Raw genomic sequence first — 58,477 nt, 5'->3', positions numbered from 1 at the left:
TTCTTAAAAATTGTGAAATGGATACAAAGCCTCTCAAGCTTCTGTCACCTGAAGGTTGCAGAGACACTGACTCCTAACAAAGCTCTGGAGTACTCATCTCTTTCTGGAATTCAAATCCCAAATACAGAAAAGGCAATCGTGCACTGCCTTGCAAAAGATTCTCTAAAATGATCGTACTTCAGTTCCTGATAAAGTTTAAGAGACTGACAGCTATGGAAAAGAACCAACCTGTAGACAAGCATTTCCATGCTCACTGTGAGAGCCACGCTGAGTCCTGCTGGCTGCAGGTGGGTTTTCTACAGCAAGAACAGGACAATTTCACTTGTCACCATGCAATAGGTCAGCCTGACCAGCAGGCAAAAGTCCAAAGAAGTTCATAGGCTACTGCAGCACAGTGATGATGGATCACTCCGTGGATTCCCTGTAAAGGGACAATTCTTTCCTAGCAAGGGTTGTAACCATTTCCTGTCATCCCAGCACAGATCTCCCATTGTGGCACATCTTCCCAGCTTCTAAAAGCTGAGCAGATCTGTATCAGTGTTTGCTATTTATCCCATATGGAGCCTGGAACAAACATATCACATAGTACTTCCCCAGCATGTGGACAAGAGGAAGCTGTTTGCCTCTACGTGACTTTTCAGCTAACCAATGACCCAAATGCAGTTTGCCGTGCTTAGGAACCTCATGTGGATTTGTGACCCTCTTGAGGGAGCTTTGGGACTGTAAAGACAGTAAACACAGAGTACCTGCAGTTTTACTATTTGTGAGCACTGAAATTTTTGCTTGCAAGCTAATCTACATTGTGTGCAGGGGTCAGAAAAAGGTACACATAAAAAATTGTACCAGTTTTTGTTTGTCTTGTAATGCTCCAAGCATACAATGACACAGAAACAGAGAAATGACCTACATAAAAGCCTGGCAAGTTTTCCAGCCTTCTACTGAAGACAGCACAGTAATGCTATTACTCTTATGACAGCATGTCTCACCATAATGCTGTGCCTCAGGCAACTGCTCATCTCCTGGTGAAAACATGAAAGTTGCAGCAGGTTAACCTAGCACACAGGTTACTCAGTCTTTGACCTTGCTGGGACATGTTGCTACAAGTGAATCAAGAGCATGTTTCAGTTCTTCAGGATACCTGTCCCTAACATTTTTATTTTAGGTAACAGTGTTATGTAGCTGCTGGGCTGGACCATGTCTATGCACGGAGTAAACAAAAACCATCTGAACACCTTCAAAATGTGAAATCCTACAGAGACAAAAGCAGGTGAGATTGATGTTGGCTCAAAGAGACATCCAGGACACAGTTCTTGCACTTCAAACTTTGTTTCTATATGCACAAGCGACCCCATTACATATACTTGGGCATTTTTCCATCCAGAACCTCATCGTTGGACATAAAAACATTAACAGAAATTTTGTTTCTAGAACATTCAGTCAAGCTAAGGGGGAAAAGAGAACAGAATCGATTGCTTGTCTGGCAAAGCAATCTCTGCATGAGTTAATTGAGGTATGAAACACAAATACCTTCTGGAGCATCCTGCAGAGGGGTAATTGACCTTCCCGCATTACAGTATACTGCAAACCTTAACAGGGAAAAAGCGAGCACCTCTTTCCCACTGTTTAATTACGTTTCTACTCTCCCTCTTCCCTGCTGGCTGCCATCAAGGCCATCGGAGTCAGGTAGGGAACACAAAGCGTGTTGAGAAGGCTGTGGCCCAGGGCAGCCCCGGGAGCAGGGCCGAGAGGAGCGGGGGCTGTGCCGAGGGCCGGGCAGCGCGGGGCGGCACGGAAAGCAGAGCTGCCCCTGCGCTGAGGGCACGGCCGAGGGCCCGGCGGGGCTTTGGGCGGGATGTGTCCTCGGCAGAGCCACCCAAGTCACACTTCAGCCCTTGGCACTTAGGGACCCGAACCCATCTCGCTGTAAGGGGGCTCTCTGTAACTCTGACCGCTGTGAATCCCCACTGGGCACCGAGCACAGAAGGGCGGGCGCCATCACCGGCACCCCGCGCCGCCTGGGAAGGACCGTCCTGCGGGGAGAGCGGCCGTGCCAAGGGGCACAGCCCCGGGAGGCGGGGGCACCCACCCGGCCCGGCCCGGCCGCGCTCTGAGGGGCCGGGGCATGTGCGGCGGCGCGGGCGGCGGGGGAGCGGCGCCCCAGAGCCGCGCCGCGCCGCTTCCTGCCGCTATAAATAGCGCCCGGCCCAACATGTCCCGGCCGCCGCAGCGGCTGCAGCGCCGGCGGGACCCGCCGTGCCCTCCCGCCGCCTCGCCCGCACGGAGCGCGGTAAGGGGGCTGCGGGAGCCGCGCGGGGCTCCCGGCGGGACGGGGCGGGGGTCTCGGGGCGGGCAGGGCTCCGGCGGCCGCTGGGGCGGCTCGGCACCCCCGGCCCCGCGGGACGAGCGCCCTGCGGGTCCAAGGGTCGAGCTTCGTGCCCGTCTGCTCTTTCTCTCTTTTCTTCCAGACTGCTCTGTCTTGGGCTGGACGCGTTCCTCCTGCCTCCCGAAGCCGTGCTGGCAGGCTGGCATCCCTCCCCGCTTCCCCTCGCATTCCCGCTTCCCCCGGGGTTGGGCGCCTGCCCGCGGTGGCGGCTGGCGCTGGGCGCAGCCCCCGGCCCCCCCTGGCAGCTCGGACCGCCGGGGAGGTGCCTGGTGCCATCCTTGTCCGTCTCTGCTGCTGTCCAGCCAGGGCTGTGAGGTCCTGCCTGGCATCTCAGGGTGGGGAGAGCCACGCCGGGGCCGCGGCACACACCGCTGCCTGCACGGGTGGCACCCGCGGAGGGCATCGTAATGTTGGTCACACCCGCAGGTGTTCGTGTTGCTGCCTCCCTCAAATGCTTTCATCTGCAGCGAATGTTGAGGTGGGCTGTGTAGTTAGGCTTTATGGTGGAGTCAACAAAGTAGGTCTCTGCCCTCTGAGCTGGCTCTTGGGGGCTTTTTGGAAGGAATCAACTTACGGAACCACAAGTAACCAGTCTTCAGGTTTTAGCTTGTCTTGCACTTGTTTGCCTCTGCTGCTCTAATGGCCTTGTTTGATCTTCTGACGAACACCTTCTGGAGTGCGGGGCTATGTGCCTTCTCAGAGAGTAGGTGTTCCTCAGCTACCACGTAGCTTGTTTGTGTGGCCTCTCTGAAACAAACCTGATAACAGCACTTGTCTCTGGCACCACGGTGGGCATGTTCAGGAGCCCACTATGAGGAACTTCTAAATTACTCCTTTTCTCCCGAAGTGTATTCTCAAAGACAGGGCTGTGATAAGCAACTGCTCTCAGTTTTGACCTCCTGAGGATGGGCAGTGTGTTTTGCTTCTCATTCACACCCTTTTTAACTCTGTCAACCTTCCCCTATGTTTCTTCTGTCCACTAGCTCTTCCAAGCCAAATTGGGGACGATGGTGCAGAGACCCAGGAGGCCATGTAAAAAAGAGAAGGTGCTCTCAGAGCCTCGTCTTGGGAGCCTTGCCTTCAGTGCAGGTGGGAGGGATGGCAGAGCTGCTCTGGCAGTGCTCTTTTTCGAGTGCCATGAACCACGAGGCAAGCTGAGCTGGCATGTACTTTCCCCTCTGCTGTGAGGGGAAGGAGCAGATGAGGAGGAAATGCAGCTGTTCCAAAGCACTTCTGCCCTCTGTCCAAAGAGAGCACGTGAGGGGGGAGGACAGACACAGAAAGGGAGATTCAGGAAGAGAGTATGGGGGGTTGGGGAGGGACAAGAGGAAAGCTACAAATGGAGAGGAAAAGCTCTTTATGTATGCACAAATATTATTTAAATATTTGTTTAGCTAGAGTGAGAGCAAATAGCCTAAAATTACGAGATTGTATCTCTTGAATCCCTGTTATTGTTCCTCCAAAAAGTGCTGCTTTTCGTTCTTCAATTATTATGTGTGTCTTTCTGCCTCACTCTTCTAGGCTCTTCAGTATTCTCTGACCTCAAGCTGAGCAGGACGCTGCCCTTGGCATCTGTTTGTCAAATGTGTATTCTCCGTGTTGTACATGAAATGATTATTTCCATAGTTGGTTAAGGCAAGTTTCCGAGGAATGTGAAGCAAGAGGCACGCCAGTTCCTGTGGCTGGCCTGGACTGGAGTGCAGGCATTTTGGGACAGGGGCTGCGCCTGGAGACTGTAGTTTCTCTGTGTGTTATCCTTGGCAGCTTAGAGATTCCTGCCTCTGCTCCTGTCCCTCCCACCCTTCTCTTAGGTCTTATTGCTGCTCACCTGTTCCTCTGCCTGTACTGCAGCTGCTTTGGCCTCTCACAGTTACCTGTGGGGCTGTGCTGAAAAGCTCTGAAGTCTGAGTAAGGAGAAAAAGAGAGCGCAGCTACTCCCTTGTCTGTAGAGAAGTCCCCTCTCAGCCCTGTGCTGACTCTCCCCTGCAACCTGCTTTGAGATCCCTCACCCCAACAACTGGCAGTTAAAGCAGTCAAAGCTCTCTAGTCCTATTTACTGCTCCTGCCTTGCTGTTTCTTCTGAAATTACACTTTTAACTTTCTCCAGGATTAGTTTACTCTCTGAATGGCATCAGGTAGTAAGGTACTGTCTTTGGGGACTGCATGGCTACAAGACTACTAAACCTTTTTTTTTTTTTTTTTAATGGAAAAGCCAGTTACCTACCCCAGCAGGGTTCCATTGCTTTTACCTTTGTAGTACAGTCAGAAATGGAAGTGTGCACCTAAGAAAAGGTATTGGCTATGGAAGGAGCAATTTCCCACCTGTGATAACAGCCATGGTCTTTACACCTGATGATCTCCAGGCCCCGAAAAAACTGCTGAGAAGCACGAGCAATGCTAATCCCTTTGAGAAGGGAGCATGCTGCTGTATTTCTCCCCATTACCTACACTGCATAAAGTTCTAACAGCTATTTAATGTTCTACCCTGCTTGTATAAACCCATCCGCTTTGTGTGGAGAAAAGAGTGTATGTTGGTGTTGTCTGACATTTGTGACATGATAGGAAGGCGTAGGGTTCCTTTGGAGCACATGTATTGTTGATGGTGTACATGTACAATTTAGTAAAATGTCTTTATGCAGCAGCTTTGAGAAATGTTCTGTGCTTTTAACTACCTTGAATCTTCATCTGGTTAATGGACTCGTGTATAGAAACCATATAAAATATTGATGCAGCAGAAGGGCGTGTTTCTTTAAAGCTTATGCTTTTGCCAAGGTAAACATATCTTAATTACAGCTTTGTCACAATAATGAAGTGTTATCAAAATTTAAATCTAATTAAATACTTTTGTGTTCTTTCTACTGATTTCTCTTATTCTTGACTCCAACACCTTCTCATTTCCTTCGTATGGTGCACTCTAACATTTGGTCTGTGGGATCTGTTATAAAAAGGGCCTGTTTACTATCTCGGTTCAAAATCCATGGTGCTAACTGTGTTTGAGTAGGGGTGTGGAGACCCAGTATATGGGGAGATAATTAAATTCTGGGATGGTAGAACAGATTTTGGTAGTACTGAAGAAGTTCGTAGTGTAAGTAGCCACAGATCTTCAAGGCAGCTGTCTGTCCTGTGTGCAGTTAACACCTACTTGTTTAGCTCCTTACTTCAAAGAGGTACTCGAAAACCTGTTATTGAATAATAACTGCTGAACTGTTAGTTGGCAGATAGCCCAGAAAAGGCATTATTAAAAAGTAAACTTAATAAAGATGTCAATAATCATGCCTTAGTGGCTTGGTTTAAAGTAATTTGTGTTCTTCTAGTGACCAGTATGATAGCGAAGTGCTCTCATGAAGCACCAGGTACATGCATGAACATGTCTGGGTATCTGACAGAGGTATATGAGAGGAGGAAGGAGAATAACAAACTGTTTACTGTGTTAGTACTCTGTTGTGATCCTCTGTTAGGACTGTGTTGCTGCTGCTGAGCCGAGAGTGAAATCTGAATAGTAAAAAGGTTATCTTTATCAGTGGTAATAATCCTGAACATCAAGGCCCTGCAAGGTACTGGAGTTGGTCTTCATCCTTGCAGGCACACAAGTCTGCAAGTGCAGCTGTCCTTGGGCCTCATCCAACACAGTTCACAAAGATTAGTCAGGTGTCTCTAAGGCTGGAGACACAAGTGGTGGGGGAGCAGTTTCGTCTAAATTGGAGAGATCAAAGGAGTTCAGAATATAAAGCTTTTCCTAATTCCTGGAAGGAGATAAATGGGAAGCACAAGGGGTAGTTTGAGAGTCTGTTTTGTAACACTTAACTCTGCCACAACTTCATTAGTGCTCTTCATTTTACAATTACAATTGTAAAAAAATCCAATTACACATAAGTACGCTTTGAAGTTAAAATGTATAGCTTTGTAATTCCTTAAACTACTAATGTCGTAGAAGCAGAAGTTTCTAAGTTTTAATGTGCTCATGTGGCACCCCTCATCTTTAATCTCCTCAGTGTGTCTATGTCTGTAGCTCCCACCATTTCCTTCTTGGGATAAAGCCCATGAGAAGGGCCGTCCTGTCTGCCCATGCATGCTTTTCATGAGAGCCCTCTTTCTGTTTGTGCTAAGGTTGAGCACATAACTCCTGTTGAAGAAACTACAGGATATTCTTTAACGGGAAGTAGTACAGATGTTAAAATAAATGCTCTTAGCAGCTTCAGTGAGCCTGAAATAGCTTCTGCATGTTTCTCTTATGATAAGTTCAGGAAATGGGGTGATTCCCTCTTCCTCCCTCATCGTAATATTTTGAAAGCTGAAATCCTCTTGCCATGAAGAGCAGGCAGTGTGGAGCAGGCTTCTCTGTATTTTTCTGGGCCCTGACTTAATGAGGCCAGAAGCAAGCCCTAAACAGAAGTCACATTCCTTGGCACAGTGTCCTGCTTCGTACAAAAATTTCCAGTAAGGTCCTTGGTGGTGAGTGGGGGCTAACCACTGAAACTGACTGTCCAGAGGGATTGTGGAGTCTGTTGTTGGAGATGGTCTAAAAACTGGATAAGGCCTGAGCAATCTGCTTGAAGCCAGGTTAGCTCTGCACTGAACTAGATGAGATCCAGCAGTTCCTTCCAGCTGGCTGTATGCCATATTTTTGCATTACAGGGGAAGCATGGCTGCCTTTGTCTGTCCCCAAAACCAGTGGGAATAAAGGTAGTCTTAAAATACCTGAAAATAGCCTTGAGAATTCTGAATAAAGACTTAAAAAATGTAGAAGTATGTAGAGAAGCATAGCATAAGGAGGTAATTTTGCCCAAAGTCTCATAGCAGCAGGTCAGTAATAGTGCTGGGAGAGGATCATAAATCTCTTGGCCATCAGACTAGTGCCTTGGTTGCTAAAAGATTTTGTCTTCACACATAAAACTTTTTCCCTACCTGACTATTTTCAGATCACTTGGCAACAGACGCCTGCTGAGAGATACCATATTCCTTTTTTATTATTATTTTTTGCCTTACCTGTCATGTTCACAGGGAGTTTTAGTACTAAAGAAAAATGTAGTGCATTGACTTTTTCAGAAACCTAGAAAATTTGATCTGGAAAATAATTTGGTGAAATAAAGACAAGAGCTGCAAAGGAAATTTTTAGAAAGTGATGTTATTCCCAGTTAGTTGCACAACAATTAATCTCATATTTTTAAAGAGCAGAAAATAGCAGACAAAGCTGTACACTGAATTGAAGTTTGAATCTCTCTTTGTTTAAAAAAGAAAAATCACTCAAACTCTTAAAAATCTGGAAGCTTAGAAGAACAGAGATCAGCATTTCAGAGAGTATCATGGAAGGAGTTAAGCTGTGAGTTAACTGCATCTGTGTTTCAAATCCAAATGCTACGAACAAGGCACCATTCAGATCTTCAGTTATAAGTTATGCTGCATTTGTTATGCTGCATTTTTTTATATTCTGTTCAGAGGAGAAAAAGAAAGCCATGTCAGATGAAAAAAAAATCATTACTCTTGTTTTGGTAGCTTGTTTTTTAAGTGATGAAGGAATCTCTTCTTATTTTATTATTTTTTTATTTTTTTTTTTGTCTAGCACTTACGCAGGTCATCTGCTAAGTATTAGCAGCTGTGGAACTGTGGGGTTGCATAAGCATAACTAAAAGTCAGTGGAGCCTTGCGTCATTCTGCAGATCTATCCATTGCTTATTCTCCACAACAACAGATCAGTTTTGTAGCTCAGTTGACACAAATCCCTAAATGTTAAGAGGGCATCAGCAAGCATGGCAAGTTGGGGAAATCCTATAAGTCATAGAAATCAGATAGGATAATGCATTATTTTGTTGTTGCCACAACCTGCTGTCCAGTTAGACATGTGCCTTGGTGTTCTGTGAAGAGAGCTTTGTCAGAGTAATGCCCTGGAACAGCTGAGCATATCAGCTACATAAACCTGATTTGTCTGGGCAGCTGTGCTTGGAAGATGGGTATGGGTGCTATGCCTGGCTGCTGTGGAAGCAAGACAAGTGTGAGTGCTCACAAATGTATCCCAGATTAGCTGTGCTTGGGGATATGGCTGAATACAACAGTGTCTTTTAAGCCTTAGAAAAGGCATCTTTACGTGTATAGAGCTGAAAGCCTGGAATGTCTTGGCAAGGGAGATACCTGCAGTGCACATGGGTGTGTTAGCAGCATCAGCCTGAGGCTCGCAGATCCAGCATCTGCCCCCAGTTTCATGATTCCGGCTCAGCACATTGCAGGATTTGGTTAGCAGGGTGCGCTTCTCCTCACTGAACCTGAGGTTACAAGAACTTAATCTCCTGTGGTTCTGACTTTTAAGTCGTAGAATATGTAATGAATTTTCTGATCCAGACTCTGGCTTTGTTTTCAGGGGGTTGTTTTTTTATCATCTTTTCTTTTCCTGGTTTAAAGATCTCCCCAGGCGAGAAAGACTCTGAAGGGGTGAGTACGGTGACATCAGTCATTGCTCTCCTTGTATCCTGATTACCCAGCACTGACCAGGTAATATATGTAGAATATATACTACCATGTGTAGTATATGGTAGAATATGTAGGACTTTGCCTAACATATTCCCCAAACTATTTTTTCTGGCATAGAAATGCAAAATAGAGAATTTTCACTCTTACTTTCACATCTGAAGTTACTGAAGACAGTTTTCAAAGGAAGTGTTAAATGTGACCCATAAAGGCTGCTGTGTTGTGTATGTTGTAAGTAAAGAAGCCACTTGCTCACTATAAGTGAGCTTGCATGACTTAATGTAGTGGTCTCTTTACATGGATGTCTGTTTGGTCAGATGTTGCTTTGTGTATTTCATATGGCCATATGCCTTGTGTTTGATTTTAAGACCCCTGAGACAGGGAATGCATTTGAGTAGTGCCCTATAGAGTATATTTTCTATTCCAACGGGATGAAATGAAAAATCAAATTATAGCAATGTGATGGTATCCATGTGTGATTATTTCAGTTTTAAAGAGAATGTCATTCAACTGAGGCACACAGGCAACACCTACCAGTTTATCATTGTTTATATCTCTAGGTTACATTTTAAACCATTCTAGACCATTACTACTTTGAAACAGAAAAAAATATTCCTTAAAAATACAGCTTTTCCAGTCATTAATCCTGATGGCATCTTGGAATCTGAAACTCTCAAATGGCAGCAGGCAGCCCCAAACCTTTGTTTTAATACTAGGCAGAAACAATCCACTAATAATTATCACTTGGAACTTCCTACTGTATTTTCAAATAAAAAAATCCTCATTTGATCTTAATAAGTGAGGGAGGGACAAAGTAATTGCTTCATGGACCCAATTTGCTTGAAATAGATAATACTTAATTGAATTGACCAGTGTCCCTTGGGTATGAATGAACAACTCATGTTCTTATCTTATTTGAAATTAGAACTAAACCAGGTAATGATTTTCAAAGTGAAACATCTTACTCAGAGGAGTTGCTGCATACTCACATACTTACTCACGTACTTACTTGTACCCTTAGGTGGAACTAGAGCAATACTTATTTTCTCATTTAGTGGTTATCCTTTTCCAAGCAGCTCTCTGCAGGATCAGTGTCTCCAATTTTTATTACAGCTTTTCCTTTTTTTTTTTTTAAATTTGTGTGTCCTTAAAAAAGTGTGCATGCTGACTGTTGTCAAGAGGAAGACAAATTAACTTGAGCTGCTATAGGGAACTAGAAAATGAAGTGTTCCATAACTGACAAACAGCTTGAGATGACTGGACAAGTTCCCTCTTTATTCATCTAAAATGTGCCAGTGGTTTAGCAGAACATCCCTGATAATGCAAGTGAATTGCAGGGTAAAACCCAGTTGGATGTCATCATGTGCAGTACTTAAATGAGAACACTGAGGGATTTTGTGTTTCTAAGGGAAAGAATTGTCATTGTCTTCTGTTTTGTGTTACTTGAAGTTCCCCAAGAAAGTTTCCTCTTAGGAGGAATAATGGAGTTTATAGTGAGAATGGTTTATGACTGCTCTTTTTTTATTTGAAAGCTTTTGTACTTCTCAAAAAATGTTTGTTCACCATCCACTCACTAATTGCCCAGACTGAGGAGGCACTAAAGAAGCCATGGTAATTATACCACACGATATCTAATACCACAGCATTTACAGCTTCCAAGGCCTTTGCTCCAGGACATCCACTGTGAAATGTGGACAGAAGCAAATGAGAATATAATGGAAAAACTTGCAAAAAGGGAAAGCAAAAAAACCAAAAACAACCCAAAACTGTATTTTCACTTTTTTCCCCTTTAGACAGAAATAAAGAAACATCCCACTGCAATTTCTTAATGAGGCAAGCAAGGCTTTATGCCCTAGGAAGTGAGAAAAAAGACAAAACAAATCACTCTGAACTAGCAGAAGGGTTGATAGGTGTAACCTGGGCCCAGTCCCACTCTTGATGTGGGTTGCTACGGAAGATCAGTGCTGAGGTGACACCAGTGGAGCAGGATTGCTCCAGACAAGGTCAGGACTTTCCTCCAAGCTGTTTTCCTTAGATCTTCTGGAGTTGCTCCCTCTCTTGTCTGGTAGACACTGCTGGTTATTTTTGGAAATCACCATTCTGAAGGTAGGATGACTCTTCTGCTCTAAAGCCCCAGTGCCCTTGGCATCTTTGCTTTAAAGTTTTGCAGGGTCACTGTTACATGATTGTGCTGGGGAGGAAAAACCCAGATTATCTGCAGGCTTGTTTGGTGCATAAACCTGAGTTCTACTGAGTGACATTGACAAAAATTTACAGCTTAAGTTTCTGTATTAAGTCTGGCATGTGCAGGTTCTGGTTTCTTCATTTCTCAATGGAGCATGTGACCCCTGGTATCATTGTCATTTCCTCTAACATGCATTGGATCAGGATTTCAGGCCCTGCCACTAGGGAATAATGTCTGGTATAGGGCAAGTGTAAAAGAACTTTTAAATAGTTCTTAAGGGTTTAATTATGGAAGTAGCCTTTGGGACAGCCAAGGGTGTTCAGAATCCAAATTTCCCAAAGCGGGGCAAAGTGCTGGCTTTGGCATTTGAGGTTGAGAGAATAGTCTTTGTCCCATTTACCAGCAAAGAGGCTGAAGTTAAATATGTCACAAAGTTCACTTAAATCCAAACTAGTAACATTGTGAAACATCAAGTAGATGTATATAGCCTGTGTCACAGCTGGTACAGTTGAGCCCCTGCTGGCAGCATGTAGTGACAGGGAACAGGTGAAAAAACACCTTTAGACTCCCACAGAGCACAGGGATGCTTTGAGGCATTGCTGAGAGAGAGACAGAAATATCAGCTTGCAATTCATCCTCCATAAGGAGCTGTGCTGGGGCTGCTGGGACTTGGCCCCCAGACCAACTGGAACCATTGGGCTCTACCAAAATGTCCATGACTAATCTTTGCTACCCAAAGGGACCCAGGCTCTAGTGTCCCACTTACTCTGGGCAGCTCTAAGTTTTCAGGCCAAGCAGGAGGGGTTTTAGGAGGTTTTTGCTGCTTTTCTCTGTGTTGTTCTAAGTCACTGCTGTGGTACAGCCTCTCAGGAAAGTCAGCCAGCTTTGCTGAATAGTCTAGAAATTGGACTGTAAGGCATTTCTGCTCTTTTAGCAGCACTCTTTCAGACAGCCATGCTTCAAACTGCACAGTTTGGGGTTTCTGTTGAGCATGGGTAATGCCCTTGGAGCCATAAGCCATAAACTTAATTGTAAACTTATTTTTTCAGTTTTCTACTGTTTACTTGGTCTTTTGCTAGTGGAAGAGGAAAGAAGAAACAAAACACATGTTGAGGGGGATGCAGACAGATGATTGCATGTTCAGTTATGGTTGTGTGTTGAACTTCTGCTGATGAGGGAGATCAGGTGCCAAGCTGTTTTGAGCCAGAATATCATACTGCTGCCTCTGCTTTCAAGCTCAGCCTTCACATTTGGGCTGCCTGACTGTCAGTTCCCAAGCGTGTTACAGGAATTTGCGTCATAAGTCCAGCTCCTTTTATTTGTCTGGCTGTGGGAACAGTAAGATATTCACAAATGCTTTTGAGGCAGAGGTGCTGGTTTGTCTCCTGAGTGCAGTCTCCTAATAACTGACTCAGTTTCAGCAGTTGATGAAACCAGGTTTTGGTGAATGGCAGTATAGGGTGTTTCATTTCTAAATCAGCAGCTTACTCTCTAAGCCAGGTGAGCTGTGACTAAACATTGCTTTCTGTCAGATGAAGTGTAGTCTACGTACAATGTGTTGGTAACCCCAGGTCTGTAAGATAGAAGCTTCCGCTCAAAATGTCATTGCATGACTTCCATGCTGAAAGCCATCATGAAGTAGTCAGGTTGTCACCAAGGACTGAGGCTGTTCCCTGATGGCTAATGAGTGATCCTTTCAGACCAGGGCCAGCAGTGGGCATAGTGGTGTGAGCAGTCTTGGTTGACTGTGTCCCATGTGGCTGCCCCTCACATGTGGGTGAGACGTAGGATTTCACAACAGGACTGAGTTTTTTTCAGTGTCTAAGGAAACAGAGAATGTTGGTCTCCAGGGCTGTTATCTGGATGCTGTTCATGGCCTCTGCAATTCTCTGTCACTTTTTAAACTACTGCTCTCCAACATCACAGTGGCAAACTCTACTAATCCATAGTAACTGCACAAATAATTAAATTATAATGCGATATGCAGTGTATATTTGTATTCATATACTGAGCCTCCCTTTCTCGTATTGTTTTGTTTTGGGCTTTTTTGTTTGTTTGATTTTTTTGGGGGGGTGGGGAGAATATAGTTGTCAATAAATGTCAGTAAAACACAAAGATGTGGTCTGATCTTGTGCATGACCTGATCTTGCTCACCTTACTTGGATATAGTTCAAATCAATATGGGACTGCTGGCACTTGTAGCTAAACAAAAGATAAAATCTCATCTGTAACACAGCAGAGAAGCTGATTCTGTTTTATAATTACCCAGCAACTATGCATAGACTCCCATCTGTGCTATATTTGGCATCTAGTTATTCCTGATGTGGAATATGTGCCAATGGGAAGAATGCAAGAAATGGACTGAAGTTCCCAAAGACTGGGACTTGCTTTCCCTTTAAAAAAAATTAAGAGGATGTGAGCTTTGGCTACGAGATTCAGTATGTAAAGAGGAAATAAACATCGATAACAGCTTGAAATTGTATGACCTGTGTCAGATGAAAAATTGCTGTTATCAATGAATATTATTTGTGTGGCTTTAAAATGTGTGGTGTTCTGATAGATCATGATTTCTAAGGTGTAGATTTGTCTAGCTTTATTTGCATGTACTTGTATGTATCTATGTACATATATGTACACAGATGTTGATGGGAAGTTTGAACATAAAATATTACTCAGATTCAAGTATGATCCTCTAAAACCAGTTGATGTTTTCTACTGAAATAACCAAGTATATAAAAATTTGTCATCAAATATTCAGGTGAATACTTTGAAAACTTTCTGATTAGTGAATAGTTGAAGACAAGTTGCTCAATAATAAATGTATTTTAACTTTGCCATCGTAGCAATGCTTATGTATTGAGAAAAAGTTCTTTAAGCCTAGGCATGCCATTGGAAAAGTATAGCAAATACTACTCTAGAAAAACAGCTCAACAGATTTTACTGGATACAGTGTTGAAAATACCCTATGGAAAGATAGCATGGATTGTTTCTCTCTTGGTTGACCTGCTGAGTAAGTCCATATTCTTTGGTAGGGTCAGAGCTTGTGGATAAAAAAGCTTTTTCATTGTATAAAAAAGCTACAAACTAAGAAATCAGATCTTATGTGATTGGAAGCCACAATCAGCACTCCTATTAAAACTTCCTTTTTGGTTCCTGAGAACATATTAAGGCTATTAGAAATACCTACAATGATATATGAAGGGACTTCCACACAAATATAGTTCTCATTTTAGAAATATACCTAATTACATATATATGTATAAATAATACATATGCACTGCAGAACTCTTCTTCAGGAGTCTCTTAATGTCTGTGTTAAAGGAGCAGGGAGGACAAGTAACTCTGAGAGCAAGGTTTGTCTGTTCAGCAGTTTTTACTCATGAAATACATAGGCATTTCTAGGCAAAAGTACATTTTTTTAGGAATGGATTTTATTTATGTGGCCCTCCTCTGAAAGAATAGCCTGTGACTAAACCCAGGGGTGACAGCTGAAAATGTAATCTCATGTGCACATAGCTGTGTAAAGGGCTTTGGCCCAGAATTTGTTGTGTTTGGGAGAGGGGGGGTTCATTTTTTTCAGACAGGACTGGATCAGTGTAAAAACTCTCCATTTTCCACATAGACATGACTAGAGAGTGTCAATCTGCCAGAACATTTGTGATGACCAGATTTTGTTCACATCATGGATGAGGGACAAAACAGATTCCCTGTTTTATCTGGTATGATTCTCCCCACCCCCAAGGAATGTGTTAATATTTCATCATTTTGAAGAAATGTAGTGGGTAACATTAAATATTTACATCTCTCTGAAGTCACACAGATGCCACCAGGATACCTAGCTCTACATCACACATGCTCTAATTCACCCCAAACACCCACTGTTTACTAATCTTCAGCCCCCGTCTGTGCCGATAATGAGAAAGAGGAAATGGAAACAGCAGGGATTATATGCTACTGAGAAGTCCCAGTTTCTGGTTGTAATTCTTTCAACAAACTCTTGCCGACCGTACTCCTGCTTTGAAGTTTGAACACCTCTGTATTAGTGCTTGGCTCTGGTGATTTGGCTGACAGATCTGGGCTTGGTTGGCTGGTTTGTGGTTGCATGTTCACAGTCCCACATGATGGTTTACTCTTGCACTCGCCTGTGTTGTGCCTGCTCAAAGTCGGGGCAGTACAGATTGTTTTGCCCGAGCACTGAGATGTTAATTGCTCAAATTTGCTGGTGACAGGTTCCAGACAGAAAACGGTCTCCATCATATCCACTCTTCTGTCTGTGTGTACAGCCATAGCCATACTGGTGAATGGGGTGAGTTTCCGTATAGTGAATAAATAGGGCCCATTTTTCTAAAGCAAAAAGTATGTGTTGGTTTTGAATGCTGGGTTTCAGCATGCTCTGTTAGTCTGGATCATCATGTCCAGTATACTCAGATGTGTGGATAGTGCAAGTTTCTAATCTAAACCAAAAACCTCACAGCCCACGATTGCATTCTTATCCCTGTAGCACAGGATAAGCAAATCATTTGTGTAAATAGCTTTACATCAATGTCTATTAACATCCTTCTGTAGCTTATCTGTCAGGCCACTGTGCAACTTGTGCTGCTGGGGTGGTCCTTTATTCGTAAATCAAACACTGTTTGATCGCCTGACAAGTGGGGAGAAGCCAATTTATGGCTTTAAAAACAAGTTGTGCCATCTGCAGAGTTACTATGTCTCCTTTAAGTACCCAGGTGTACACAAAGGAGAGCTTCAGGTATGCTTTCCACTCAGAAGCTAAAGAGATGGTTTTGTCTTGTGTATGTATATATATATATTTATATATGTAAGGTGAGACAGCATTAGTTGCAAGTGGTTGGCTTACATGTGATGACTGCCAAAAATCCCTGTTGGAGCTTTGCCCCTCTGAAAGGTGCCAGCCAACAGATTCCTCATCTGTGACAAGGATGGAGAAATAAATGGTTTGTTTACAGGGTCGGAATCGATCAGGCTTCAGATGTTTCCCTTCTTGTCTTAGCGGTCCACAGTCAGAGCTGACAGATGCTCTGGTGTCCGCGGTGACTCAGCAAACCCCGCTGTGCAAGAGCTCTGTGGACACGGTGGGTCCCCCGGTGTCACACAGCTGCCTTTGCTGTCCCTGCAGCGCCTCTCTCTCCCTGGCCCCACAGAAGGGCACGCAGCCTCTGAGCTTGGCTGGAGCAGCACCCAGGGAGGCTGTTTTCCTTGGGCTTGGATTAAAAGTGGCTGCGAGGCTGCTGCGAGGTACCTGCTGGGTGAGCAAATTCCAACCATCTTGAACAATCCCAAATGTCTGGGGAGGATATAAAAGTATATTTGCCCCACCAGCAAGTCCAAGCGCAGCTCTGGCACAGTCTGCTGTGTGGGACTAGATCCTCACAGAGAGGTTGACACATTAAAAGTGACTTTGTAAACGTAGCCCCTTCTTAAAATGAAGAGAAATAACCCATCTCTTTTGAGGGATCCAGGCTGTCTGAAAGCTCCTGGGGGAGCAGCTGGGAGAGGACAAAGAGGCAGTGTGCTGAGAGCAAGCATGGCCACTTCCTGAACTCTTCAACTTCCCCTCAGCGCCTCTGAAGCTTGGGGTCCGGCGTATCATGTCTCTGCACGCTTACCGAGGAGAAAATGCTTAAGCTGCACGAGCCTCACTGTGCTCTCAAGTGTCTTCCAGTGTAAATAATACCTTGGCCATTTGGCCCAAAACCTTCAATGGGGGCAGAGCAGGTGCATCTGCAGACATGTGTTTGCACATGCTTTCCTACAGCAGCTGCAGGAGCTCAGAGGGGCATGCACAAGAAGGGTGTGTGAGTGAGTGTCATGCAAAAACATCCATTTTATGGGCTAGTTTGTTGGGGGCTTTTCAGTCATGCACGTATTTCCTTTTGCATGTGTGTTCTATGCATGTTTATGCATAAAATACTTGTATCATTATTAGCTGGGGGTAATTTGTTTAACACTTAGCTGCTGTTCTGTAAATCCTGTTGTTGCTGCCTCTTTGCCAGAGGTCACTGCTCTCACATCTCTGTGGATAGGAGGGATTTTCAAAACCACTGTTACTCCATTTCCAATTATTTTAACCCACTGGTATAAATTACCAGCGCTAGTTTGCCTCATTTGGTAATAATGAACTAGTGAGCAGTGGTAAGAAGCCCTGAGGCAGCAGATGGGAATGTAATCCCTGGCTGGTGGTCACCAGGAGGCTGCTCACAACATTGATGTCTTCATCTGGCACAATTTAATTATAAAGATGACATTTGAGTTGAAACCTCTTAATTTATGTAGAAATTGCATAGAATTCATCTACCCATGGGCAAAGAAGCAGCTCCGGTTGGCTTGCTCTGGGTCTCTCACTGTAGCCATGGTTTTGTGTGACAGCCTGGATAGTGGCAGAGCCAGCTTCCTACTAGCACTTGTCTGGTTTTGCCTGAAAGTGAGAAGAGGATAGAAAAAAAATCTAATGAGCTTTTGACCACTAGATCAGCTCCCTAATGTGGTCCATGGCACAGGCTGTGGAACCACTGTGCCAACACACTCGAGGCAGCTGTGGGGTGCAGTGGGAGAGCTGAATGGTGGAGGCAGGACAGCTACAAATGAGTGTTGCTGCCAAAAGATTTGCATTCCAAATTTGCAGCCTCACTGTCTGTTCACTCTCTTCCTACCTTTAAGGTTTTCACATTCTGCTTAGGTACAGCTAATACAAATTGTGCTCCAGCCCAGATCTTTGCAGTCAGTCTGTAAGGCAACCCCTTTGGGTTTGTAACCCACTGCTTTGACACAGGCCTTGCCAGGCTGATCAGTCTCCCAGGCATTGTCTGTTGGTATTTCAGCTCTCACTAAATAAAGGAATGTGACATTTATCCTCACCCCCTTCATTAGCTTGATTGAAGAGTTTTTAGTGTTTTCCACGAGGAGCATCTTCCAGCAGAGCACTATCTCTGGTGTGACCATTCTGCCTCTACTGTGATGTGGTAGTCTTCAAACTTTATCTCCAGACTGTGTCAGTATTCTGCTGGTGGTGTACTTAGGATTGGAAGGTGGATTGCCTTTCCAGAATTCATGTGTCTTTAAAAAAAAAATTCTGATGAAGGAGCACCTAATGAGTAGTCCTGTAAGCATAGTACTCTAATCCACAACTTTACTGTCCTTCCTTTTGTGATGTGTTCAGACATGTATGCCCAATGCTAGATAACAAAATGTGGATTCACACTGCTACAAATGAGAGAATCTCTACTCTTCTGAGGACATAAACTACTTTTCATAGGATTCAAACTTTGGTTTACTGTATTCAAATGAAAGTATTTCTGAAAATTGCTGATGACTGCATCTGTTTGAATTCATCAATTCACTACCACTCTGAACATCTGGTAAACAAACACCCTTGAACTGAAATTTCCCACGCCTGCAGTGTAATTACATTCTCCACTGCTGCATTTGTTTCCCCTTTAAAAGAAAGGGGGGAGGGACACTGAGCATACTGTGGCAGAATCATATTCAGCATTTGGTATTAATATATAGTACAAAAAGGTCCATTGAAACATGGAGTGACTCAGAAGGCAGTAGAGGAGGGCTTTCTGGCTGTGCAGAAATGTCAGTGGTTCAACATTAGATCAGAAATTTCTTTAACATGTTGTGAGGGACAGTTAGTTGTTTCATCTGATGTTAAAACGTAAGCAAAGCGAGTCTAGCAAGGTGCGGTGAGGAAGTGTGTGTCACATGCTCCTCTACAGGAAATGGGACTGGAGCTGCTGGGGAAGTTCAGAACTGGGTGACCTCCAACGGATTCAAATAGCACAGGTTAGTTCTCTTAAAACATCTCTTTAGCTGTCCTACAGGGGTTCTGAACATGTATTTTCAGTGATTTTTGGCAGCAGCGGATAAGGAGTGGTCTGTGTGGCAGCTGTGGCAGCAGGCAGCGTGGGATTTCAGAGCAGGGCAAAAATATTTCTCTACAGGGCAAAAATAGGAAGCTCATCTGTGGGTTAGCTTGGGTTGTGTGAAGCTTGGAGCCTGCCTTGCAGTACAACAGCAGTGTGGACCTCAATCCCATTAGAAGTCTGAATGAAATGTTCTCCATCTTGTTAAGACTTCCATAAAATAAGTTAAAGGCCTGGATTTTTAATAGATGTGTTCAGTGTTAATACCTGAAAGCACTTTTCCAAGTAAAGGTTAAAATCATTGACTGTAGTGAAAACTTCATTTAGTTTGTTTTGGCTGTACCAAGTGTCCTTGGGTATAGCTCCTCGCTTTGATTTTACTGGCCTGGTTTCTTGTTAAGGTGTTCTCTCATTCCTGGTGATTTCTGTTGAGAAGTTTCATCATGACTTTTCGGTGCTGGGGGGTTTCAAATTGGGAGCACATTGCATTAGGAATGAAATGAAGCTACGTTGGTGCCAGAGAATTTGGGACCTCTCAGAGGGAGACTCTAATGGGATGTATGTTTTGTACTCCGGCACAAAGATAGGCAATTGTGGTTAATTACAAATCCTAAATGCAAAGTTTAGTGAAAGTTACAAAGGTAACAACCTTCAGGATGATAAAATGTATAATACAGTAGTAAGTGCACAGAATCTGAACTGAAACTAAATCCGAGCGTGGGGTCCACGTGGTGCTGGGAGAGCGTGGGGAGGGGAGGTGGTGGCCCCACAGCCAGCTCCAGCAGTGGTGGCTGGAGGCCAAGGTGTTTGCTCTGCAGAGACCCCCCCTGCTTGCCCAGGCTCACAGCTTGTGAGGCACAGGGGCCTGGACAGGGATAGTGGCCGCAAGCTCGCACAAAATGCAGCTGCGGGGGATGACAGTGCTGTAACGAGGCCATGCCAGGCATTAAAATCGGAGATTTGAGTGTCAGGCAAGAAGCCCTAAAGCTGCCCATACTTCTTTCCAAATATTTTTAAAAATATTTCTCTGGTCACGTAGAAAACCAGACTAAGTGGCACAGCTTTCCCCCTCCTTGTACCACCAAGTGCATCCATCCTGACCTCAGTGTAGAAACATCTGTGTGAGATGAATGCAGTGGCTCTCTGCAGACCAGGCTGCTGCCACCTCCTGCACGTTCAGTTGGATGCTGCACCTGGCCCTGCTGTGGGGCATGGAGGCTCTTGCCAAGCTGGGAATAGCAGGGCCCTGCTCCTGGGCAGTTAAACAGCTCTGTGGTTCAGCCCTGCCGAGCTTTGCTCTCCTATTTCGATCTTTGGGGCTTTATATGCAGAGAAGGCTCTGGCCTTAGCTGGGGTCCCCTGCTTCTGTAAAACCAGCAAGTTTTCAGAGCCAAGGTTCTGCCCCAAGTCAGCCTTTCTAATGTATTAGGGTTTATAGCCTTCACTGGAGCACTGTTTAACTAGGAATGTGATTTAAAAGCAATTTAGTGAAATCCCACTGCAGACATTTTCATTTCAGCCTAATCCTGTCTTATAGCGGCTCATCTCAAATAGATTAGGAGTTGTTTTAAGCTAAATATAATGGCTCGTAAATAATATATTTCAGCCTCCATGCAGTGGCTTGTGCCAGGTATTTGAAATGGAATTAAAAAATAAACTGATACACATTCCTAAGTAAATAAACCCTAACAGTTCTACTCTGCTACCAGGAGTGAACATAGGCAACCAGGATGAAAGAGCAGGAGAGTTGTTGAAGAGGGGGGATTTTTGAATGGGCTCTTTCCAGCAGCTTGTGTTATGAAAACCAGGGAAAGAATGTTTCTTCCTCTAACAAATTAAAAAGGAAATCTGCAAAAAGAGGAAAGGGAATAAAGAGTACAGACTAAACAAAATGAATTAAATATGCATTGGAATGAGAGAGAAGGAAACCAAAAAGTGAAAATAATAAAAAATGGAACCAGATGGGGACAAATTCTGTGCTCAGGAAAAAAAGGCTACTCTTTTGCTGCACTTCAGGAGGAGAGACTGTGTACATGTGTTTGTGCATATATCATCTATGGAAGAAAAATTAATCTTTCTATATGCTTTTTTAAATTGCTTGCTTGTTTCTTTCCCTTCAAGAGTGCTAATACAGAAGTCTATTGATTTGAGGGAGCTTCAAAGTTAGATGAAAGCATGATTAAAGAATCTTTAATTCTGCAAATAAATAGAATAAACCACTCAATGTCACCTTAATCACTGGCTTATTTTACTCCCCAAAAACTATGTGGCTGCATTGCACTGTCCAACTTGTGTCCACTGTGCTCTTGGATCCATAGCACAGGGTTATTCTACTCTCTGCAAGGGAAAAAGTAGGAGATTTGCAACACTAGCTAATGCAAACTGGAACTGCATAGGCCAGCTTCAGAGAGTTTTTTGCAGAATCCCCTTGCGGGTTTCATTTCACCACGTAGCATATGCAAAGGCTGCATGGCTTTGAGGGACTGGGGTCCTGAGACCAATTTCTAAATAGAAGTAAACCTGTAAAATGCTGAATGGCTACTGTTCTTACATTTTATTTTAAAATTACTGGATTTTTAAAGATTTTATTTTGTTGGTTCTAATAGTAAATATATCAAATGGTCAAGTGTATTTTTTGTGAGGACGTTATTTGCAGCACACCTGTCACATCTTCCAGGCTGTTACCTCTCCTTTTCTTCACCCCACGCATTTGTTCCAGCTTTTGCATGTGTTTTTCTCTAGCCTAAACTACAGAAACCTCCTAATTACAAAGCTAGTTGTTGAACCATGTCTCTTACGAGGAGCAGCTGTTGTAGTGGATAACTCTGTTCAGTCTTACCATCACATCCGTGTTTTTTTATGCCTTTCTGTTCTCCTTCCACCGTTTATGTTGGCTTTTATTATGTATGCTATGCTGAAGTTGGAAGAATTGTCTTAAATTTGCTTGAGAACAAGCTAGGTCCTTTGGCCTCAGGGAGAGATGTGGAGAGCCCATCCAATGTGTTTTCCTGTTCTGATTCCTCTTTAGAAGGAGGGGGGCTCTTTACAATATGCTGCCACTTTCTTACACAGAATTTCTACTTATGCAAGGAAATACATAATGGACACATGCTCAGACTCTGTGATCCCCAATGGTTCACAATTAATAGTTCTTCTCTTTCCTTCCCTTCAGGATTGTGCAACCTGGGAAATGTTACTGCAATTTAATTAACTTCAGAAAGTGTATTCTGGACTGAATTTACCAGACCTCCTATTCTATGCAAGCATCTCCTGCTGGTGACCAGGTACAGAGCCTGTGGGGTTGGCACTGAGGGGAGGGAGTGGGTGGGAGTCAGGGAGTGAGCACAGTGCAGGAAGTGCATCTGCTGGCTGTCATTCCTGGCCTGTAAGAGTTGGAAGCCACAGAGCCATCTCATGTCTTAGGTTGCAGTGTGACAATACAGGAGCCATTTTTCTCCAGGGCAGGATTAATGGCAGTGCCAGTTTACAGGCATGCTCTGATGTGCCACACCTTTCCTAATGTCAGGTTTAGGTACCTTAGGTCACATCAGATTTTATGCCAAATCCATAAGCTTTTAACATGTGCAGTGAGTTATTTTCTGTTTGGGGTTGTTTTGGGTTTTTTTCCCCATTTCAGTAGTACAAGACTAACAGTGAAGGGATTTAAGGCTTGGCAAGTAGGTCAGGAGACCTAAGTTATGATATGACCAGGCACAGTGAAACTGAAGTGGTCCTGACTTAGAGCAGATGACATTATACTTGAAAACTATGCACAGTGAAGCCTGCAATGTTTACAGTTTCCTGCTAATAAACAGGTATAGTATGAAAAGGTTCACTGTAACACATGGTTAGTAAGAAAGAAAGAACAGTGAGTTTACTTTTTTAATTTTAATTTAATTATTTTTTAATTTGATTTTTTGGTTTAATTTTTTTCTCATTGCAGCAGAGGCTCCATCAGAATGTGCTGTAGATAGGCTGCAGTGTACTGATGTAGAGCTGGTGCAGTCCAGCAGATCAATTATTTCCTATCTCAAATGTTCTGTGTTGTAAACTCCAACTGTGTCTTCCATATGGTTAGTGGGCCATGTAGAAACTAATGCTGGGAGGGTCCCAGAGTCATTTGGGATTTTGGTTCTCTGTAGACATGAGCATAAAACCATTTAGGGTTTCTTCTAGTTTAAGTCTGTAGCTGGTCCACGTGGGTTGATGCTTTGGTGTAGTTTCAGCAGTGCACTTGCTTTGGAAACCACAGTCTGCAGGAATCTGAGTGCTAGGCTTGGGAGATGTGAGAGGGAAGAGCTAGCCCCAGGAACAACAAATGTCTCACTTCACTCGTGGATCCACAGCTCTTACCAGGCATGATGGACTGCTGCTGGATGAGGGTTGGTGCAAAGACTAGTTCAGAGGATTATTCCACAGGACCAAAAAAGGTGATACTATTGTGTGGTCAGTAGCCAAACGTATCTGTTTGGGTAGGAAGGGATGGCCTGTTCTAAGAAGGGAGACATGAGGATAAGGAAAACATGAGTATTTTAAAACTGGCATTTACAAACTTAAACTTGTCACTCCCACTCATTTCACATATGATATCAGACTATGGAAGGTCCCAGGAACAGCAGTAATGGTGACAGCACAAATACCACCTGTGAGGAAAGACTGGAGGAAATATGATTGCTTAGCCTAAAGGGGAGAAGTTCAAAGAGATGTGTAACGAGTTTTCAAATATCAATGAAGAGGAAAGGAATAAATTCTTCTAGGTATCACTTGTAAATAGTATGAAAAATAGTAAATGAAATCACAGCAAATGCAAGTTTAAATAAAGTACTGGGAAAAGCTTCATTAGCTGTTAGGATAACAGGATAGATGACTGAGGGATATTGCAGATTTTCCATCTGTGGAGATTTTTAGAGAAAAAAAGAGATGAGTAATGCCAGGAATGATATAATACATGGTGACTCAGGGGAAGGGTAGATGCCCTCTTCCAGCCCTGCTGTCTGTTTTTCTGTATTTCAGTCTCCTTGTTGATAGTGACTTTGAATTTTTCTGGTTATTGATGAAAGCTGAATAGTTATTTTAAAGGCAATAAACATTTCCATATGGATGGTACAGTATATTTCATGCTCCACTTTTCAGGGAGGGAATGGAAAATGCTGTTTCTGAGTTTCCTGAGGAGATATTTCTCTTGGAAGTAAACAGATAAAATGAGTGCATTATACTCTGCACTGTGGGAAAGTATTGAGTTATCGTTAGCAGCTGGCAGGGTAATGACCAGGTCTGCTACTGGTGTAAGAGGGGGACCTGGAAAGGCAGGCCCTGCTGCTTTCTCACGTGAACAGTTGTGGGAAGCCAGGGAAATGCTCATTTGTATCACAGATCTCAGAAGTCTGGTACTAATGGCAAACTTCAAATTCATGCTGGCTGCACAAAACCAGCTTGGTCTGCATTGAACAGCATTCTCTAATAGCAAGTTTTGATGGATCAGGACTCACCTGAAGAAGCATTTGACTGCAGAGTTGAGGCATTGCTCTACCCTCTCTGTGCAGAAGCAGGGCTGTTTCTCTGTGTGGGGGTGCCTGGACTGGCATTCCCTGTGACCCAGCCTGCTGTGAGCCTGCCTGCTCATAAGGGCCTTGGCAGATGTGGAAGAAAACAATGATCCCTGCCAGTCATCAGGGCTGCAGTTTAAAAGAGAAAGTAGGCTTCATGAGAGTAATAATGTCTTATGATCTAATAAAATCAATACAAAGCTTCCTTTCAACTGTGAGTTTGATCCAGATACTACAGCTCTCTGAGTTTGGAAAAAAATTGCTTTTTATCTGGAAGCTTGTGGCCTCAGATTTGAAGTGGCTCTTAACTCTCCATCTAATTACAAATTCTGGTTTTGAAAGCAAAGATGTTAGGACTTATAGGTCAGTCTGCAATGTGCTAAATTAAGCCTTCAAATTTATTTAAAATAAAGTTTGGTTTGGTTTTACCCCTGAAAGCCAACCAAATCGTTCAACCAGTTTGATCAGGGGTTTGGCCATATTTACAGGATTCAGCAGATGTGATGATAACTTTAGCTAGGGTTAGACAACTGTGACAGCCACTCTCATTACAAATAAGTACAAGGGGAAATGGGTGGCCATCCTCCAAAACCTGCTGTTTCAGGGCACCTGCACTGAGCACCACCGCCTGCAGGGACCAGTTTCTTTTCTTCTGAACTGCTGGTAGACTGGTGCTAGCAAGGCCAAATTACAGCAGTTCTCTGGAGCAAGAAGATTTGTTGAATGTTCTAAAGAGGAAATGCAAGTACTGAATGATGGCATGTGGCTGCTTTTGGTTTTGTGGGTATGTTTTCATGGCAGTGCTATGTCATACATACTTTTTTTTTTAGCTTGAACTACACTAAATTACTACTCTCATGCAATAAACCTGCATTTGGAATACAAGTAGGAGCTCAGCTAGACCTGCTATGTTGCATGGAGGCCAATAACCTCCAAACCCAGCTGTTGCCTGGGTCCCAGTGAGTTCCTGTGCCGCCTGAGCGGCAGGCTGCCTCAGAGCTGCCAGCTGACACAGAGATGCCATGCTGGCTGGGCACCGCTTCCAAAACACTGGCACGAGCCAGGAGCCACTGCTGACCCTGCAGCAGCTGGGTGAGGCACCTTATCTCTCCTCAGGCTATGGCTTGTGGCTCCTACCAAGTTCAGGCAAGATGTGGATTTGTCCCTCTTGGCATATTCACCTTCCTGGCACATCTGCCTGGGTCTGACCTATGCAGTCACTAGGTGTGGCCTCACATGGGCTGTCACTGCAGTGGGCTGAGCCCCCTGGTAAACCCATGCTCTCCAGGGCAGGCACCCACATGGCACACTGTCTTTGGCTACACTTGCTGCATGGAAACATTTCATTGCTGAAGGTCACAGAAAACAGAGATACAAATATTTTAAATAAAATGCAGATAACTTATTGGAACCTCTTGGATTTTTCTCACCCTGACTTGGGAAACACTCTTTTAACATGTGTTGACTGAGCCAGCTTCATAAGTAGTAAGTGGAGGAGTGCTGTGCATTTCCATGCTGGGGAGCTGTAGTAGGCAATGCAGCTCTGCTGTTTTGTCTCCCGGGAAGGCAGTCCAGGACATGCCCTCTCTTTGTGCTGGGGGAGATCAACTAGTTTGTGTCCTAAGCTGTGAAAGATTTTGCCCTGACTATATTTTTGGCAGAATCCATTAATAATCATTCTTTCCAGCTTCTCCTCTTTGCTTACTAGCTAAGTACTTGCCATGTGCAGCTGTAAAAAGTTGTTTCCAAGGAGAAATAAAGTGAAGCAAAAACTTCTGTAATTGGAGATGGGGAGGAAAGCAGAAAGGCGTTTTCAATTTGTTGTCCTTGGATTCTTTTTGTTTGATTTGTGCCATGTTTTAAACTAGAGTCCTTTGCAGGACTGTGTGCCCTCTTGCTAGCCTGCATCTGTGTCCTCCCAGTCCCAACTGGAGCAGCACCAATTTGCCCATGTCCCTCATAGGACCAGGGGATAATCGGGGCAGTCAGCATCAGTCAGAGAGCCCTGTGCTACGTCAGCCATGTCAATACATTAAGATCGAAATCTCTTCAAGTCTTGAGCTTTGACAAGACATAAAAATAGTTTCCCTTTCTCTCTCTTTTTTTTTTTTTTTAACCCAAACCCCACATTATTAAACACACACAAATTTTAATGCTTTGCATTGTCTTTCACGTAACATTAGAATTGCTTTGAGTTTGAAGGAACCAGACTGATGAAAAACAGAGCTGGTATCTTTCCATCTATTAGATAATTTCCAAAACAAGTAGAGAAGCCTATTTCATAAATGAAATCTTGAGAAGCTATCTTATAGGGCTTCCAACTGAATGATGAAACCTTAGATTAGTCACAAACAACTTAACTGTGCGCCCTTACTGTAGGTGTTTAAATTGGCATCACCTGCTGCAGACGTGTGCCGTGTACTCAGATGCATATGTGCAAATTTCATGGTCCCAATATCACGGAGTATTCAGCTAAAGGCCCAGGTGTATAATCTGAAACCTCCAATTCAATGTTATCTCGCCTATATTTCATAAATGTATATATTGCATAAGTAGCAAGTCCTGCTGCAAAAGCAGATGGAAGGATTTGTGTAAAAATGGCTTTACAAAGCTATTGTAAATAAATTTTTTATTATAGCTCTGTTCTAGTAAATGAAACAAAGTGTAATTGTGGTTGGTCAATACTTTGATCTCAGCTTAGCTTATCATGATATAAATACAAAGAATATTAATATTGCCTGGATTTAGTTCTTTGCATTTTGGCAGTTTATTTATGAAATAATTGAAATGTCTCTTAGCTGTAGCTTTCTTTTCCAAGTGACTTTTGACATTTTTTTCTTGCCAAAAGGCAGTGTTGGAAATACTTAACAGAAAAATTCATCCTTGTATTACTCAGGATGTTTTCCAGATTGGACCAAATGGAAACTGCCGGTGATAGGAACAGCACATGAGTATTGCTGGTGACTGCACACATGCAAACTCAGATGCTGAAGGCTAAGGTCTCTCCTATAACTTATGAAGAGGTGTTCACTGTGCTGTGGGTTAGATTTTGACTGGTTTGTAAAAAGACAAACTAAATCCAAACCAAGGAGAAAGAGTTTCAGGTTTGTCCTTCCATTGCTTCAGTTGCGGATGGGAATCTGAGCAAGCAGCCACCAGGGCATCAAACTCCTTGCTTGGGGATATCTAAACACCAGTCCACAAGTTCCAAAAGCTCCTGAGTTGGAGCTGACCTTCTGCAGGGCACTCAGCAGGCCGCTAATTTGCTTTGGGGCTGCCCTTCCCAAGGAGTGAGTCTAGAGCAGGAGATCCTCTGCAGGGTGTCTATACGTGTTTCCATTAGGTAGCAGCTCTTTTTGTCCAGTAATGGGTGTTGGAGGGAGGGAAGTGCTGGTCAGCTCAGAATAAGACATGATGGATTCAGCAGCTCAGTACTCAAAAGGAAAAGATGAATCTTTATTGTCCCTGCCTCTAGTCTGCTTTAGCCCTAGAACTTCAACAAGCAGCCTTCATAATTTATCATAGGGATTCTCATTACTACTTTTGGGTCATATCTTCCTCTAAGTCTAAGAAGACTTCTTAGGTCTGGAATGAAACCAGGGCAGCTCCTATCAGCTATAAGGACAGGTGGGGTTTGTTTGGGGGGTTTTTTGTTTCATTTTATTTTTAATACAAAAATTAGCCTCTTAAAATTAAGCTTTTCTTGTTCTAGTTACAACAAAACTAATGTCAGTATAAAATCTATGTTTTTTAAAAGAGAGAAAATGATGGTCAGATTTAGTAGATTTTTATATATGATGCAAAGTACCAAGCAATGCAGAGATGGCAACCTTCAGTCTGCTTTACTTTATGGTTCCTTAATAGTTATATGGTCTGTTAATTTTGTACAACCCATCTAAAGGTAGTTTTGGAGTTGTCTTATTGAACATTTTTTAATAGCAGTAATATATTGCTTCATCCATCTGTACCTCTGAAGTTGCAGGAGAAGTTTATTGCTGGATTCCAACCGGGCAGATAATTGGGTGGTGCAGGAACATAACATTTTGGCTTTGTTTTTAACATGGATTAGAACAATGCATCATTTGCCAGTACTGCCAGGGTATCAGATGATCATGTAATTTCATATGTGCAATAATGTGTTTTCAGTAATATTATTATTACTGAAATTAAATTATTGTTTTTGAATTGATCCTTTTCAAACCATAATGTGTATGGTAAGATATTTAAGATTAAAATTAATCTCTTATCCTAGGCTTGTCTTCCTTCCGGTTTGGTTTTTTCATTGCTTTGCATGCAAATTCTGAAGTTTTATGGACCATTTGTAGACCATTTATAACAGACCATGAAGAACCATTTAGAACTTTTGGCCACAGTGTCTTGAGTAGTTTGGGATGAGGTAATTGGCTCCAATGTGAAGAAGGGGCGATTGAAGTCCTGGAGTTTGGGGAGGGGTTGTTTGTTCAAGAAAACCCTCTCATTCCTTCAGATTACTTTTTGTCCCCTATTTTCCCTCCCCTTTATTATTTCCATCCTTATTTTAAAGTCTCTTCCAGAGAGAAGAGATGTAGAGATGTTTTTATATTGCCCAAAACCTTTAAAAATAGTTACTGAAACCATAGCAGCCCATCTGAAAGCTTTCCGAGACACAGCATGAACTACAGAGCAGGCCAAACCTCAGAGGGCAGAGGCTCTTTTCCAAGCAAGGAGAAATGGATACTGAGTGTTTCTTTGGATGTTTGTGAAGATGGATGCTTTGTTGTCCAGCTTCTGTGTGTGCAGGTGCCCAGCATACATTGCCCAGCTTCATATATGTTAGCATTTTGGGGGTTTGAAAGTGATACTAATTAATTACTGTAAGCTATCATGTAAAATTTGTAAGAGAGAGTTTCATTTTGTAGCTGTTCTCAGAGGAGGATCTAAGATAAAATATCTACCTTGGTAAATACTGAAAGTATGCAAAGAAATGGTATATTTTGTCTATATTCATTTATAAGTCAATAAATTGAAAATTTTCAGTTGCTTTATTGTAAACTTGTACTAATTCCTTAGACAATGTTCATTGTAAAAAAGTAACTTGTAGCATAATTACTTGTAAAGTAGCTTGTAGCATCCCAGCAGAGTCTACAGAGAACTTAACTTTTCCTGGCTACATTACCTAAATAAGCCTTTAAATGGGAAATCAAATGCTATTTTGCAGCTTTTTGAAGTGAAGGTCAGAGAAGGTTTGTGAACAGGGGATACAGATGATATGCAGAATGAGTTCTCATTTAGTACCTAGTCAGTTAGTAAGATGCAGTGAGAGTTTCTGTTCAGTTTGTGGTTTGTGAGCAGGGCACAGAGGGTAAGTTATGGGGAGTTTTTCAATCGGTTGTGGTCCTTGGAGGCAGATGACTGCCTGTCCTGCTGGTTTTTCTCCTCAGGTTGATGGAGCAGTGTACCAGCAGTGCTGAACACAAGGCATGGCATCTCTGTGCAATCTATGGCTGTGGTCCTTGCTCCACCAGCCTTCCTGATCCAAAGGATGGTGTTGTGGGAGTCGGTGCCAGCCTTGCTTGCTGACTGTGGCACTTTTCAAATTCATTACTTACGTGCAAATACAATTTGGTGCCTCACAAATGATGCCAAACCCCAAGCTACAGTGAAAATCCCCACACAGGACAAAACATAAAGGGACTTCATGGGATGCACTCTTCTTAATCTCTAAGTCTGAACTCAAAAAGTTCAAACGCTTCAGCAAAGTCAGAAGGTACTTGTGAGTCTCTTCCAGTCTCCTCTGAAAACTGGCCTGAGCCTTTCCATGAACTCTAATGAGAATAAATTCAGGCTCTCCATCTCTACCCAGTCTAGTGGAGGTTTCTCATCACTTTGCGGCCTCAAACCTTTCAAAATTAACTTTAAGAATGGAAAATTACTTTTTTTTTTTTTTTTTTTTTTTTAATTAAAATCTCTACCAGGCTGGGTTGCCTGTTTCTCACAAAACTGATTTATGGGTCTTGCTGCACTGAACCGAGGCTTTTATTGACAGTATCCTGGCTCTGAAGTGGTGGTTTTTCTGCACTGTCTCTGGTGGAGCAGGCTCCCTTACATTAGGCAGATCTGGGGCTGGCTTTTGTTTTGTTTTTCCCACACTCCAGGCTGATCAGTCTTTGATTGCTCCTCTAATGACAGGTATTCAAGTTACTCTAATTTACGTCAACACCTGGGCTGTAAAAACTCTAATGCACTCTTGCTTGTGCAGTTGGTCTTTCCCTGATGACTGCCCAGGCCACTTAGCTTTTTGTTTGGGCTTTTGATGTGAAATCTGAGCTGATCTCTTGTGCACTGTAGTTTTTCAACATTCTCATAGGAAAATTGTAATATTTATAAGAGACAGGGATTGGAAAAAGGTGCTTTAAATTCATTCCACATGTCTTGCCCTTATATGCCTCAGATTTCCCCTTTAGAGGCAGTTACTATTTTAATATCATTTTATAGGTGCTGCCTTTAGTAGACCAGCCACAATTCACTGCATGTTTAGTAAGACTTAGTTGATTGTGATGAGGAAAATGCTTTATATTGGAAAAGCCTATTTGAATGCTGAAGCAAACTGAATTCTAACCTACACCTACCGAGAAATAAAGCAGTCTGACAGTGTGGGAGATCCTTGTTCCTTTTCTGTAAGTATTCATTATTGTTAAATGTTTTCGACTGCAGCTTCGTGTCATCCTGTTGATAAAAGAAAGATTAAGGAAGGCACCATCAGCAATGGGGTTGTGCAGGTCACATCATTATTAATTTAGTTCCCTGGCCATGAAGAGTGTGGGGTGTCCCATAGCTCCAGTGATGTAATCTGTGGCTCCAAACCAGCTCTTTTCATCCCAGCCTCAGGACTTGCAGAGAGAAGCCCCTCTCATTATAGCTGCTGCTCTGAAGGGGACTGCAGCATACCAGTCGGCAGCTGTGGGCAGCAGAAGTCCTCCAGCAAAACCCCAGAGCTTGCTCTCCATATTTGATTGCTTTCTTGACTTTTTTCTGTGTGTACTGAAAGTTGCAACAGCTCACATGTCCAAAAAACCCTCCATTTGTAGTAATTTATGGTACTTTTGGCCTGTTATGCTACCAAAAAAAGTGGATAGAAGGGAAAAAATGCTCCAGGTTTCTGTCAACTTGATTAAAATAGCAGAATTGTTGTCATGTTACACAAAGCAAACAGGTGGTCAGAGCTGTAACAACCTAGAAATATAAGTGGAGCAATAGGTGGAAAGGCAAAAGGTGGATATACTCGTGTGAACAAAAGCTGTTTTCCTGTGGTAACAAGCTGGCGATTCCAAAGGCCAGGCCATGTCTTTCTGCTTCTGGGTCACCGTGTGTGGCTTGTGGGAGACATCCTTTCCTGCCCCTCACTGTTAGCTGCCTGCCACTGCCAGGCCATGAGTGACCCTGTGTGGCCAGAGATGAGTGGTGCCATGTTGTGAGGATAAGAAGGTGGAAAAAGTCCTGTTCCTAAGTGCAATTATTTTTGTTCTGATTTAGGACTGAATAATCTGGAGGCAATACTCAGAAATCCTTCATTTCTGAACTAGCCTGTTCACCCTACCAACAGCTCCTCGAGCTTAAGATGGTTTTGGGGAGAAAGCTGTGCAGTGCTGAGCAGCCACATGACATTGAGTGATCACTACTACAGTGACGAGACACTGGAAAAAGCAGCCCCATTGCAGAGAAGCTCTTGGGCTATGTATTAGGAACACTATTTTGTGAGCACTAATGTTCACAAGGAGGAACGGGTGAGGGAATAAGTTGAAGAGAGACATCAGGTCGTTTCTTGCCATAAATGTGTTGTCCCTGTGTGGAGAGGTTGTTCCTGTCGCCTCTCCAGAGCGCTGGGAGTCAAGTGTCCCTTTCCAGGTTGCCTCCAGGCTGTGTGGATCCTCCTTGGCTGTGCTGGGGCAGTGTGCCTGGGTAAAGCCTTGTGTGCTGGTTCCAACACTCACCTTGACTGAGGGCTGAGGTGGGTGCTAGATGGTGGAGTGTTGTGGGCAGCTCTGCTCTGGACAGCTGAAGGAGAGTTCACAGACAGCTCGTCCTTAACCATTACTTCTGTCTGGGAGAGAAAGTGAAGCCTTTTGCCCTAGGGCTTTTTGCACAGTGGATGGGGGGAGGACTCTTCATCTTTTGGTATGAGGGTGCCAGTGGGGATGGGGATGGAGCTGTCAGAGGTTGCAGTGTCTGAACATGTCCTCCTGTCCTGAGGACTGGGATACAGCCCAGTCTTTTCTGCAGGATTTGGTCCTGGCCTCCTGCTGAGGAATGACACAAGTGTGCCTGTTTTGAAACTCTCTGTAGACTCCCTCCTGAGGTGCCTGGTGCAGGGACTTTGCTCCAGGTGTTCCTTGCAGGGCTGACGTCCCATTCCCCAAGATCAGGTTGCTATGGTGGGGAATGTGACCTGACCCTTGTTGTCTGCACAGACAGGAATACTTTTGTAGAGCTCCTTTGGGCACTGGCTGAAAGAAATTATAGGAGTATGGATTAGATGTGAGTAACTTCTAACTCTGTTTTCAGTGAGTCAGATACTTTCTGCTGTAGTGTGTTTGCTCTTACATTATCAGTTTTTCTCAAGTCAACTTCCAGACACTCAAACTGACCAAAAGCTTAGCTGTTTTTTTCAAACAGGGACTATATTGGTTACTAGAAGAAGCCCTCCAAAATTAGCCATTGCCTGTGATCGTCTGCATATTTTGAAAAATATTTCACTGAAAGAAAAATCATTTTAAAATACTTGGATTGAAACAATGTTCTGTCACCATAGCAGCCTATTTCTTAGCTGTAATTTTCCATGGATGCAGCACTGCTGTATTTTGTCCATCTAGCTCTCGATTGTGTTTGACAGATGAGGTTTGCTGGATGCAGCTTGCTGGGGACCATAGGTGCATCTGGCTGTTACTGTTCTGGGCACCTGTGGTCGTGTGCTGGCTCAGGGGGCTGTTGATTCACTTGTCACTGACACACACAGTAACCTGCACTGTTGCTGTATTCCTGTGGTGGTAGGAAGTAGATGCAAAGTGTTTAGGGGGTTTTATGTCTCTGGAGAATTGCCCAGTGTGAGCTGCAGATCATACTGACTGGAGGATCACTGTGCTTGGCTGGATGCTCTGGGATGAGGGAGTGAGCATGAGGAAGGAGTGTGGAGGAAGATGGAGATGCTGTAGGGTTGATGGAGCGCAGGAGCCTGGCATAACATGCATAGAGATGTGAAAGCACCTGACAGCATCCTCACTTTTTTTCCCCTAACTAGTCATGTCTTTTGTTTGTTCTTGTTATTTATCTTTACTGGTCCTCACTAGCTCCCCAACACCTCCACCTTTCACATACCTCTCACAATGTTGTAACTGAGCTAACTTAACTTGCAATTTATTGTAAAGACTATGTCCAAAGCAAACCAAAAAATGCATCCTCTCTCTGCAGCCTCGGTAGGGCAGGAAAAAGGCTCACTGTGGTACTGGCTTGACATCTGTTTCTTTCCTAAGAACTACCCCATGCACTTCTGCTAGAGACCCTTCAGGCTCTTGCCTTCCACTTCTCTCCTTTTTGGTCCCTGCCTGCAGCAGGATGGCATGCATCCCCCATACTGGTCACTGCCCAATTGGGAAAGGTGCACTTCCCTGTGGGAGATCCTCCTGTGTGATGTTCAGATTAGGCCAAATCTTATTTCAGGGCCACATAGACCTCATCCACTTTCACACGTGCCTGTGAATAAAGCTTATCATCCTTCACCCCTCCAATGGCAGTTGGTGGGAAAAGGAAGGAAACTTTGGCTCTGGGTCTAGGGAAGTGATCTCCATCACTGACTGGTATACCTCCTCTGCCCCGGCATTTTGTGTAAGGGGTGGCATTTTTCAGCGTGGTGGAGAGTCATACTCAAACCACTTATTTCGGGTACTGTGGAGAGTTTCCTTGAAATGCCAAAAGTCCCCAGTAAAGTAGGCTTCCTCTCTGGCAGCATCAGCTCCCCAGAATTTCCCTGGGTCTGAGACATTCAGAGAAACTTCTCCTCTTTGGTCTTTCTTTTGGGTGTCCAGATCTCTGCACGTGATTTTAAGGGTGAAAAGTTAGTGCCTCCTTTTGCTACCACAGCTTCCTCCAGACAGGAGAGGACCATTTATATTTTCACACCCTTATAATGTCCTGTCTCAGGCCACAAAGTCTTGTAGTCCCTGCACCAAAAGGATTGTCTTCTCAGACAAAAACTATTCTTAAAAGACCAGTACTGGTGTTAAAGGACCCAAAAATACCGACAGTAACATTTTACAATTACTTTGTTCCTCTGGAACAAAGCCTCAAAAGTTTTATCCTAGCTAGGAGAAGGAAAATCCAGGCTGTCCAGCTGAGTATAGGCTTGTTATACAGCAGTGTCTCAATTAAAAAATGTATCAGGTTATTTGAGTGCCAGATAGGCTTTTCACTCCTCCATGTGCAAGTGATTGAGGCCAGAGAGTCTCCTGAATATTTTTTCTTCACCCTATAAGGGAATTCTTCTTCAGTATCATCCGGTAGCTTCATGCTCAACTGAAATTGGTTTGGTACCCTTGTTGAACTCTTTAGGGACTTAAACTCATCTATCTGTATATTTATTTATAAATTTCTATATATTTAGAAACTTTAGAAACTTTAATAAAAAGAGAAGAAAAACACCTGATGTTTTCAGGGGGGATTTACTGGCATGGTGTTGCATGGGAGGAGCACCTTCAGTATCCTCTGATGTTCTCATGCCATGCTCCTGGACTGACACTTGGTGCAGGCAGCCCCTCTGGCCTTGGGAGATTGGGGTAGTGGGACATGGGACATGTAGAATTATAGTGGCTCAGGTCTGCCAAGGAAAGTGGGAACAGGGGGACTCAAATTTCATGACATCACTGTAGCTATTTTGGTGAAAAAGTTTAATAGCTCACTACTCTGTTCAAAAAAATGATTAATGAAAAAATATTGTGGTCTGTATAAAACTGATTGTGGGTGATTTTCCAACTACTTTGTAATTTGTAAAGCTGCCCTTTTTGATTTGAGAGCTACCTTATTAAAGTACTTGGTAATGTAGCCAAATTTCCTCAAATTCAGATTTTAAAATAAAAAAAAAAAAATAATCTTTTCATTAGGAGAAAGTAATGGATTCTAAAAGAACCAAATCAGTACTGGTTTGGAAGTTTGGAACTTTTGCATAGGGGAGCAATCAGCATTTTAATTGGCAAGTTCAGGATTTTTTTCCCCTTAAATTTATAAATTGTTTTATTTCTACAGTTGTTTGTTCCTTCCTCTTTTTTTGCTTAGAAATTAATCATGCAGGAAATGATTAACCACAGTGAGTTTGTCTGTCTGCCTCTGACTCAATGTTTAAGAGGGAGGGCCTTAAGCAGCTCAAAATGTCTGACCGGATACAAACCATGCACTTGCAGTGTGGTTGTTCACACTGTCCATCCAACAATAAAGGTTGTTTCATTTTGTTTCTTTTTAGCATTCGTAATGCTCCTGAAATGATTTCTGAAATACCAAATGAAATCTGAAGTGCCCAAAATTTGTGTTTCACTAGATTTAGTGTAGTTCCATTTTTGCTCTTTATGGATTACTCCACAGAGCAAGGAGCTCTTTGCAGAATGCGATGTGCATTTCTTCTCTATTTCAGTTTTTAAATGAAAGGAGTCTTTATCGTGGTGCATTGCCTAACATAACATTTTAATATCGTTCCTGATGGTGGCTGCTGGATGTACCTGGTAGTTTGCAGAAACTAGTTTCCTTATGCAGGTATTCTTTACTTAGGCAGTGTTGGATCATCTCATTTGCTGGCAGCGAGGGTGGCTTTCCCCAGAGGCAGCAGACGTGGGCTCCGTGAGCTCCACTCCTGGGAAGGCTGCGGGGAGGCTGCCCCAGCCCCAGGGCGCTGGCCAGGCAGGGCAGGGAGAGTGAGGATTGCAGGGGTGGGTGCCTGCTCCTGGCCCATGGACCTGCGGTGCTGCTGGCGCAGTGGGAGGGAAGCTGCTGCGGCTGGCTGTGGAAATCCTTCTCATGCTGGCAATCCATGCCTCTGTGCTTGGTGCTCACTGGCTGATGCTGCAGTGTACGTATGTGGGTTAGTTACTGCAGTCCTTTCTGCTGCTCCACCAACACTCACCCAGACATAACACTTCTACATAGCTTCTTAAAAGCTCTGGTAATTTACACTGGTGCCTAGAAAATAAGCTAGGACACATGTCACCTTCAGCCTTGTCTTCTGGAACCTGTTCCTCTTCAACACCCTGCAGCACCAAGCATTATAAGAAACTTGGTTGTTAACAGATTTGGTGGGTAAAATTTTTTACTAGATGGATTGGTTCCTATTGCAAGTATTTTATAGTGTCAGCTGTTAGCAGTTTAACATTTCCTAGCCTATTTTCATAGCCTTTTCATAAATTCAGCTCTTCCCCACTGACCAAGAGCAAATGATGTGAGTCCACTGCAGAAATGTAGGACAGTAACCAAAGCTTTCCTCTAATTGCAGAGTTACACTTAACATCTCAAGACATCTCTGTGTTCTGTAAGAAACAGTGGTCTTGTGAATTGGTGAAGATCAAAGCAGCTGCAGAGTTTGAGTTCAGCATTGTGCTGACTCAGCTGCTTTGGTTCTGCAGCGCAAGAGTAGCTCTCATCCCAGGGGCTACTCCCAGCACTGTCATGTACTGGAGGAGCAAGTCACCAGGTCACTGCATCTCTTCAGACCATTGTTATTCTTCATATGGGCTTATAAGGGATCAAATTTTAAAATCCAGCGAGCACGTCTTTTATTTTTGCTTACAGTGAGTCAGACAAAGAAATAGATTGTACAAAATCTAACAGCCAAACAGCAGGATGAGTTAGAGCTTCAAAGACAGAGGTGCTGTTTCTTCCTGCAAAGTTTCGGCTTGAGTTTCTAAAAATCTCTTTTTCATCAGCAGGAGCAGAGTCAGAGTGGCAAAAGTAAGAGTGAAGCAGTATTGCAACTTTGGTTTTAAACTAAAATTTGACAATCTAGGGTGTTTTATGGGCTCTGTAAGTGTATGCATTGTACGTTTTTGTGTGGGCACACAGGTTTCTCAGTCACGCCATGTGATCTCTTTTCTGATGGCTCCTAAAGGAAGTGTGTGCTCTAGAGCACCCTGAGTAAACAACCCTGCAGCAGGATGCTCTTGTTAAACTTCAGGCCAGTTTTGCCAGAGTTTGGTTTATTACAGAAGCTTGTCCTGTGCTTCCAAAATGCTATTTTCCAGCCTGTTTCTGAGGGCTGTAGGGCTTGTTCAACAGCAGCAAAATGCAAGCTCACCAGTGTGTGCCTGTGTGCTCTGTTGAGAGAGCCCTTCAGTACCAGAAATACTGGCTAGTGTGCAGTGGTTGAGTACAGGTACATGTAAGATGGGATAGAGAAGCAGGGAACACTTAGTGCCTTTCTCACCACATTTGCCTCCTTGCAAATCATGTGTGCAGAGAGGGTTTTGGAGAAGCTGGATGTTTTTGTGGGTAGTGGCTTCCCCTTAGAGAGCTCAGGCTTCAAGCATCACCTTACTTCCTCTTTATGCCACCAATTCCCTAAGCAGCTGATCTAAAACAATCCAGTTAAAAGGGGGAAAAAGTAGAACAGAGCAGCCCAAGCAGGAAACAATCTCTAACTGACAAGTTAGGAGATTAGTTAGGGAGGTATACAAGTTACGGTATTTTACAGGAAGTGCTTCACAGACCACCTGGCTCACTTGGTGCGTTCAGATCTGAGCTGCCTTCATTTAAAAGCCTGATATCAAACCAAACTGTAGTCTGCCTGCTCCAGAAACTTTCCTGTGACACATGGAGTGCCAAAGAGACTGATGGTACATTAGCTAGACTGCTTTGACTTCTTAGCAAAGCAATGCAGAGAGAAGAATTTCTCTTTTTAATCAGATGAAGCAGTTAAAAGCTTGGTGGAATACCCTCATGGCACAGTTAAGCTAGAAACATCTGCAGCTGTGAAAAGACTGTGTTAAGAAACAGGATGGTTGTGGTCTACTGTAAGAAATTATTTTCCTGTTGACCATTTTTTTAAACAGGAAGCTGAAGAACAAAGTAGCATTAGTCTTGGTGCTTTTAATAGGTTTCAGATTTCAAATATTGCATTTAGAATATGCTGATAGGGAAAGGATAGGGCTTTGTGCAGAGCTCTATGAGAGCTACAAATTTGGAAGATGGAAATGTAACTAAATTCAAGCTGAACCTCTGAATATGAATCTGTTGTTTCTCTGGAGGAGCTTAAGATGCTCAGTAATGCGGCAGAGGACTGATGAGAGCAGGCTGGTCTGTTTGCAGGACTTTGTGAACACATGCATTTGCACAGCACTGTGTAGGCTTGGCTTCACACAGTTTCCTCTTTGTCAGTCAGTCTGTCTATCCGCCAGCTTCCCCTCTGCTCTGCTCGCTCTTTCGCAGTAACTGGAAACAGTTTCTTCAGTATGGGAGGAGAAAACCTGCAGACACTTGGGACAGCCCTAGTGCCTCACACCACTTTGAACGTCATGATTTTTCTAGATGGTCAGCCAGAGCTATGGGTGATGTGTCTGACTCCTTCCTCCCTAAAGATTTTACACAAAATCCACTAAAGTCTTATTTCAGAAAATATTTCTTCTGAGGAAGGTAACTCAGCAATTTGGGGGGGAGAGGGGGGTGGGAAGGGGGAGTTGCAGCTGTATTCTAATTCTTTTGAAGCTTGAGCATCTGATGAGATAAATCTGTACTTCTAAACAATTTTTTCTGACACGCATATCATGGATCATGTCAGAGCCATTACAGACTTCGTAGGTGGTGACTCACTGCAAATGCCATTTTGTTTCATTCAGCACATTTTCCTAATGTTCACTTTAACTGTAAAGGTTAGTGTACGTGGCATGATGTTGATTTGACAGATACTGTGCTATTACACTTCCCCTCGGTTTCATCTAATACAATCAAGTTACTTTAAAAAGTAAGAGCTGTGTATTCATGTAAATAAGTGCCCTGTGGATCTCAGCCAGCAGCCTGGGGTTGTCTGGAGAATTACCCTTGTTCCTATTCCCATTGTGTTTACCCATCTTATGCAAACATTATATAAGTGGTGGCAAATCATTGTTATTAAAGGTGGCTCAGGTGAATGGCCAGCATGGGTGAAAGCTCAGATAAAAGAGTGAAGGACATGTTGAAATGCCATAGCACTATTAGAAATGCTCCAAAGCCCCTGATAGGCACAGTTCCAGCAAGCTGTATGCCAAAATGCCACAAAAAGCCCTTGTGACTTGAAAATACAGTCCTTGATACTTGGGCCTTTTTTTTCTTTTTTGGTTGTTCCATAATTTTGTTGTACTAAATCTCTGTATTTCAGGTGTGACCCTCCTAGGATTGCTCAAAGCTGAAAGTTCAGCTTGCAGTGGGGAAAAGTGTGAGCCTGGTCTCTGGCAGGGAAGCTTGTGTAGGGCTGAGCTTTATCAGCAGGCTTTTCTGTCTGCAGCAGCCTGCAGCTGAGAGGCCAGGCTGCCTGCTTGCTCTTCTTCCTCAGGGAGAATATCCAGAACATGTCTGTGTGTGCTACTTCTGAGGAGGAGGAAGGTGTATTCAGACGTGATGTTGGAGCTTGGGATCTTCAGAGCAAGCAGGGAGAGAGGAAGAAGCATGAGTCTGTCCCAAAGCTCTACCCATAACAGTGTAGGTGGAGGAATCTTTTAGCAACTAAAGGGATTTAACAAATCAGCAACTCTTTCTGAGTATGACCTTAAAGTATGATGCCTTCTTTAGGTAAGGGTTGATGGCATAGCTGTGAGGCTATGCTGAAGCACTTCCATGGGAACGAGATTGTTGGATTTAACAGAGTTCAATTTGGTTACTGCATTTTGTGCACTGCCATAGCAATGCATGGATTGTGTAAGTGTTCAAAACTGGATGTATATCTATGAATTTGTATGGCAGTGGGGATCATGTAGGGAGCCCCTGTTTAAAGATGCAGCTGGTTTCCATATAATTAAAATGTTTTTTATAGATTATTTAGACTTCAAAAATACAGAACATAAACCTGTTCACTGCAAGGATGTTTCTTTAGCTGAGTACAAATGTATTTATTAAAATGTATTGATCTCTGGACTTTGTGTGTTTGTGTTTTGCTGTGTAGGTTTCTTAGCAAGAGCAGATAGAGCTCAGCCTTCCACCATGCCTGTGCCTCCCCCTCCAGCTCCCCCTCCACCCCCAACACTGGCCTTGGTAAGTTTTATGGGAGGTAAATACATGCACTGTTCTCTGCTGCTGCTTGTCACTTTGAACAGGATGTCCAGAGGTGCTGAGGTGTGGATGAGGGTATCCATGGTATTTGGAGAAAGCTCTCCAACATATTGTTTATGGTTGATCATTGATCTTACAAGAAGGACTATCACTTCCACTGCCTTCCAGTTCTCATGTGGATGTCACTATCCACTTTAATTCTCCATGCTTTTACTCCTCCCACACTGGTGGCTGGTCTAGTGGAAAGACAGCAGCTTTTCTATGGGGAGTTGAAGTCTTGCTATCCCCTTGCCTTTCTCCAAACCTGTACCCCCACCTTCTCCCTTGTTCTACTGGAGTATTTCGGTGACTTGAGCTGGAAAAAAATAAATCCAATTGTTTAAATTTTGTAAGGGTAACTCTTAGCTAGCATAACTCCCTCAGCCAGCCTGTGGTATCAGAGCACAGAATCCACTGCTGGCACAACATGGTGGGTGAAACTATGTCAGACCTGACTTAAACTGGAATAGAGCTTGTGCTGTGCCTACCCTGCCAACAGTCAGTCACCTCACTGACAAGAAGGAAGAGGCTTCTTGAAATGCCATTTTGAAGTACCTCGATTTTTTCAGAGCAAAACCCTAGCTGATTACACAGAATGGGCTGTCTCTCAAGAGCCTTTCCCTCATTTTCCACCACAGGCATGATACAGACTCTGCTTGGTCTCTCCATGACAGCTCTCCCCACCTTTCAGGAAATCTCCATTACACTGATCTGATAAGTTAGAAAATGTTTCAGGAACTGTTTCGTAGAAGAAAGAGCCATATATAAGCGTACGTGCATAAGTGCGTATTGTTTGGAGGTTTTTTGTTCTTTCTTGAAAAGCTGTGTCACCAAATCATAAATTGGAGAGGATCATTGAGACAAACCTCTTACGTCCAAAGGTTTTATTTGGTCTATTTGAAGAGGCCAATATTATTGAAGTGGTGATTGCCATTTTTAAGTATTTCTTTCTAAGCTAATATAGTAGACAAAGGTCCATCTTTGCTCTGATTTATCTCAAAATTGCATTTCACCACAACTTTCAACAATGTCCACCTCTTGTGTAATCAACTTGTGTGTAGTCTGTTTTTGCTCAGTCTCCAGAATGACAATTTGCCACAGATGTGCCTTGGCTTTAAAAAATCAGAGATTTTAAATCAGCAGTTCAGAAAAGGTGAATTCACATAGTACTCTGTTTCTAATGAATAATGTGGGTTAGAATAGCAGTAGTGTTGGGGACTCTGAGTCAGTAACAAGGCCAGCTACCTGTAGTATCATTCACAAAACTAGACATGGTGTGCTACCTATCCACTCCAATGCTGTTAAAACAGACACTGAAGTCTCAAGTAACTACCATATTTGAGCAGAACTTTGTATCTAGAAGTTGGGATCTATTTTGCCTCCTCATTTTTAATTTTTGTTTTGCAGGCAAATACTGAAAAGCCATCCCTAAGCAGGTCAGAACAAGCAGGGCGAAATGCTCTATTATCTGATATTACCAAAGGAAAAAAGCTCAAGAAGACTGTTACTAATGACAGAAGTGCTCCAATTCTAGACAGTAAGTATGATTCTACATGTTGGAATTTCTGTAGGCATGAATGGTTCTACAGATCTGAAAGCAGAAAATTATTTTATATATCATCAGATGAATTGCCATGAGAGTAGATAAAAGAAAGTGACAGAAATTATCATGCATAAAAATAAATTCTATTCATCATGAATGAACAGTCAGCTGAGAAATCAAGTGCGGCTTATGAAATGTGAATGCTAATTTGTTTGCTAATTCTCATAAAGTCATTTATTTTCGTGTTTGCTTATATCAGAAAACTATGCAAGCCCTACCAGGAGTTCTGCTGAGGACCTGCAGCAGATCAAGCAAACAAAACCCCCATAAGGACTGAGGAGAGGACAGAGAATAAAGTGGAATTTCAGACTCTACTTTTGCATAAACAATATAAGAATAAATGCATGCCTGGCTTGACACCACTGGCTCCAGTACCACTTAGAGCAAAACCAGAGCCAGAAGCCACAGCTCTACCTGTGTGTCACTGCTGCATGCAGTTTTGCCACTCCTGGAGTGACTCAGGGCTGTTAGCTTTTTGGCTGAGCCTTGCTGCTCAGCCAGCCCAGCAGTACTGCACAAGGCAGTGATTCTACTCACCTGAATGGAAATAAGGTCTTTATCCAGCTGTGTCTCACAGCATATCTTGGTACGTGCCAGGAGGAGGCTGGAGAAGCCCATGTAGCAAAAGTATTGGGAAGGCAGGAAGAAACAGGAGAGAAGAGTGAGGAACACAGGCCTGTGCTGACAGAGGAACAGCATTCATTACCTAAGCAGAAAAGACACTTTTACAGACTAATTAGCAAATGTAATACACTTCAATCTAGGTTTGGCCATGCAATTAAAATCTGGACTGTGATAGGAACATGATGATGAAATAAGGAAATGCCCAGAGGAGTGTGACCAAATAAAAATAATTTAAAAAATAAAAATTAGATACAGTCCTGCAGTCAGCCAGCTACAGTTTTTAAAGATTATCTCTAAATGTCAAGGTACATATTCTAGCTATAGTAATGAGCTGGAGGGGATTAAAGGAGGGGGTGAACAGTAAGATAAAAATGATGCAGCCTATTATCTTATTTACATGAAATAACAAATCATGATGAAAGACTAAAGCATGGTAGCAGCATTTCTCCAGAGGGTCACACCCTATCTGAGTCAGAGCCAAACTGAGCTGACATGCTTAAGAAAGAGGATAATGTGAAACATCCCCCCATGGATATACTCTTCCTTTTTCCTTGGGGAAATTTTTAGAAGTGCTTTTTATCCACAGGTTTTAATTACTTTGAAGTCAGTGAAATTTTTACCCACCCAAAGTTGTAGAAATCAAGATTTCAAGAAATTAAGCAATTGATCTTAGCCTGTGTGGCCCAGCATCTGAGAGCTGATCTCCTCAGATACCCCAATGTGTGCACCTGCTGATTTTGCAGTGATTCTCTGAGTAAGGCTCTTCCTCTGTATTTTAGTTGTGGAAACACTTCCATTTTACTTTTGGCAACTCAGTTGTCAGCAGAAATATTGTCATTAGAGAAATGGGAGAGAAAAGGGGGAGGGGTGATAAAATAATTCCTGCCTATTGTGGAAGCATTGACAGCTAATGATCCCGCAACTGCACTTCTGAACCTACAGAAATGGCATCTCCTTTCCTACTAGGCTTTGTTTAAATAAGTAGATATGTTGCAAAATCATCAATAATGAGAGAATTCTGTGCGCTCCCAGCAGTGGTCCCCAGAGACACCTTCCAAAAGAACAACCTTCCTCCTGCCTTCCTCCTTCCTTCCCTTTTTCCCATGAGATTGCCCTGTCTCTGCTTATGGAGAAGTGGAGGGGAAGCATAAGAGAGCAAAAGTACAAAGAAACAGGGAGAAGCAACTAAGGTGCTAACAAAGACTAAATTATATTCTCAGAGGTCTCATCCATGCTCAGTTCCAAATTCTGTGCAGCAATTTGCTCTGCTTTCCAGTCTAGAGCAGACTAAAGTGATGGCTTAATAAAACACAGAGGCTATGGTTATTATGGTTACTTCCCCAGCTCCTCTACGGTACAGTGGTGGTGGTGATGATCCAAATCTTGTGTGTTTTCAAAGTTCATCCATTTTTCCCCAGCTACAAGCATTACTCTAAGGAAAGAGGTGATTTTGCAGGATCAGTCTTGCTTCACTAACATGGGGGATCTTTTATTCCCTACAGAACCCAAAGGATCTGGTGGAGGTGGCTTTGGAGGAGGTGGCAGTGGCGGGGGTTTTGGTGGTGGCAGTGGTGGTGGCTTCAGTGGCGGTGGACCACCTGGCCTTGGAGGCCTTTTTCAAGCAGGAATGCCGAAGCTCAGATGTACTGCAAATCGAGATGCTGGTAAGAAAGACCTTAAATTTTCAGTGTGAAAAAATGACGTTGCTTAAAACCTTCATAAGCACTGCAGTAAATTACCTGCTGGGATCGAGAAAACCATCAAATATTGTAGGTTCTTAGGAAATATAATTTTCAGCTTGAATCTTGTTTTATTCTTACTATTAGTTTTTATGAGGGAGAAGCCAGACTCCCTTTCCACCCATCCCTCCTCGTTATTGATGAAAACTAAAGATCTTGGTAGTGTTGAATGGCTACCTGCAAAGGACAGTCAGGCAGATTACGTCCTGCCTTAGCTGTTGGATGTGCAGGACCAGAGGGGAACAGAGGAGGATCCAAGCTAATTCTTTCTTGTGCACCAGGAAAAAGAATCTACTTTCCAAGTGGAAAGTACTCATGTCATCTCCACAGCAGCATGATTTGCTGCTTAGGGAGTGCATGAGGCATCCCAGCTGGCTGGTACGCGCACTGCAGATGCAGGCTTGTGTGGAGTGTGCTTTTGGCTGACAAAACAGCTGCCCCAAGCCTCATGCCCCTTTAAACAAAGGATATCTGGGGCCACTGAGTTCTTTAAGGACATAGGATTTCATACTTGTTGAAGAAGGACTATGCAATGAGGGTTGTAGAGTGTTACAAATGTTACATATTTTATAGGCTAACAATTTTTCAGCACATGTGTACAAAACAGTCTCTCAGAGCTGGTATTTTCTATTGTGTCACAGTTTATTTTTGGGAACTTGTATTAATACAAAAGTTCCTGGCATCGCAGAATAGCACTTGTGAACTGCAGGGCCGGCTGCCTTCTTCCTTATGTGCACAACTACATCTTTAGTTCACAGCTACTAGAAAGGGTTGAAAACAGCCGTTTGCTGAACTTTCGTTGTGAAATGTAATTTAAAAGCTAAGACTTTGCTCTCAGTTTGATGGTATTCTGTACTTGCTGCTCACCATTCCTTCCCTCCCTGTTTTATTTATATGTTTTTTGTATGATGGCTGTGTTACTTTGTGGCCACTTAATTCGTGCCTCATAAGCAATATCAGGATGTCGCCTGGTACTCTGGGGTGGTTTCCCGATGGTACCGGGGTTGGGATTGAGCCTCAAGGCAGGGGTGCCCCGTGCCGGGCTGCTCCCTGGCCGCCGCAGAGCCTCGGGACGCGGCCCGTTCGGAACCGCAGCCCCGGTTGCAGCTGATCTCCCTCTCCTGTGTCCGCAGACGCCGGGGGAGGCCGGCCGCCCGTCCTGCCGCCCGGAGGCCGCTCCGCCGCCGCCAAGCCCTTCACCCCGCCGAGCGGCCCGCCGCGCTTCCCGGGGCCGCCCTCGGGGCCGCGCACCGCCGCCCCGGACCCGCAGAGGAGCCGCGTGCCGCCGCCGAGGCCCGACGCCGGCTCCAAGCCCGAGGCGGCGCCGCCGCCGGTGCCCAGCACGCCCCGGCCCATCGCCTCCAGCCTGCACAACCGGGGCTCGCCGCCGGTGCCGGGGCTGAGCCGGCAGCCCAGCTTGGGGCCCTCGCCCCCGCCCTTCCCGGGCAGCCGGGGCGCGGGATCGAGCGCGCCCCTCCGGCAGCCGAGCCCCGGCGCGGCGCCCCCCTTCTCGGGCCGCCCGCCGCTGCCGCCCACCCCCGGCCGGCCGGCGGAGGACAAGCCGCCGCCTCCGCCGCCGCCCCCCGCCGGGCACCGGCCGCCCGCCGCCCGGGAGGCCTCTCTGCCGCCACCGCCGCCGCAGAACAGCAAACCGCCCGTGCCCGCCGCCCCCCGGCCCAACCTCGGCGCCCCGGCGCCCCCGCTGCCCCCCGGCCGGCCGGGGCCGCCCCCCGTCCCGCCCGCCCCCGCCGGCGGCGACGAGATGCCGCGGCTGCCGCAGAGGAACATCTCGCTGGGGTCGTGCCCGGCGCCCGGCGGGGGCCGCTCCGGACCGCTGCCCCCGCCGCCCGGCGAGAGGCCGCCGCCGCCCGTCAGAGACCCGCCCGGCCGCACAGGTGGGGAGCAGGGACAGCTGGCACGGGAGAAGGTGCTTTGGTCGGGACAGGTGGCACGGGAGAGGGTGCTTTGGCCATGCCAGCACCAGCTTCGCATGCACAACAAACACATCCCAGGATGACGTCCCTGTTAGGCACTAGGGATTCTGCAGTTGGAAGCAAGGGTTTATGGGCATCGCGGTGGCTTAAGAAAGTCAAAGTGCATCACCAGTGTGCTCACGTGTACTTGTACAGATCTTGGTAACTTTCTTTATAGTCACTTGAAAAGAGGTGTACTCAGTTTGAAAAGGGTTGTAAATGGATTTCCCCATTACGTTTTTTGATGCAAAGAAGGTTCTGGTAAAGTGACTGCATCTGACTTCTTGAGTCAACCAGCAAGATTTAATGGTCGTGTTGTCGTGAGTGGAGGTTCGTGGAACTTTGACCTTCTACGTGTTCGGAGGCACACACACAGTCAAATACAAATAGCTTTAATAAAAGACCTAGCCAACAGTTGTTAAATGTAATAGCACTTGTTACAGCATGACTAAGTGTTGTTACTTACCATATGTAGATATCAAATTAGACTAAAAGTAGGATTGTCTCCTTTGAGCAATTTCTTAATGTACTTTGTCCTCTGTGACAACTATTGTTCATAACTTTTAAGAATTGCACATCATAACAGCTCTCTAATACCTGATTGTTGTCCCTGTGGAGATGAGAGAATTTAGGCACAATCGAGCCATGTAATATCAGGTAGAGAAAAACATTGCACAGAAGATACTGCTGGGAAACTCCATAGAGTTGTCTTTAATTTCATCCTTTGGAATAAACTCAGAAATCATCTCTAGCCTGCCTGGTCCTATACAATATAAATTAATGTCATGGGAGCTCCCATAGACATTGAGAGCTCTCCAGCTCCTTGAGCCATCCTGGATATCCAACACCTACAGCAGCTGTGCAGCTACAGAAAATAGTGGCCCTGAAAATATGCTCTGTGGAGCTGATTGCCAGCCCACAGGATGGCACAATGCTAGTGCAGCATGTTGTATAAATCAGAGAGATCCCATTACAATTGACTGGGGGGATGGATCAAATTGCAGAGTGTCTGCAATTATTAAGTCACTTCCAAGTTTGTTCTGTGATGGCCTTGGCTTCTGCCAGTGCTTTCCTAGTTGACCCTTTTCTGAGGCACATGGTTTTAGCAAACCTGCACTAACTTTCTTCTGGCTCAAGTCTACTTCAGTAAGTAGAAAGAAGTTGTAGCAATACATTCTAAACATAAATGCACCTATTCTGCAGCAGCTCAGTATAGACAATGGAGTTTAACTAGGTTTAGAAAGAGTAAGCAGAACTATTCTGGAAGTTGCTGAATGCTTCTCATTCTTTGAAACCATTTCCTGAAGGCAAACTTTAGTAATTTGTAAAATAAGAAGAGGAGCAAAAATACAGAGTACAGCATGTTTCTTGAAACGTTTCAATGCTTGTTGCTGGAGACACAATATCTACTGCTCTCTTTTTCAAAGTGCATGTCTGTAGATATATTTCATCAACACAGGGAAGCATTTATTGAAAATTAATATAATTGCCAGTTGCCCAACTGCGCCAAACAGAGGTTAGTGAAACTTTCAAGCATGCATAACTCTCCACACCCTCTGCTTCACCTTCTTGTATCCTAACCATGGGCACTTCTCTCCCTGGCAGAAGCAGCTTTCCTGTCTTTATTTACTTTCCATGTAGAAGCACCCTTCCCCTGCCCTCAGGACAGCCCTGGCTCTATGTTACATAGGCTGTGCCTTCATATTTGACCTGTCCACATCCGTGCCAGTTACGGATTCACAAGCACTGGAAATGCCAGTGTGAGGTCTGTTTCCAGTTTACAAGGAGATGGATATGCTCCAACTACTGAAAAACCTGTCACGCAGCTCATTTGTTTATAAATGAGTGAGCTGATGAGCTGCTGCTTAATGCAGCCACTCCTGGGGAGAGCTCCCCTGTGTGCCACCACAGACCCTGGCTGTGACACCCGGAGGGGACCACCTCTATGGACAAGGAGCCTCTGAAGGTAGCAGGTGTCTTCTGCTGCACGTCCTCTTGCCTTGCAGTGGTACATAAAAAGGAAATGGGTTAAGGTTTGGACCTCCACGGCACCCTGAATTTCAGCTGTGATTTCTTGGCTTGTGTGGCAAGCTTTTTGTGTGGTTCTTGTGGCCACTGTTAATTGAGAGTGGTTTAAAAGTAGCTTCGAGGACCAGGATCTCTGCAGAGGCTTCTGTAGCTGAGGGGAATGCGAATATAGACTCTGCAGTGTATTTGTGTTTGGGTACATCCTGCTCCACTGAGCTGTGCTCTCCAAATCAGCTCTAAATCCCTAGAGAGCCATGGAGAGCAGGGAAGTGAGTGCTGAGGGCCATAACCCCTTGGGGCCAAAGGTCCTAAAACAGCCCTTTTTGTTAGCGAGAGGCCTTGGGATGCCCTCAGTGGCTCTCCTCTGCCAGAGTAACCCCTGGTGTTAACAGCATTTATGTGCTTGCTTTTGCCTTGCTCTAGGCCCGCTCCCACCACCTCCTCCCATCAGCAGGAACGGAAGCACTTCGAGGGCTTTGCCCACTACTCCCCAGCTGCCTTCCCGGGCAGGGCTGGACAGCCAGAGAGGTGGACCGCGACCTCCGCTTCCCCCCGACCGGCCGGGCTCGGCAGCGCCACCGCCGCCACCGCCACCTTCAGCAGCTGTCAGAAACGGCTTCCAGGATCCAGGTGATGGTGAGCATCCTCCCAGCTCTTTGCCCTCCACAGAGAAGATGTAGTGGCTTTTGGCCCTAATACCTCAAAAAAGGTTTGGAGTAGGGGCTTTGTTTCAAGTTCCGACCTTTGATTTCTGACCAACAGAGGTGTCGCTTGGGTCTCAACCTGGCAAGTAAGAACAGAATAAATATGCCATACATTGAGCAGAATAGCAAAGTAATCAATACAGTCTCCAAAATAACCCTTTGAAAAATACCCTGAAAAAAGGAAGGGAATTGTTTCAACTCTAATACGAATTCAAACCACAGCTACAGTGACGCTTTGGAAGTCGGAACAAGTTAGATGACTCAAAAGCTGAAAGCTGAAAAACAGATGAGGGAAGAGATTATCAGAACATTGCTGAAAATGTCAAGTATCTATTTCTGTTAGCGTTTATTAAAAAGATGAGGTCCAAGATTGCTGTGTTTTACGGATTTGTCATGCTTTTCTTTTTAATTGTTTTCTATTTGCATAGAACAGATAAATCCTTGAGCTGATTACAGGAGGCCAAAATTGGTATTCCTGACATTTATAAGGTTAGAAAAAAGCAAACAGAAAATGAAACTATAACTCACACTTTTGAAACATCTTCACACATCAGGTGAGGCAGAAGGATCACAGGCATATTTCTTCCCACACAAGTCATTTGCAGGGTTCAGAACATGCAGCTCCTTTGCACACTGGTTTCTGATTGCAGCTATTGAGAGTAAACATGGGAAAGCTGGATCCAGCAAATAACCACATGCACAAGTAGAACTTAGCTGTTCATTACATTATGTAGTAAAATGCAGCAATATCACAAGAAAGTTATGATTGCAACGTCCTGAAGCAAGCAAGTGAAGAAATTACTTTCTTCCTTAGGCTTTCAAAATCAGGCACAGAGCAGAGCTCTTGGAACATTTCCAATTATTTCAATGTAGAAACTGGTCAGCTTGCTGTATTTACAATTCTATAGACTCAGTAAGTACAGCAAAGGTGCCTCTGTAGTCTAAAGAGATATAGCTTCAAGTGATGTATTTTTTCATTTTTTACACTAGTTATATACAGGATTCTCTGACATAAATTTTAGCATAATGGTTATTTTTCTTCTTCCGGTATAAATATTAAGAGAGAATAAACAGTGCTTATTGGAGTGTCCGTTTGATGAAGCTTTTGAGCTTGGTATGCCAATGATACATGAATATTGGTAAATTCTATACCAGGAACAAAATACTGTTCTGAAGTAGGAGAAACTTCAGACTTTAGACTGAAGTAGGCAGTTCTGGTACCACATATATGTGTGTGTGTTAAAAAATCAGATCTGTTATACATGGAATGAAGAATAAGACTTATTCTAGTGGAATTATGGCTGTTTTCCTGATCTGTGATTTTACATTATGTTGGCAAAATGATCAGTTAAAGTTGATTAAAGTTTTCATTCCCAAATTAACCTAAAACATCATCTTCCCTGACTTCCTAAGAGAATGCTGGTTCAGTACTCAGCTGTGTAAGCATTTTGCGATATAAAACATGCATTAAACATTATGTCAATGTTAATTTACTTTCCTAAGCTATGTCAGAAAACTAATGAGTAAATTGCATGGGATTTTTTTCAGATGAATGGGAAAGCAGATTTTCTTTTCATCCAATATCTGATTTGCCACCTCCAGAGCCATATGTACCCATGAACAGAAGTTATCCAAGTAAACTAGCCAGAAATGACAGTAGAGGTAAGTTGAAATTTCAATGAATTGTCGTAAACCAAAGTTTTGGTTTGAAGCAGAGTTTCCCATTAGTTTCTGACTTTGCTCTGTTAGTTTTCATCCCATTTGTATTAGTCCACAAAAGAAGGCAAAGTAACATGCACATTTTTTTGTGTTTCCTTTTATGAGTTTGCTCTGAAAATCTTCATATAGGGAAAAACGTTAAAAGCTTTGGAATTTTATTGTGTTTAGAGCTTGCCACTTTTTGTTGAGGATTGCAAGTATTGCAAGTAGCACTGAGAAGTTGTATGTTCACATAAATTAGTATGGCTAACATGAACTATCAGTCTGTTTTGGGAAGGGGACAATGGACCAAAATACATGTGTTTTCCAGGAATCAGGGATGGCATTAGTTAAAAACATTACTTTATGGTTTTTGAAGTTCTGATGTTGTTTAATAACTAACCAGAAACTCTACAAAGATTGATTTTTTTAATTTGTTTTTAATGGCCAGGCATGAAAATTAGCAGATCTTCACCAGTTACTGAATTTATTGCTTGGATGTAGACTCCCCCTTCAAAGGAGTAACACAAAAAAACTTCTTTCTCTTTTAGGTGGGTCTGTCCGAAAAGAAAGAGGTGCCCCCCCGCTCCCACCTATACCAAGGTGAAATGGGTTCTGGCCCATCTTTGGGTGACGTCTGTTTGCAAGTTTCCTTCAAGTCAGCTCTCCTGTCCACATGACTGGAAAGTTGTCTGTCTTGATTGATTTCCACTCTTGGCTTGTCAGCTGGAACGAACTTCAGTCTCTGTTACAGAAGTAATAGATGTGGCTTGTGGACTATAGTTGCTCAAAGCTATGAATTTTATTCGCTTAAACTGCAGGCATTTTGTGGACCCTACAGACCTTATGTGCATCATGCTTACTGTGTCCAACCCCCATGCCCTGGAGAGCTCCGTGGGAGATCTGGCTTTGAATTTGATAGAGCTTGAACAAAGTTGTTTCATTCACTTTGGGTACAGTAGCCATATTATTTTAATGATAAAGTATTTGATGTTTAAAAAAACAGTTGCTGGGTAAAAAAGTGTAGCCAGGAGTCCCCTGGATCCTTCTTTGCATGCTTACTCAGCCTATCTGCTTCTGCAAGCCATACTTGCAGAACTACTACATGGTGACAAAGAGTTCATCTTTAACTTTTTTACTTCGACTTAGTCAAGCAAACCTTAAACAATGCACAGCACATCCTGCCTCAAGGATGGAGTGTCTCTGGCCTTTTTTTTCTACAGAGAATCTTCCAAAGAAAAGCACAAGGGAAGAATTCATCAGCATAAGAATATATATTTTTTTAACCCTCTTTCCTATTTTTTTAATAGTGTTACATGTTGTGTGACCTGATTCTTTCCTACTCCTATGTGGACCAACCCATATCATGTCATCCGTGCCCTGGATTACTGTAATGCCCTCTGCCTGATACTGCATGCGAAGAGTCCTCAGAAAGTAGTCTGAGTGCAAACCCAGCAATTATTATAGTTGCAGGCTCCTCCTGTAAAGCATCACTAATGCCAGTGCTCCACAGACTGCTTTCCAGTTGTTTCTTTGGTACAATTAAATGATGGGGTTTGACTTAAGAAGCTCCTTAGCACTTAGGTCACAAGTCTCAGAGAACTTCGTTGACTTCCATTATGGCAGAGAAGCCAAGGTCAAAAATGTTCCTCAGTGAAAGCCCTTTGATGGTGTGAGGGGGGTCCAGGGTTTGTACATTGAAGTGGGAGCATCAAAAATTTTCCATCTGTGCTGGTTCAAGAAAAATGGGCAGATTTGGTTTTCTGAGTTGGTCATGAAGCCTGTTCTTTCAAACTTTGCTGGAAGGAGTCTCAACAGAAAGTGGCAAGGCTTACATTGGCAGAAGAAAGTAAACTATTCTAACATTGTGGTTAATATGTTTAATGGCTTTTGAATTTTGTGTGTGAGAAAAGATCTCATAGTATGAGTGAATTTTACAAGTGGATCTAAGTGTGTATAAAATGCCTTTGGAAATTAGAGGAAGATTGTCATTTTGGATTTGAAATACTGGTAAATGATAGCTCTTTGTTAATCGGGCCTCTGAAGTTTAGCTCTGAAAAATGTCCCCTTGGTCTCATCAGCAGTAGATTTCTTCACTGTGTTCCTTGGGATCCTTACCAAGCCTGTGTCAGCAGCCGTACTTCACAGGGTGTTGCTCAAAAAAATCCAAAATAAAACATAGAAACTAGTCATGTAGGTTAAGAAAATGTTTCTCTAACATGGGAGACATGATCCTAAGTACACTCTGCGGCTCGAATGAGGTCAGTTCTTGAAAACCTAGGGAATTTAGCCAAAGAGTCTGGACCCTGCTGAAATGTCTGCATAGGGCTTTTTTGCTCTGTCTGTGAGCAGGGAGGGGCAGATCTGCTTTCTGCCTGGCAGCCTGGACATCACATTGCAGGGGATGAGACTAGAGTTGGATTTGGCCAGATCAAATTTAATTTGGTCTTTTCAGTGTTTGTTTACAAAATCTTGTTAGCTGTGATAGCATTTGATTATGTACCTGTTTTTACATTTTTTGTATCTAAGGACTTAACTTACTGTTTATGGTCTTGAACCTGCAATTAAATGCGCAGGCGCAGGGATGTATCTACATCCAGTTGCAGGATCCTGGCCGTAAGAGTTTCTTAAACAGATACTGGTGGGACCTCCATGTAACAGGTGCACCTTGGGATCAAACCTGGCACAATGCTGAATTTGTATATGTATTTTATAGATGTCACTTAAAGTGCCTGTCTCTTTGGGATATTACTTTGTGAATAAAAGACCAAATAAGATTTTTAGGATAATAACTTAAAGGATAAATTATTGTATTCATATTTTAAAACTGAAGCACTTAATACCTTTCTAAGGAACAATATTTTGAATTTAAGAATACAGTTTTTTCAGTACCTTGACCTGCCAAATCCTTGTTAATATCCAAATAGCTATGCAGCCAAAAAAAAAACCCAAGCCTTCAGAAATCTCTTTTTTATAACTTACCTGCTTCCAACATGACTGTTTTCCTTTGCTGAGTCAATGAAAATGTTGCCCAGTGTTCTGCCAGTTCTCTGTATCATTCAAATTGTCTTGTATTTGATCATTTCAGCAACATTTGCTGACCAGAAATCTGGACCACTACCAAAGACTTGGAAAACCAGCTTCAGTTTCACTTTAAAATGGGCTGTGTAAAAGGCCCCCAGTTAACAAGCCAAGAATCCTGAGCTGCTTCTGTTTTAGCAATTCTTTTTCACTCTAGAAACCTCTTCAGAATAGATGTTTGGCATACATGTAAAATAGCTTAATCCTGCAGAAAGGGGCATTTTTGTTCACATAACAACAGCATTTTCATTTATATGTGTTGCTGTAAAAGTCCCTAGATATATTCCAGAACAATGCAGCATTTTATCATTCAATATATTGCTTCATGTAGCAGTAGCTCTTTACAATATGATCAGTATTATAGTATTTATTTCACTATGAAGTGTTAAAAAAAAATAATACAAAACAGGTTGAATCAATGGTGCCTTATGACTTTTTAGTCAACTTTTCTGTGTCTCAATAGAAGAATTAATAGACATTGCTCGTCCAGGTCTTAACTAAATAGTGCCGACAGTAGCATTTTACAGTGTTTGAGCCAAGCCCTGCTGTTGTTGTGTGCTCAATCTGCTAACTCCAGGTGGAGCTCAGTGTGTAGGTGAGGTGTGTGTGGGCACTGGTTGGCTTCACAGTCAGTTGCTGGTATTGCTCTCAAAATTCAGACCTGTCCCAAAACCAGTGTCTGACGCTGCTGTCCACACAGCCCAGCTGACTTAGTGTGGTTGCATAGCTTATGGAACTAAATTTGATTCACTGCTTGCATGTCAGGTTTCCTGGGTTTGTTCTGATGGCATTGTATTATAAACCCTCACACCTCATCCTGTCTTCTTACATTATCACTGAGGCTCGCACTGCATGACAACAGCCACAGATGTTCTTTTTTGTTTAATTCAACTCTATAAATAAAATGAGAATAACTTTTGTACCATGTAAAAATAATTTCTCCTCTATATTTTTGGAAGAAGGCACATATTATGTTTGTTATGACTTTCTGCACCAACCATTGGGAGAAGAGGTCACAGTGAGGAAATGTCCAGAGTTGTTGAAGGAAACTGAGCTTGTGATTCGGGAAGTGTGTATTTCTGTAAATGAAATAAATAACATCACAAAGTTCTTGTTTAAAAGCCAGAATTTCCCAACACTAAAAGAATCATAAGGTTTGTTTTTTTTCTGCAAGACAGCACTGTGAAAGAAGTTCCTTAAAAAACTGGGCAGTAGTTTCTCCTTGCAGCATCAACTGTTTGGCTGACACTTGCAGAAGTAGATCCATCTTGGAGCGGAGGACAAAGGAGCTAAACTGTTATCGCACATCAAAGCTATTGTAACACAACAATCTTCTGTACAGAAGCATGGAAGTTTTGCCTTTGAGGTAAAGAATGGAAATGAGTGATCAAACAGATTATTTCAAGCAGAATGTCAAATGTTGAGAGACCTAGAGAGGGCCCCTTGGCCACAGGACACTGGAAAAGAAAAGATTGCTCAAGGAAATAGAAACCAATCAGCTGAATGTTGTTACCAATACTAGAGTAAAAAATACCGTATAAAATGTGCATTTTGTACTTTCAGATTGCAGTGGTGTGAGCACCCTTGTCTCACAGCTGGGTGCAAACAACCTGTTACAGCGGTACATTGACTCCATGTAACACAGATTGTGTGAGCTTTAATCTTTCAAACAGTATTCAGCAGGAAGTAAGGAGAATCTCTCACCTAAGATATCCAGGAGCACTTCAAGTGCAAATTCATGTACATGGTTCTTCATGTACATTGGAAGAAAACAGGGATCTTGTAGCCTGCAGATGGATGTGTTTGGACCATTCAGTTAAAATCTAAACCGGAGCATTGGCAAAGAGGGGAGTATTGGAATAACTCAGGCAGAAGCAGGGCATGTGTTTATGGTCTCAGTGAGTATGCAGCAGGTAGGTATGCAGATTAAAAAAGCAAAAATGGAAACCGCATGTCTTAAGAGAGTAACCTTTTATGAGTGTTGCCATTTTGAAATACAGTTTGTCTATGGTAAATATTCCGTAGTGTAAACTAATGCATGCAGAGGAAGACATCTAAATATGGACTTCCAAAGCCACACAAGAGAGAGGGAAATATAAAACAGGCTGAACAGAAAGTAACATTTCTATCAGATGCTTAAAGTTTGAGTTTTTTATAAAATATTAATCTAGTTCTGTGAATTTTTTTGCTTAACATTTAGTTTTTAAGTGACTTTGTTCTCCTTATTTTTCTGTCCTATACCAAATAAATTTTACTTTTATTTAATTGGTGGTGCAGACTGTTACATTGAGGACAAACACAGTTACTTCTTTGACAAAAGCAAAGTTGGCTTTAGCAGGAGCATGGCAGCGGGCCTGGCAGGAGCTGGGGTGAGCTGTTCCCCTCCTCTCCTGTCTGCCATTGGACAGCAGCACAGCAGTAGTGCTCAGAGGACTTCGTCCTACATGCAGTGAAGGACACCTGCAAATAAGGAAAAATAATGAGTTTACTTTAGGATAAAGAATGATTGAATACCAGTGGTTTGTGATGCTGTACTTGTAGGTGGCTGTTGGGGGAGCTGTGACCCTTGGCTCTTGGCAGGACAAGCTAGGCGCCTGCCAGGGGAAGATGACATGGAAAATCACTGTAGTTAAGTGTAGATTTTTGTTTGTTGTGTCTCCACTCAGAAGGGAGAAAGCTGCCAGGGAGTAAGAAACAAATTAAACCCTCCTTTTGACTTTGTAGCTCTGTTCTTTATCATACATATTAAGCTTTTCAGATAATTTGGACCAGGTTCTTCAAAGAAAGGAAAAAAACCCCTATCAAATCTTTTGATAAAAGTCCACAGGAGGTTTAAATTCAGGCTGCACTTCAGCTTCTTAGAAGTTAGAAGGGTCATTTAAAAAGCTAAAAAGCTCTGTACTGTAACTCATCTGTCTTGCAAAGACTTAAGCATCGGGTTTACTCTTACACAGGTTGTGGATCCTTTGACACCTGTGAGGATTGCTTGTTGATACCTTCATTTTACAGACTCACTGAGGCAAAGACCACTTTCTTAGAAGGCCATCAACCCTTGTGTAGCCTGGAGACCCAGCAATCCTGGTGTCTGGGCTATAGAAACAGAGCAACCGTGATGGAGAGTGGGGGGAAGCTGGTGAGTTGTACAGGAGCTGGCTCAGCAGGCCATGAGACCTTTGTTTGCAGATCTCAGTGGCAATAGCCTTGAATGAGAACACGGAGATACTAATCTAATCATCAGCTACTAGGACGGTCTATCGCATGTTTTACCAAAGAAAACGTTCTTTTCTGGTTTTCAAGAAATCGAATCACTTGCTTGGCTTCAGGAAGAGGCAACTGAGCTGAGCATTCTGTGACCTTGTCATAACCACAACATAGTCCTTCCTTCATTGAACTCAAAAAATTCTGTTGATTTAAAAGAAACCTATGCACTACCCTGTAAAACAGTTCTGATTGCTCCCTGCAGGTGCAGGAAGGCTCATGTGTTGCATACAGCACACAGAAATATGCAACTCTTTGATCGTGGTTCAGCAATTTCCAATGACCTTCCTGCCTCCTATGCACAGGCTGCTCCCCTCTGCCCTCTTGCCCAGTCTGACTCCATTTTACACTGAACACAGTAACTTAGTCTCAGTAAATTACTGATTTTGGAACTAAATATTGGCCCATACAGCTCTGTAAAACACTTAATATATTATTTAGGTTAACTAATGAAATAGATCATTGGCAATCAACCTCTTAACCTATCTAAAGATTCAACAGCAGTCCAGGTACAGAAACAATCCTGAGGAAAGGACTGACACAAAAATATTTTGATTAAACATAGAGAATAAATTGGGTGGTTGCTGCTAACATTTCCTTGTGTCCAATATCTGTCTACTGAATAACAACATCAGATAATCTCTTCTTTAATCCTAAAACATTGGTGGCTTAAGATATATGACTTTGGCAAAAGCTACATTCAAAATGTAAAATAGCAATCTATCATGAAAGCTGTGTATATGATACTGCAATAAGGCTCTTCTCATTCCCATCATTTTTCCTCTTTCTTATTACCACTCTTCCTGCAGGTAAATTTTTTTTTTTTTTCTTTGAGAATGCTGAGATTTAGCCTACATAAATACATTTCTCATTTTTGGAATGGAATTTTTTTTCTTCTTTTTTTTTTTTTTCAGCTAGTATACAGGGGATACCTCTGCTTAAGCACCTCTAAGTTAAAGGCGGAGAGAGAGGGCTGTTGGTTGCTGTCCATCCTTTCTCTCTCCAAAACAGGAACTAGTGATCTCT

At 43.3% G+C, this 58,477-nt stretch overlaps 1 protein-coding gene across 4 annotated transcripts; it reads left to right on the top strand.

Annotated features, from left to right (window-relative positions):
• Positions 1-2,096: 2,096 nt before the first annotated feature.
• On the top strand, positions 2,097-56,914 carry WIPF1 (WAS/WASL interacting protein family member 1). 4 transcript variants are annotated; one of them, XM_058839917.1, is made up of 10 exons: positions 2,097-2,287; positions 3,367-3,472; positions 22,086-22,197; positions 40,598-40,686; positions 42,151-42,280; positions 44,473-44,634; positions 45,843-46,604; positions 49,134-49,346; positions 50,963-51,076; positions 51,664-56,914. In XM_058839917.1, exons 4-10 carry the CDS (start codon positions 40,636-40,638, stop codon positions 51,717-51,719), a joined length of 1,488 nt encoding a protein of 495 aa, XP_058695900.1. In that variant the 5' UTR covers positions 2,097-2,287; positions 3,367-3,472; positions 22,086-22,197; positions 40,598-40,635; the 3' UTR covers positions 51,720-56,914. The 4 variants fall into 4 exon arrangements, with proteins under 4 accessions (XP_058695900.1, XP_058695899.1, XP_058695902.1 ...); XM_058839916.1 differs by lacking the exon at positions 3,367-3,472; XM_058839919.1 differs by lacking the exons at positions 2,097-2,287; positions 3,367-3,472 and adding an exon at positions 8,846-8,866.
• Positions 56,915-58,477: the final 1,563 nt, after the last annotated feature.

This window comes from Poecile atricapillus, chromosome 5, assembly GCF_030490865.1.
Source record: "Poecile atricapillus isolate bPoeAtr1 chromosome 5, bPoeAtr1.hap1, whole genome shotgun sequence".
Taxonomy (NCBI): Eukaryota; Metazoa; Chordata; class Aves; order Passeriformes; family Paridae; genus Poecile; species Poecile atricapillus.
The sequence above is the reverse complement of the archived record's forward strand: the minus strand, read 5'-3'. Positions and strand labels throughout refer to the sequence as shown.

What these genes read in the sequence shown, in the direction of transcription:
- WIPF1 (XM_058839916.1), top strand. Translation starts at nt 40,636, where the DNA reads ATGCCTGTGCCTCCCCCTCCAGCTCCCCCTCCACCCCCAACACTGGCC. An exon ending in AAGTGCTCCAATTCTAGACA is followed by an intron (nt 42,281 to 44,472) that starts GTAAGTATGATT and finishes TATTCCCTACAG; the next exon opens with AACCCAAAGGATCTGGTGGA. An exon ending in CTTCCAGGATCCAGGTGATG is followed by an intron (nt 49,347 to 50,962) that starts GTGAGCATCCTC and finishes GATTTTTTTCAG; the next exon opens with ATGAATGGGAAAGCAGATTT.